Here is a 71413-nt window from a genome sequence, read left to right as displayed (position 1 = left end):
ATTCTTTTGATTTTTTTTTCTAATTCATAATTGACATAAATTTTAGGAAAATTGGAATTTCCTGCCCTTAAAAATTTATAAATTCCATTGTATCTCCAGAACTTGATTGTTCTGCTTGTTTATAATTAATTTTAATGGAGGGTATCCTTTATCATTTTTAATGAGTTGTGTCATGTACTGTCTTCAGGCTGCAAATTTGTGGGGAATGCGAAGAGTTGAATTCATAAAGGTTGTTCTGAAAGGGCTCAAAGGAGTATCTTCCTTTGATACGTATGTTGACTACTCTTTGGTTCACCTGCAGTTGCATGCACTTGCAGATATCAATTCAGGTACAAATGCTATCCATTTGCTTTGGAAATGGCAGCGAAACAATCGTGACTCAAGGATCGGAAACTCACTAAAATTTCAAAAATTACTACTAATAACATTGTATAATAATATTGCTGGGAGAAGTCTATCTAACATACTGAGCACAAAGATTGGAAACTCACTAAAATTTCATTCTTGTATACCTACTACTATATATATATTTGTTTATTTATTTTTTCTTCGATCAAATCCACGACTACCAGATTGCAATCTGTTCATAAGATCCTTAACTGTTTGACTGGCATCAATTAAGTAAAACAAAAAAAACAAAACAAAAAAAAAAAAACAAATATATATATATATATATATATATATATATATATATATATATATATATATATATATATATATATATATATATATAGGGATTAGGGATTTTATTTTTAATTCAATCTTCTTATTATTTCTAGAAATGGTTGCTGGATTGTGGTTTCTCTACATGGCATCGGATCATGTTTTTGGATGCCTCAAGGCGAATCAACGACACTTAGTAATATTTAGTAAGAGTGAAAAAGCATCTATGATTTCTAACCACTTTCATGTCAAGATGTGTGATACGAGGCACAATCTTGAGGTCACTCCAGCATGACTCTTCTATAAATACTGTCATTTGCCCCACTTTCGTTCACTCACAAAATCTTCTACAAATTTAGGCTAGCTTTATCCATCTCAACACTAAAATAGATAAAAATGGAGGGTTTCATAGGTGGCTTCAATAGTAATTAATATATCTTGATCTTATGAAATTTATTATATTAATATTGTTGGTTTATTTTATTTTATTTTTGTTCTCTAAATCAGTTCATTGTTTTGATCCCTTTAATAGGTTTTGGATAATTAATTTTTGATTCTTTTTATTAATGATGATGAATTAATTATTTAAATGATTTTTGGTTTGGTAGATCGAATTTTTTGTTTTATTTCAGGATTTAATACTTGTTAGGGTTTTTAAAATCAATCAAATTTTAATCCAATTAATAATTGATTTTTACGATTATAATTTGAATTAGAATATTGTTGGAGAATCTAGGGTTTCTACATAGGTCGCGTAGAACATTGACAACCCTAATACATACGTACCGTTAGTTTTGAGAATGAGAATCTGACGATAATGATGGTTAAGTAGAAAACGAGAGGTAAAATGATAGTGATACAAGTAATAATCATAAACGGATTGATTATCTGATCAGATTAGTACTTGCATCATCATCATCTTCCATCTCATCTCCTTTTCTTCTCCTACAAGCGACCTTCACACGTATGCACGGAACCATTTTCCATTTAATTGTTATATTATATCTAAGCCTTTTTATAAGGAAGAGAAATAAAAGCAATACATTGTAATACGATGCTCAGCTCACAACAGCTGTATCCAGTTGTAATTAGGGTTAACTATCTTTAAAAAGTAATTTTTGTCGTACCCCTCCACTTTTGATTAAATATGTGATATACTCCACTTTTGGTTGAAATCCAATTGCGTTTGAAAGAGAATCTAAGCAAGATCGAAGCTAAGAGAGGTCAAAACCCTAGAGAGGATTACACTGAGAGGGGGATAGAGAGTTGAATGCAAGAGACAATCTGAGTTGAATGACGAGAAAAGGTAAATCGGATATAGACACAAAAATGTCTAATGATATGTCCTAAACAACAAGGGTGGAGTCTGGATTTTCTTTTAGTGGGGGCAAATTATGGTTAGTTGTATAGTTGAAGAATTTGAAGATAAATGATTTTAAGGAGAAATTCAGAAGTTTTTGATTAGAAGTTGAAGAAAAAGATACTTAGGTCATTTTCAATTAATATATGAAAAGGTCTGGCCAAGAGGTAATGTATGTTGTTAATAAAATTATAAAAAAAAATAAAAAATTTAAAAATACATTCATTATCAACGTTTCAAGTGTCGATTTTGCCGAAAATTGTGTAGGAATAGGAGCTTGAGAAGGAGTGAGTGGGGAGATTTGAAATGAAAATCGATGGTCAAATCGTTGAGTTTTGATGGTCAAAGGGTATTTTGGATAATTAAATAGAGTCAACATGAAAATCGATGATCGGACTGTTGGTTTATTACTTTTTTTATTTATAATTTCTCAAGATTTTTTTAATAACTATAAAATAATATATTATTTTTTTAAATAATTTTCACTTGATTTTTCTCCTTCTTAATTCTCAACAAAATATATAATCAAAATTTAGTTATAAATTATAAGTCTCATTCCTGTAGATTTTATTGATATGAAGCTGAAAATGTTAGACAACTGTTATTGGCACCCGGATTTTTACTTGTTACACTCCAATTAAAATAATAAATAAATAAATCAATAGTTGAGAATAAGTAAAAGTTGAGGTGTCAATAGAAACTCTCTCTCTCTCTCTCACTTCTATTTAGATTTAGATTTGCTAGGTTTAGGGTTTTATGGGTCTAATCCTAGCAAAAACAACTATTGAAGTTTTTTGAATGTGTTATAATGCTTTGAAACGCTGAGGTAATAATTGGAACCAAACTTGTGTATTTGAATAGTGTATTTAATCTTTAATTAGGGTGTGATAAATAATTTAAGAATTTGGAGTGTTATAAGTAAATTTAGTTGTCAATAACAGTTCTCTAAATTTAATTAGGATCAATAATGTAACCTTAGTTATGAAGCAAGCTCTCGCCTATATTTTTTGGTCCCGTTCGACACCCAACATTTTGCCCAACAATTTGCCCAACATGTTTTGTCCTACATGAGTTAGAAGTTTTGGAATAGGCTGATTTTTTATGAGGATGATTTCTATGGTGAGGAGATCATCCTCACCAAAAATCAGCCCATTCCAAAACTTCTAACCCCATAAAAAATGGTTTACAAAAAATGGACGATCCACGATTTTTCAACATGTAAACATGGGGTTAGAAGTTTTGGAATGGGCAGATTTTTGGTGAGGATGATCTCCTCGCCCATTTCAAAACTTCTAACCCATGTAGGACAAAATATGTTGAGCAAATTGTTGGGCATAATGTTGGGTACTGAACATTTCCCATCTTTTCTATTGGAAATTGTCCACTTAAGGATGCAAGTGTTTTTGTTTCAATATCATGGATCTTTAGCAAGGCATTTATGTTTTTGGGGAGATTACTTAATAAATCTTATGGGAGATTTTTTTTTTAATTTTTTATTCTTCTTCTAAATAGTCCCCAACCATGGTTTTTAAACTTATCCGAGACTGAGACGTATAGCCGGAGTTAACTCGGTATTAGAGCTAAACGAGACCAACTCACAAAGTCATTTTTTTACCAAGATTTATGACTCACATTCATTTTTTTTATTTGACTCATGAGACGTCTTAAATGCATCGGAAAACTCGTCTGAGACGACTCGATATCGGGTCTAGACGAGATGAGACGAAATACCGAGTTAAAAAACCATGTTCCCAACTAGTAGGGATTGCAATGGGTCGACTCGAGTCATGTTGAGATGAGGTTATTATGAAAAAACTTAAAACCCAAACCCGATACATTTATTAAATAGGTATTCTAACCCAACCCTTGTAATTCATTTAGCGAAACAATAATCTTAAGTACAAAAATAAGTTATATTTCCACCACCAAAAATAAAATGCCACTATTAAAATATAAAGTAGCACGATCATAAACTATTATCCACCAACAACAATTAGTATAAAAATAAAAAATAAAATAAAATAAAGTTATTTTTTGAATATTTTTCTAAAGCTCTTAGAATTTTGTCCTCTACATCCTTGTGGCATTGGAACCATAGTTTTGGATACCACAAGATAACGTAGCTAATTGATTTTTCTTATTAACCTAGTAAGAACATTTTATAAAATTTACAAAAACAAAAATAAGTATTCTGAAAAAGTTTTGCAAAATTCTAATAGAAATGTTCATTTTAAAAAAATTTAAATAACTATTTATATTTAAGATATCTCATATATTTCATGATTTAAAATGACATATTAATAACACAATAACTAAACGTGTCAATATGGATTCAGTGGGTTGACGTCTCTACCCTAAATACGACTCGTTTAATAATCATGTTAGACTAGTTGACATTATTATGACCTGAATCCAATTATACTTGACCCAAACCCACTAATTTTATGTCGTTTTCGAGTCTATTAAGTAATTTTCCTTATGTTTTTTTCTTCTTTCAATACTTCTAAACAACAAAGTGATAAAGGAAATGTGGTGCTTTAAATGGAATCCGTAATTTAGTTTGGTATAATATGATCTTTTGAAATGAGCTCAATGAATCATTTTAGTTGTAAAATTTATATTTTAAATTCTTACAACAATTTCAACAATTTGATTCATTATAATTAACATAAGCGGCATACCATAATAACTATTATGAACATAATGTTAAAAGAGGACAAATCCACTACCTCTTATACTTTATAATTTCTATTTTGTTCCCCCAAATGAGCCCAAGGGTGAGTTAGGGCAGTGAGATTGTCACTCCCATATACTAAAATTTATCTACATCATCCTTAAAAAAATGTAAATTAAAGTAGGTTAAAAAAAAAAAAAAATGGAACAACCATACCCTTAAATAAATCGTATGGTTATACAAACTTCTTTTTGAAAAAATAATGAACTCATCAATTATGATGTGATTTTATAACTAAAATTTGCTCCGTTGGCCGATTGATTAAATTTTATCTTAAAAAATAAAAAAATCTCTGTGTGGCATGCTTTTTTATTAGTTTAACATGGTTACTTGGTAATGAAAAATTCAATCTTATAGGGGGTGGACTTGACTTGGGTTTGAGCACTCATTTGAAAGATTATGATTTTAAAAATTATTTGACACCAAAATGACTTGCTTGAATCATCTTAATATCATTCGTGAACATGACAAGATGTATGCGATGAGATCTTCCCCTCTTGTCCTCCTTTCTAACTCACAAATCTTTGAAGAAAAAAAAATAACATATTACCTCTTAGTATCATTTGTGAACAAAACGAGACCAAAATCCAAGATCCTCCTATTATGAGTTAATCCATTAACAAGTGACACGATGTAAAGTCAACTTCAATCATCTAATCTCGTCCATTGACAATCCTTTCTTAACCATGGTTTTTAAACTCATCCGAGACCGAGGCGTATTGTTTGAGTTAACTCGGTATCAGAGCTGAATGAGACCAACTCACAAACTCATTTTTTTGACCGAGTTTTATATCTCATGTACAATTTTTCGAGTTATTTCACAAGACGTCTCAAACGTATTGGAAAACTCGCCCGAGACGACTCGGTATCGGAACTGAACGAGACGAGACACGATATCGAGTTTAAAAACCATGTTCTTAACCAAGCTTTCATCGCTTGTCTTGGGCTCAATATAGATTGGGCCCGAATTGAAGTACATATATCAATGGAATACTTACTTTATATAGTTGAGAAGGTCACATGGTCTGCTCACTATAAAAATTACTTTATATAGTTGAGAAGGTCACATGGTCTGCTCACTATAAAAATAAAAAATATAAGTTATTAGCTAAGATCCAAGAATGAATGGAGGATATTTAAAGAATTTTATCTGATAACGAGGTACAAATGCTACAATTCTCCATAGGTAAATAATAGTGCACTTCTCCTTCTTTCGTGTTACATCATTTGATAGTATTTGGGATTTGAGCCACACACATCACGGTACCACCCAAAATGTCCAATAACCTTATTGGGAACTAATCTTTAGGGGACACCCAAGCTACTTTATGATACTAGTCGTGATAATATGACTATCTCACGTGGTATACTCGATCGACCCTTCTTAAGTGACACGTGTTAGAATCGTAGATCTTTACGTCTCATGATACACAGATGTGGGATAATCATTTTAGGAAAATGCTGGAATGACACAAATAAAGATACAAAAGTGATACAAATGATGTGGTGGCGTGCACGTAACTCAATATTAAGATCCAGATCCGATGTATTATCAATCAGACTAGATTTAGATCAGACCTGGATCAAACCAAACCCATTCATATGTATAAAATCTAAGTAAAAGTAATACATCTCAACAAATATATAATATAATTTATATGTTTTCTAACATATTATGGATTCAGTCTTTATCGGATCAAAACATGATTCATCTAGATCTGATTCGATAATCCAATAAGATATCATATCGAAATCTTATTGAGTTGGATCTTTATCAGAATCCAAAACATCATTCCAGATTTGGAGTTATCAAATTCAAACGGATCGGATTTTGGGTCTGATCCGACCCTTTAGAGTCAGACTCTAGATATTATTTGTTGTGAATTGTGGATACGAGCTCAAACCACGTGGCGATCTCTGCGTGCTTCGTAGAATTTGTTATACGAGGAGCTCGCATCAAACCCCGGACTCTGATTGCGAATTTGCCCACTAGTTATCACTATTCACTACTGCCTTAAAAAGCCGACACTTAGCAGCCTAAGACACCGAACACTTGGAAACTTTCCACGTGTCATCTCGAGATTCGCTCGTCCGACCTTCCCAATCTACAGTCCCATCTCTGCCACTTCGTTTCAAAGAGCTTAGACTTCTCTTTCAGTGTTTCTGTTACAAAGCTTGAACTCGGCAGCCGAGCTCGACTTCAATGGCGGGGTCTCTACTGCCCTTAGCAAGGGTACCTCCACGTCCTTCTCAACCCTTTAACTACCCTTTAACGACTCATCTCTTACCCTCAAAACCCTCCACTCTTCTCTCTCCTCCAAACCCAAAAACCCTCAAATTTTCAATCTTCAACTCTACTCTTCAATCTCTCCATCACCGATTCAAACCATCTCTTGCCCTAAACTCGGATGTTCCGTACTCCACAAACCAGGTAGCGGCAGTTAATTACCGTTAGAACGACAGTTAATCACTCACTCACTCGCTCTCTAAGACGCTAACTCGCTCTTTTATTGAATTTGGTTTTGTAGGGATCTGAAACGATCAAGACTGGTAAGGCCTTCGATGATTGGGATTCGCTCACTGCGAAGTTTGCTGGATCTTCAAATCTCCCGTTTTTGTTACTTCAATTACCTCAGATTGTTCTCAATTCTAGAAATCTTTTGGCGGGAAACAAATCTGCACTTTTGGCTGTTCCATGGCTGGTGATTAATCCCCTTTTTCTTCCTTTTTGGTGACATTTTTTTATTTTTTTCCCGAAATTCTCTAAAGATGGTATTTATTTATTTTTTTTCTTGAATATTTGCAGGGAATGTTAACTGGTTTGCTTGGGAATTTATCTCTACTTTCGTACTTTGCGAAGAAGAAGGAGAAGGAGGCAATTTTGGTTCAAACGTTGGGAGTTATTTCGATTTACGTGGTGATCACGCAGCTTGCAATCGCAGAAGCAATGCCTTTACCTCATTTCGTGGTGACTTCAATCATCGTTGTGACCGGTCTCATTTTGAATTTTATGAATTATTTTAATTTGCTCAATTCTGGAATCTGGAGGTTTTGGGAAGATTTCATCACAGTCGGCGGACTTTCTGTTCTTCCACAGGTGAATTATTTAAAATGCCCATTTTAATCTGTTATCCATATTTTAAGATATTTTAGTCGATTAATTAATTTTGATTTTTTCGTGGAGTGGATTGCAGGTTATGTGGTCGACCTTTGTTCCTTATGTTCCAAATAGCATTTTACCTGGGGCGGTAGCTTGCGTTATAGCAACGGTGGTTGTTGTTATGGTAAGTTTATATAAGTTCAATTCTAGAAGTTTAATAAATTTTGGCCCAATATTATGGATTTTGACAGAGTGGATTGGAAATAGGATTCGTTTCGAGTTCGGGTTAATTAATTATTTATCATATATGTTGGGACAAGGCATTTTGCTTGAATGAACTTAAAACTTAATGGCATATGGTATTTTGTTGTTCTTGTGGTGTATCTCCATATGTATTAGCTAGAGATGTTAAGGATTGTTATTTCTTCATTCCAACCGTATGTTTTTTTTTAATAATTCAAAGATCTTTATTAATAGCATGGTCGAGGAGACCGTGAAGCAAAGTACAAACAAAGAGAAAAAATAAGCAACATAAAGCAAAACCGAGCACAAACTACATATCAATGCTACACACCCAATCTTACTTGGCTATGAAGTCTTCAATGAAGACCCCCCCTTAGATTCTACGAAGATCTTGCTCCCCAAGATAGAAAAAATAATGCTTTGAACTGAGGATTCCTTCCAGCCATATTAGGAAAGCTTAAACCAATGATTCTTTTTTTTTTTTGAAAAGTATAATATAATTCAAGGAGAAAGAAAAAACAGCATACAAGGAGGCCGAGAAAGCCTCATAGAAAGCAACAAAGAAGAAGAGCAAACAACATCAATGATTACATAAAGAGTTCCATCTAAAAACAAAATCATCAAACGAAGTTCCCACGAACTCTATATTTTGTTTGGACCAAAGGTATAAGAAGCCTAAAATCTCTAAAAAACTTGTATGAGAGCTTCTAATCTTGCCATTAAACACCCTGTTATTCCTTTCATTCCAAATCCCCCAAGCAATAGCCGAAGGTAGCATAGCCCACAGGTAACGTTTTCTGGTGTGAAAGACATTACTGGTCCACTCTTTCAACAACGATGAAAACTTATGAGGGAAAACCCAAGTCATACGGAATAAACCAAGGAAACTTGACCATAAATTATAGGAAAAAGGGCAATGAATTAAAATGCGATCAACAGATTCCCCTTCCATCAAGCAAAGGGCAATGAATTAAACCAATGATTCTTGGGCTTAGACCCATAGCTCAATTGGTTTGACACATTGAAAAGCAAATTTGAGGTCGTGGGTTCAAGTCCAGCTTAACCATCCAAAAAAAATTCAATGATTCTTTTGTTGTATGTTGGAAGTCCATTTATAAACCAACTATTAGAGTTCTATTCTAGACAAGTCAAAATTCCACATTTGGGAATGAAATACCCAACTAAAATGATAGAGCTTACTCCCTTCTAAAATTGAGTTTGTAAATTATTTATTTATTTTTTCCCAATATGTAACAATGAAGAACTTTAGAAATTGTGGTTACTATGCGTCTCGTTAACTTTTTTGCCTAAAACTTTTCATAATTCATAGTTGGACCCATTGTTGAATGTTTCATGCTATTTCAGAATGTTTAGGCGGCACAACCTGGTTTCGGCTGAGACCAGAACGAAATATTGACCAAAGAAACATGGAATGTTTCGGTGAAGATCATTTATGTTTTTCTCGACTGAAACATTGCATCAAAACAAGATTTTAAACCTTGGTTGGAGTTGGACCAAACCACCCATATGTTCCATGTTTATGGCACATAAAAAGGAGGCCATTTCTTCCCATCCTCCTGTCTAGATATCTGGAAAAGATCTTTGCTTTTTATTCAACTGGCTTTGACAGAAGTATTGATTTTAATTGAACAACTGGCATCTGCACTAAAATTGATTTCTCCACCATCATCTTTTTACGTATTATGGGAAATCTTTGGTGGGTACCGGGTTCTGTTTAATTTTGCTCCACTAAGATTTGCAGGCACGGACAGGGAAACTTTCAGAGAAAGGTGTTAAATTTGTTGGATCGATATCTGGATGGACTGCGACCTTACTCTTCATGTGGATGCCAATTGCACAGATGGTATTGCATAATTATTTCTTTTTTTGAAATATTGGCAATTTTCATGTTTGCAAATGTTGACCTAATGATCATTTATCATATTTCCTGTTCAGTGGACAAATTTACTGAATCCTGACAACATCAAAGGCTTATCAGCTTTCTCAATGTTGCTTGCCATGATTGGAAATGGTCTTATGATCCCTCGTGCACTCTTTATTCGTGACCTTATGTGGTAATTTCTTTTTCTTTCAATCCTTATTCCACTGATGGCCGTTGCTGAAGTTAAAAGGTTCTCTTATCTTCAGATAAACTTCATTTATTTCTCTTTCGATGAGCATACTGGACATAAGGTACCAATCTGGTGTGTGAAAATGACTGCATTTGAAATAGCTACCATTACCTGAGATCTGGAATGCAGTTCCATGTATCTAGGACACATGCATGTTGGTGTCTGTTAACCAACCAACTACTCCACAAGACTGATCTGTTGGAGAGGGGGAGAACTATGAATATGAGAGGGTCACGGGGCTTAACTGTGGTATGACAAACTCGGGAGTGGAGGAAAATATACATTCAACACTCCCCCTCACCCATAAGGGTGGAAAGATTGAACCCGTGACCTTTATGGACCTAGAGCTCGGACAAATGATGGGTACACATGAATTCAGGGGGTATCTAGCAACAAATTTCAATTTTCAAGTTTTCTGAAAGAGACCATTCTGGTATGAGTAGTGCAAGTATAAAGCAAGTTTCGAGGGAAATATTCCATTGCCAAGGTAACCCTCAGCATACCTATAGGATGCAGATACATAACCATACCTCACCATCACTACCTAAAATCATAGGTGGTGCCAGATACCCTAGCATGTCTCCCTCATTTAAATATGTGCCCTGCAACTAGGAACTCATATGTTCTCACACCCTTACAGATGAATGTGAATTGGTTGAGTAGAAATTAAAAGTGTTGTGCACTTTTAAAAGTTTCATATAATTTTGTCTTCCAATTCAGGTTCACAGGTGCTTCCTGGGCATCATTGCTGCATGGATGGGGAAACCTTGTTTGCATGTACTGGTGGGTCTCGCCTCATCAACCTACATCATGTCTATACTATTTGATCTGCGCTGTTATTTATGAAATCTAAATTTTGTATTGTTATTGTAGCTTCAACAGTATTAGCAAGGAATTCTTCTTGGCAGCAACTCTTGGGTTGTATGTTTGGATAGGTGTGCACCTCTATCCTCATAAAATACTTTCAGTTCCATGTAATTTTTATCTGATTATATTATTTTCTTTGGTGAAATTTCGCTTTGTAAAGTGCATCTTGCCTACGCATGCCGATCAAACTACAAGTAGAAATTCACTATACATCAGTAATACTAACTATGCTTAATGGACCAGAATTTGACAATCAAGTAATATTGTGTTCATAATGGCTGTTAATGATGAGGGTACTGAGGTAGATGAGTAGAAAGGATAAGAAAGAAAAAAAAACAAAATCAGAAACGAGCCCATTTGAGGGAATTTAGGAATGCATGCAGTTGGGGATCATAAAAGGAAAATTCATTGAGATGTTGGGCACGTACAAGGAAGAACTAGGACTAGACGAGAGGAACACCTTAGTACATGTTGAATGCCCTAAAAGAGCAAGAGCATTGCCGAGATGACATTGATTGGATTAGTAAGAAATGATGTTAGGACACATGCTTGGACTGCAAAATATAGCTCTAAATGTTAGACAATTATGGTTTCTTATATTAAATAAGAAACATGCGGAAACGTTCATCATTAATATTAAAACATTCCTTGCACCATCGGATTGGAACTTGAGGCTTGATGATCGTAGCTCTCACTTGTCATTCCTTTTACCACTATTCAGATCAACTTACATCGATCGAGATCAAAACTCCGATCTTCTCTCTTTTAGTCCCTCTTTTATGTGTGAACAAAAATGGTAGTACACAACAATTTTTAGATGGAGAGAGAGATTGGAGTCATTTCTATTTATAGGCAGATGGTTCCTAACCCAGTATAGGAACCTATTTAATGGAGACTCTTAATCTCCCTCATCAATGTGAAAGATTCATGGAAAAACACTTAATTAATATGCATTGCCTCAATGCATGGGAAGATTGACCCACAGTTGTTGGGTTGGAACTATTAGGTGCATGAATTGAATATACACTTAATACATTCATGGAGCAAGTACATTCGTTGAATGCATGCTAACAATGGCACATACAAAGAAATTCATTGTTTGATTAATGGGATTTTTTTTAAGGAATTCCAACATATGTCATGTCTATACACCTAATGCATTCATCAAATTCTAATATTCGATGAATGTATTTTAAATTCCAACACTAGATAGAAAATAGGATTCACAGCTTCAAGTAGTTTGGATAATGTGTATCATGTATGATGATGATGACGACAACAACAATGACATCCTTAAACATACCATTATTGAAGATTTTGATTATTGCGATGATGACGAGAAAAATGAATGGAATTGGTAGATACTTCTAACCTGTGACCATATGTATGGTGTATATGTCATACGTAGAAGACGAGATGTCTTCATATGATTATCTGATAGGTTTGGCCTCCAAAGTCTTGAAAGTGGCAGCCATCACTTCCTGGGTCTTGACCTCCTTCATGCACTCTACATGTGTCTTCATCCTGTACTGAACCTAAGTATTATTATTATTATTATTATCAAGAAAAGCTCTTGATAAACTACTTACTGTTCAAAAGTGAACCCCATTGCTGATTTTCTTATCAATAATATTTTTCTTCTCTAACAGGAATAGGTCTATGGAGAGATTCTCAAGTCTACGGATATAGCTCGCCCTTGAGATCTTTGAAGGAACTAGTTTTTGGATCCTGATTTTGCTTTGTTGTTTAGCTGATGCCCCCTACATTTCTTCACCATCAGCAGCTTAATTGATTAAGGTGGACTCTTATCTGGGCTGAAAAATGAATTTCATTCTTTTTCCGTACGTCCCGATGGTCCCAATGCATTTGTCAATGGCTTCCTCAGTATTGCTACCACAATGCGGCACAAGGTTGGTTGAACAGGATTTCCACGTTGGATAGGATTCTTGCAAGGTAAAACTTGAAGCAAGTATTTTAAATAAAGCGGCGTATCTTATTACAACTCATTCACATTGCTATTTCAATTTTGAAATTATGTTATACCTCTAAATTGAAATGGCATCTTGGTTGATAATGTACAATTATTTTAAACCAGTGTGAGATTTTCATAATATTTATTAATATTTCTGGTCATCACTGGTTTGTGTTGGTTATTTCTTGATAGGGGTTGTGAGGAAAGACTTTGTATTTGATTATTTTGAGAACCAGACTTGGTGATGAGCGTGCCTATAAGCGCGATATTTAAACAAACGACACTCACGCAGAGAATTCGGGTCCACTGTCTTTTTGATGAAAATCATGCATAGGTTGATGGTTGTGATCGTCAGATCATGGTCATGTGATGAGACTTATTTGATTGTTGGTCTTATGTGACAGGTTTCCAGTTATTCACCTTATTTATGATCATTTCCATTAATTGATTAGCCCAAACCCATTTAATAAAAATCCTTCTAAACACCGAGAGATCTATGACATGAGATTGAGGCACTTCTGATATATTTTTTTTGGCTATTTGTTGAACTTCGATGGGGTACATGAAAATTGCACTTGTCGGACAAGTCAATTCTTTATGTCAACCTGATAATAATTTGAGGGAGAGAGGAGAGGGAATTTCGTATCTTAAACTTTATATGTCTGTCATTTTATAAGCATTTGGATGGGATGACATTGTCAATAATTGTCGTATGTCCCCTACTACATTATGGGATCATGCAATGCTAGTTGGTACTTTTTTGGATCATATTGGGGAGTATTCTCTGATGATTACCACTCATCAACCATGTACATAGGACATGACTTGAGTGGTTGTGCGGCCAATCCTACCGGTTTGATCTGAAATTGCATTAACTCGCTTTGGGGTTATGGATAGTGGACGAGTCGTCTCTGATTATATAGAAAGTGAGAAAGTACGTAAATTATATGCCCTATATTTTAACTAGGGGTGCAACTTGGTTCGGTTCGATTCGATTTGAGGTCTAATTGGAATCGAATCGACATAGGTCGGTTCTACTAAATAAGAACTAGAACCGAACCAAATTCCATTGGAACCAAATCAACTCAAACCGAATCAAAGTCAGTTCGGTTCCACGGATTGCAAATATTTTATAAATTATAGGTAATATTTTTTAATGAAAAAATAAACATAAAATTTTATATAATAAATCTATCTATAAAAAGTCATTAGTTTATCCATAAATGATCACCAATCTATGTACTAACTCTTAAAATAATTTTTAATAATTATTATATACACATATGTATTTATTGCATAGGGGTTCAGTTCTCGATTTGGTTCGGTTCTATACAAGCTTGATCCAAGAATCGAATCAAATTGATCGGTTCTTCATTTTTATAATTCGGAACCGAACTGCAACTTGTTCCAAACGAACGAAACCACCCTAAAACTATCGGTTCGGTTCGATTCTCGGTTTGAATCAAACCAAATTGCACCCCTAATTTTAACCCCCAAGAGTTGGTGAGATACCCCTCATAAAGCGAGGTCTTGAGTTTGAATTCCGCTTAGGGATTTATCCCAAAACGTTACCTAGAACGTGTGGGAGAAAGGGATTGCACGTGTCCCAAGGATTAGCAAGGCACTCTAAGAGGCTTGGAGGATCTTAATATTAAAATCCAATAATAAATCTCAACCTGACAACAATGCGATTGATTCTTATCGAATTGGTCCCATATCAACCTCAATCCATTGAGAACTCTGGTATATAGATCTTAAGCAGTTTTCGAAGTTTTTCTAATGGTTGACGTACACTCGCTTGCTTGAATCATCCAACATTCTCCTAAGATTGCCCCACACGTAAAAAAAATTCCGTCGCATAGAACAATCTTCAGCCCCATTATTCACAAGAATCTTTAAAAAAAGTGATTGAAGGATCTTAGTAAATCGAATTTAGTCCATGAATCCAAGAAATTGAAAGAATTCTTTCTCTCTCTCTCTCTCTAGCAAGAATCCTGGATTTGACTTGATTGGCTCTATCTTAGTGGACATACATAATCAAAAGCAGCCCCGACAGGTAATTTTCCAGCCATTATGTTGGATTCTATGTAGACGGATCCCAGGATCTTTTGGATTCGAATTAATATCCAATGTTTATTGACCAATGGGCTGGACCCATGGCCCATCATGAAATATACTCAAACCCAACCGTACAACAATGGGATCACTGAACCCAAATAGATCCACGTGGCAGTCTCTAAATTATCTTAGTACAATAAAATCGTCAAACATTGGCACCAATCAAGCGTTTTTAAACCGCACGATTTTGCGTACTTTCTACACAACAGCCTCTCTATGTTTCCTTTGATAGTATTCTCCTCTTTACTGTTTTTAAAGCTCACACACCACAAATTCTCTCTCTCTCTCTCTAAGAAACCTAAACCGTCTCCTTCTTCCCCCTTCTTTTCAAATCTCCCTCTCTCCTCTCTCTCTATTTCTATCTCCCAAAACCCTAAGTCGTCTACTTTGATGTTCAAGTGATTTCTAGGGTTTACCAAGCGTTCTCGTCTCCCATTAATAATTCCAGGGTTTTTAAAAAGAACTCGATTTGGAGGGATTGAAGACTGTGCAGTAGCAGAAGAGTTGTGAGTAGTATTGTTCTTCCATGGCGGCTGAGAAACTTAGGGATTTAAGTCAGCAGATCGATGTTTCTGTGCTTGATGCTACTGTTTCTGCGTTCTATGGCACGGGATCTAAGGAGGAGGTGAGCTCTTACTGTTTCTTCGACCCCGAAATCTCGACTTTTTATTTATTTTTGGTTTTTCTGATGCAATTTTTTGTTTGTTTCTCTTTATTATTTGTTGTAAAAAAAGTTTTAATTTTTCCCTCTCTCTCTCTCTCTGATACAAGTAGTGAGTTTTTTTTTACTGATTATTACTTCAATCGATCGTTAGATATCTAAAATGTGTCATAGTCATTATAGCCCCAAAAATATAAATTAAAAAAAATTAAAAACTAAGACAAACTATGTGCCTTCTACACATTTGCATGTTTTAAGAACAGAAATGCAGTTATTGTCATTGTTACTATATTTTTTTTCCAAAAATTCTCAAGGGACTGGCCGATTGAATTTGGGAATCGATGAATTGATCGGTGATTTATTGATTAATGGCCGAATACGATAACATTTTTATCCTTCAACCTCAAAATTTTATCTTTCTCAATCTTCAGATTTCAAGAACAAGATAGGGTTTTTAGGGAGGGAGGTTGAAGATGATGGGTTTTGGGACAAAAATATTATTTGTATAATCCCCGGATTTTTTATGGAAATTTCTTGTACTTATCTGAATATAACGAACTGAACCCCTGCTGAATGATTGGCGAATCTTAACTTGGTTACTATTTTATTATTGGTGGTAAACCCTTTGAATCAGTCTTAGAGGGAAATGGTATTTGTTCTTCTTTGTCATCTGAAATCCCTTTTAATCGTTTGGGACTTTAGTTTTGTTTCAAATTTCTGGGTTTTGTGAAGAAAAGGAAGTGTTTGGCTGATGCTTTTGTAGTAAAATTACAGTCTTCCTTTGTGCGCTGAAAAGAACTATGACTGGTTTTACCAAAAATCCCTATGCTTTTTTGAAATGTAATGACTAGAAGAACTACTGATAATAATGTGGATATGTATGTGGCTCTAGTGGATAAGGTCTAATTTTTTCTCCCCCCGTCACTGTGACCCTCTCTTCCTATTTATAGCCGTTCTTCTCCATTGCTTTGCTGCCACGTGGTGCCCTAGTCCCTCTGAGCTTGGGCATACTGACCATGTGTAGCATTTTCATTGGCTCTCGCATGCGTCCACCTTCACATTCGTACAAAACTGTTTTCTGTTCTCCTGTCAGCTCCATTGACTGGCCAGGCTTGTCTACCCAATCAGACGCTCTTACGTGTCGCAATATGGGTGATTTGTCCCCTCAAGATTTGGGTGGTGAAGTGCCAATAGAGGGGTTCCACTCGTATCGCCCGGGGTGCACCAAATGGCATTCCCTGTGGCGCCTCCAAACTTAGGTGAACATCATTGGGGGGGCACCCTCCATGATGTCATACATAATGATCCATGTAGAAGAGCTGCATAGATCAATATCATCATACTTATGTGCATCATTAACCATTTTCATTTGATGCGACTCAAGACGTGAATGAAGAAGCAATATTTTGCGAAGAACTTATTTTCTTCTGTTAAGAAATTATTACAGGCATCAATTGATGACAACCACCCATTCCTCCTCACACCTAATTAATTTTCCTCAACCATTTTCTTTGTAAAAATGTCATCCTAGCCCCAAGTTTTGTCAAAAACAAACCTCCAGCACACTCTAAGCCACCCTATAGCCTCGCCTATTTTCATATTTTTTTATTCATTATTTTGCCCTTACCATCTCCCCTTATAAATAGAGCAGGAGCACAACAAACAAAAGGATCATCGAAGAAACAGTAATTATCCAACCCCTTAAGATCCATCACACATTTACCAAATCGATTCAATCATGACCACAAGGCATGTTACTAAAATGCACCAAATAATGGATTCGATCAAAGTGCGCGAAATCAAACCTCTTTTTTAGGGAAGACCGATGAATTGACCACAAAACACTCAAGTACATGAAACTAATTCAGCAATTGGATCGTTGGAGTTATCGTATCATTAGTCTAGGATTTATATTTTTAACCATAGGTATTCTTTCGGGAGCAGTATGGGCTAATGAGGCATGGGGATCATATTGGAATTGGGACCCCAAGGAAACGTGGGCATTTATTACTTGGACCATATTCGCCATTTATTTACATACTAGCACTCATTTGATCAAACCCCCATCCCTTGTAGTGATTTATGATGCAATGAATGAATGAAGAACTCATAATATCTGTTGAGACAAATCATATTGTGACTTTGTAAATAAACAAACCATTTTCAATCTAACTCACTCTTTTTTCTACCCATCCAGAGGAGGAATACTGCATTCCATTACAATAATTCCAGTACAATGGCAGAATCGTGGATAGGGAACTATACTAGCTACGCTACCTACCTAACCTACCTAATTTCTTGTAAAAATTTCCGGGATCAATGATTGGACCATGCAAAATTTAAATACCTTTTCTTGGGTAAAGGAACAGATGACTCGATCCATTTCTGTATCGAGAATTATATAAAAAAACACTCTGACCTCTGCTTTCTGGCTCATTGATTGTCGCTTTTTCTTTATATATATATATATATATACACACACATACATATCGACTTGCTTTAGGTAGTCACCATCTCATGCTTGCTGAGTAAGTTCTATATGCTCTGAAAAGAAAGGATAGCCCGGAGTCAGAAGCTATAGGATCTGCTACTTCCACCCCCTCCTCTGCCCACAATCACGATGCTACTGAGAACGCAATTCTGCAATTGCGGCTTTTATCAAATTTTTTATAATTTCGATATGCTATTTTGGGGTAAATTTATTAAGAATAGGCCTACATAGTTATGGTTCATTTGCATTAATATATAATTGAAGACAAGACTAGACCAATGAATTGAAGATCTCCTATATTTTCTTGAACTTTTTTTTACTCACTGGTAACTTTAACTTGACTTGCTTCATTTCTGTTTTGGTATTTGTTTTTGTTGGCAGAGGACAGCCGCTGATCAGATTTTGCGAGAGTTGCAGAACAACCCAGATATGTGGCTGCAAGTAGTGCACATTCTACAAAACTCACAAAACCTAAACACTAAATTCTTCGCGCTGCAGGTTGGTTTTGTAGAAATTTATTCGATGAGTTAGTTTATATATGCTTTTTTTAGCAAGCCGGTGAAGGCAGATTTATGTTTAGAGGGAGGGAGGGAGTTTTGAAATTGATTTGGTAAGTGTGGGCAAACTCCTCCCATCTCTTTGAAGTCTTAGAACAGTGGGACAGTTTTATTACGTTTAATCTGCACTGTCCCAGAGGTGCCTTCTCAGAAATCTGGATATTCTCAACTGCTCAAAATTGAAAACAGCACGTGTAGCGAGTTCTTATTCATCCATATGCGTTTCTGAATGTATGAACAATTTTTTTTTGTATAGGTTTTGGAAGGAGTCATCAAGTATAGGTGGAATGCATTACCCGCTGAACAGCGTGATGGAATGAAAAATTACATATCGGATGTCATTGTACAGGTATATTTTACAAACTTATGTTGTAATATTTCAAGGGAAATAGAATATAACTTCTTTTTTTTCACTAATATTTCACGTGCCATTGTAATATGTGTCGTTGCCCAGCTTTCAAGAAATGAAGCTTCTTTTCGGCGGGAAAGGCTGTATGTCAATAAGCTCAATATTATATTGGTTCAGGTGATACACAGTGATTCTATTTATTTTAGAATCTGAACTTATGTTTCCTCAATGTCGAATTGTTCACTAGAGTCTTAGAACACTTCTGACTTAATGATTTTGATTAATTGTTTACCACAAAGTTCTGTTTTACCCTGTTCTCATCGCCCTTAATGTTGCCTGTAGTGGTTTTGGGAGAAACTTTTGGTTGTCACCTAGTTTTGGTTTCTCAGCTTCTATTCATATTCAGTTTTCTGTTGTAGTAGTTCATCTATATGTTCAGATATCTTGTTTCTATTAGATCTTTATGTTCTTTGATTTGTTCCACATGGATTTACTCTTAATCGTGGTTTGATCATATAACGCTCTTTGAATGTACAGATTTTGAAACATGAGTGGCCAGCCAGGTGGGAAAAATTTATTCCTGATCTTGTTTTAGCGGCAAAGACTAGTGAAACAGTATGTGAGAATTGCATGGCCATATTAAAGGTAATTTCAGCTCTCGCTGTCCTGTTTTCTTGGTCTGAATTCGTTTTGGAATATGGGGTTAACATAAACCATTGTTTCTCAGCTTCTCAGTGAAGAGGTGTTTGATTTTTCAAGAGGGGAAATGACTCAACAGAAGATTAAAGAGCTTAAACATTCATTAAACAGGTAAGTAATTTAATAGCCTTGCGCTGTTGTCAAAAGCTGCACCTTGACCTTACCTGCTTTAAGTGGGTTTCAAAATCTGGGGTTATATTGATAAATTGTGTCTAAAGGGTACATAATCAATTTTAGAATATACGAGGTGTCTCAAATATTTAGCTAAACTTTTGAGGTGTCTAAGATTAAAAAACCTAATAGGTAGCATGTGCATACGTACATGTATTGCAAAATTTATGTTTCACTGTTTATATTTGTTTGGAATCCATACTAACTCTAATCTGGCTTGTTCACAGTGAGTTTCAACTCATTCATGGGTTATGCATATATGTGCTATCAGCATCTCAAAGGACTGAACTTATACGTGCAACACTGGCAACCTTGCATGCTTTCCTTTCATGGATTCCTTTGGGTTATATTTTTGAATCGCCACTGGTTTGTGCACTGACCACTACTTGTCCATTGCATGATTGATATTTTTCCATTTAACAAAATAAATAAAATAAAATCTGTGTAAAAACTTGTGTTTTATTCACACCTCTGCCCATAGGTTTCTTTTAGTTGTTGCACCAGTCTTATACTTTGATCCTATTTCTATGTATGTGACAGTTGGAAACACTCTTAAAATTCTTTCCAGTAGCATCATATAGGAATCTTACTTTGCAGTGCTTAACAGAGGTAGATACCTGTTCTTTTCTTTATTGTATTTTACTACCTTGATTTAAAGAGCTGAAGATTGAATTACCTCCCATCTTTGTCTTCAGGTTGCTGCCCTTCAATTTGGAGATTTCTATGATAATCAGTTTGTTAAAATGTATACCATTTTCATGGTGCAGTTACAGGTACTATATGCATATATAACTAAAAGCATGTTAGATCTACAATTTAACATACATCTAATATCTGGGATTTAATGGCTGTATGTTGACTCTGTTCTTTATTTCACCAATGACTAATTGGATTCTTGCTGATTTGTGTTTGCTTTTATTGTCGTTTATTTGTTGTTGACTTCTGGTTAATATTTAATGCTTTCTAGACTATTCTTACACCTGGAACGAATATTCCTGATGCTTATGCCCATGGTTCCAGTGAAGAGCAGGTGAAGCTTTCATACCCAATGGAGTTTCCTTCCTGGCATAGCTTATTTCTGGCGCACTGTGTCTAACCATGTCCTTTCTTTTGTGTGTTTTTTCAGGCATTTATACAGAATTTGGCACTTTTTTTCACTTCATTTTATAAGGCAAGTTTCCTATTTTAGTTGTATAGATTTTAGATTGAGCGCTAGATACATGCATGTCCTTTAAAAAGAACAGTCGTAAATAACTATGATGTAGAAAGTAAAGATTTTTTGATATATGGGTTATTACAATGATATGTAGTGGCCTTACAATGATTATAAGCTGTAAAGTATACTATTGTGACAGGACATGATTTATTCTAGGGTATTGTTAACGTAAAGTGCAATAAATTCACCTTGGGAATAAGCGTCCAAGGGTATTTTGGTAAAAAAATAATTTTTGAGGGCATTTTCTGTACAAAATCCAATTTTCAAAGTTTATTTATTGCACTTAAACGTGTGCCCTTAGGGCACACATTATCAAGATCCTTTATTCTATTTAGTAATATTTTATAGATCTCTTTGCAATGAAGAAATTTATTTTATGTAGTATTTACTCTTTATCAAAATTTATTCCTCAGTTTGGTGTACATGCAATCGACAAATAATTGCTGACACTTATTTTCGTGCAGTCTCATATTCAAGTACTTGAATCTACTGCGGAAAATAGGTCTGCTCTACTATTGGGGCTTGAGTATCTAATTGGCATCTCTTATGTTGATGATACAGAGGTTTTTAAGGTGTGGTTTAGTCCTATACACTTTCCTTATTATTATATGATTTTTTTTTTTCGATTTGACCTTCCATAATTATTATTGACCTGAACTTATTGGTGTTATGATTGTCCAGGTTTGTTTGGACTATTGGAACTCCTTAGTCTTAAATCTCTTTGAGGCACACCACAATTTGGATAGTCCTTTAGCAACTGCAAGCGCAATGGGGCTTCAGGTATGGTAAACATGATCTTTTTATTGCTATATCAGGACCCTTTAGAACATATGTGAAATGCAAATGGAAATGGATGTGCCTAAGCATTTGAGGGTCAGACCATTGTCTTGCATTTGAATTGAAGCTTACAATTACTAATTTTAAATATCATGTTAGGTCCGCCCTCAGCTTCCAGTGTTTTAAAAGCCATTTGATTCTTATGCCCTGAGGCTCATCTGAGATGAAGCCTCCTCAAAATGCCTTGCTTCTTATTAAAAAAGCTAAAGCTCAGAAGGCATACTGCACATCTACCGTGTCTTTGAAAAAGCAGATTCTAAATTGTCTACACATTTTCTATGCCTCATGTCATATAGGTGTAACTTGCATGCATATTCTGGTGGCGGTAGGTTGTATTAGCATAAATAATTCTATTCTATTCTCTGCTCTTTGTTTCTCTCTTTTACACTTAGCTAAGTAATAATAAGCCATTCTAGATTAAATAAACATCAACACAAACATATTTTTCCTCATATGAAATGGATAAACATTTGTCTATACTCATGAGATATTGTTGTTTTTAAAAGACTCAAAATATCTAATTTGGATTATAATATGTTTAAGATCTCTTAGAAATATATTTTTTTGATAACCAAGATCTCTTAAAAATCTTTTGATACTCTACCGCTGAATGTAAACTACTACCAGAAAATATTAGAGGTATTTGTGATTGAGATCCAAAATTGTTTCAAATAACCTATAAAGGTATTGATATTGTGCTCCATCGAGCCTTCAATAAGTCTCTTGATAAAATGTTATTTATGTCAAATATAAGGTGAGAGATTTATACTATTTGAAGGTGCAAAACTGAGGTGATGGGTTTTTGTGAATGTTTCCTAAGTTGTTGCGGACATGCCATCGAAGATGCTTAATTTGCTAACTTGTTGCTGAAGGTAAACTACTACTAGAAAATATTAGAGGTATTTGTGATTGAGATCCAAAATTGTTTCAACTAACCTATAAAGGTATGGATATTGTGCTCGATCGAGCCTTCAATAATTGTCTTGATAAAATGTTCTTTATGGCAAATATAAGTTGAGAGATTTATACTATTTAAAGTTGCAAAACTGAGGTGATGGGTTTTTGTAAATGTTTGCTAAGTTGTTGCAGACATGCATCGAAGATGCTTAATATATGGAAAAGGAGTTAAGAATTGGAGGTGCTACCCTAATTTCAATATTTTCCTCTTTTAGTTTCTTCATGGATTTTGGCCATCCCCAATTTTTGGGATAAGGCTTTGATAGTGATGATTTGTCACGGCCCTGCCAGTACCATATTGGTTGGATGTGGAAGGGTTGTGGTGACCGCGTGAGGTCGAAGTGGAGCTGTCATGTTGCGGGTTCGAATGGCAGGGGGTAGTGATTAGTCCCACAACAGGCAGGATAACGTTTAAAGTCTGTGATACAAGGACAAACTAGACCTTACATGGTACGTCGTGTTTTAAAAGTGTGAGGATTTTGGTCCAAAGTGGACAATATCGTGTTGTTGTGGCTCTGGGGCATTACAAATGGTATTAAGAGTCAAGGACAGCTCTTCCTGTTTGGTGGGGAGGTTGTCACGCCCTCGCCGATGCTTGTGGTTGGACGTGGAAAGGGATGCAGAGACTGTGTGATGTTGAAGTAGAGCTTTCACATTATGGGTAAATAGAATGGAGGAGTGTGATTAGTCCCGAATTGGGCAGAAGAATGTTCAAAGCCTAGGCAACAAGGGTAAACCAGACCTTACATGGTACGACGCTTTTTAAAGCCATGCGGCTTTCAACCCAAAGCGGACAATATCGTACTGTTGTTGGCTTAAGGCGTTACAATGATGATGATAATGATGGTGAATTTTTATCATGGTCTAAGGGATCAACATCTGGCATGCCCAAAATCTATGTGGCTTTGACCTAATAGGACCTAGTTTGATTTGGTGTGACTTGGGTCTAATTTAGCTTTGAACTCTTAATTATGATTGGAATCGACCTGCAGTTGGCTCAACATGGACTTGACTAGGCATGATCGTACATTGGGCCTTTGGGATCACTTGTGATCGGTCGATTGACATGGTATCTTAAACTGTTCTTTTAACACTTCATAATCTGAACATAAACCAAGAATCTTTAAAATCAGGGTACTTGAAAGTTGTAAGTTACATGTTTGATGGTAAGGTACCGTATATCATTGTGGGTTTTTCCACAACATAATGCTGAGACTGAGAGAGTTATTTTATATTTTAGGTTCTATGCTCGTTGAATATATCTTTTTGTTATATTTATTGCTCATAGATCAAACAACTTTGCGGAATTTATTATTATTTTTGATACGTCGAATATCATAAATCAAGGTTGAGATGACCAATCTGGAAGCTAAGGAAAATACAACAATCCAATTAACAACTAGCCTAAGAAGAAAAGACAAAAGAAAACCCAACAATTGTGAGAAAATTAAACTGAATTTTTAGTCTTATGCACTGACATATTCCTGCCTGCATCTTTGGTTTGTTCCTCTACATTAGACTTTCTTTTATTTAATTTATCATATATTATGTCGTCAACTTCTCTTATCTGTGTGTTTGCACTTTCCATATGAGAACTCCTCTTATGATGAATACTGATATGTTAGTTTTTGGGTATTTGTTTGATCTCTGTTAACATTGTTATGTACTTAATCTGCAGATGCCATTGCTGTCTGGTATGGTTGATGGCATTGGGTCACAACTTTTGCAACGGCGGCAGCTTTATGCCGGTCCAATGTCAAAGTTGCGAATGTTGATGATCTGTCGCATGGCTAAGCCTGAAGAGGTTTTGATTGTGGAAGATGAAAATGGAAATATCGTGCGTGAAACCATGAAAGACAATGATGTCCTTGTTCAATATAAGGTATATTCTGTATTCATCCATTTGTATATTATTTTAAATGTGGTTAACAGTTTATTTTTGTTTTGCCTTCCTTTGTTATTGTTCGAGTTTCCTGTGAGTGAATCTCTCTCTCACTGATGCTTTTATCTTTGTTGCCTTTTGTCCATTTCCCTCAAATGTTTTTTATTTTTTTTTGATCGATTCCTTCAAATGTTCTACTAAATTTTATTTTGCGCATAAAAAATTATATAATTGACTGCCATCTTTAATTATTCTTTCCAATTTTAAAGATTGAACCAAAATGGCATCTCTTTCGAAGAACAACAATTGTTTGGTCACAAAGTCGAGTGAGACAAGCTAAGAGTGAATGTCACCTGGAAGTACTCTACTTCACTAAGTGGTAAAACCACACTAGAACTTAAAATACTATCCACAAGAAACATTTATCTTTTGGTAGCTTTTTCCTCAAAAAGTTTTGGCATCTGGACATCTTTCTTCAAGAAATTTAATGTCAGTTCTGGCTTGCTTATTGTTGATGATTTTGTTACAGATCATGAGGGAAACATTGATCTACTTGTCACACCTTGACCACGAGGATACTGAACAGCAAGTATGGATTTAACCTCAGAACTTGCAATATTTTTTTTTGTTGCGGGATTATGATCCCAATAGAACATGAATGAAACATTTAATATCTCTAGAATTTTGCTGAATGAGTTTTTTCTCTGGTAATCTCAGATGTTGAAGAAATTAAGTAAACAATTGAATGGTGAGGATTGGTCTTGGAACAACTTAAACACATTATGCTGGGCAATAGGATCTATATCTGGATCCATGATGGAGGAACAGGTATGTTTTTCTCCTATTTTTAGTGTGAACTCCTTTAAAATAAACAACATATCAGCTTTTCTATGACTATTTTTCAACTGTAAATTCTGTTGGAGATCAGTTTACCTATGTATAGTGCATGTTGGTTTCCGATCTTGTGTTCCTTTGTCATTGAACATTTACCATGAAGCCTCCAGTATTGTTTTGGCCATTTTTATTGAGCTCATGACATGTTTTATTGATCAAATCGGTTTGTTTGAAATTGATCTTGCTTTGCTTTTTTTTCTTTGATATGCAAAATATTTATGATGTTTTTGTCAATAAATGAATTAATATGAAAATTATTCTAACTTAAAAAGAGAAAGGGCCAAAGAAAAACCCACTGTACCAGACTTGCTAGAGATATTCAATGAATATTTGTTTTTCATTAAGGCCCAAAGATTAAGCAGTATTTCTTTCTTAGGTTGACATATCTAGAACCCCTAATATTCTACATATTGAATACCTACTCGTTGGCACCTGCTATATACAAATGTTGCAATTTGTTACCCATCTTTCAACTCAAATGCATTTGATCCTTAATCCTTATTTGTGCAGCAATGATGTTCTATCTACTAAACATGTGCATGTGGTTTCTAGATGAATTTGGTTTTCACTGGTTTGGTATTGTACTTTGGCAGGAAAACAGGTTTCTGGTGATGGTCATCCGTGATTTACTGAACTTGTGTGAAATCACAAAAGGGAAAGATAACAAAGCTGTTATTGCAAGTAACATTATGTAAGAATTGCTGAACGGATAAATGTTTTTTGTGAGATAAAATTTCAATACTTGATTTGTTAATTTGTGCTTGGATTGGTAGGTATGTCGTTGGACAGTACCCGAAGTTTCTAAGAGCCCATTGGAAATTCCTGAAAACTGTCGTGAATAAATTGTTTGAGTTCATGCACGAGACACATCCGGGAGTTCAGGTTTTTTTTTCTCCTTCCAATTTCCTGCATCAAAGTTAAACCAGTCATTGATCATGTTCGATTCAGATGCTTATTTTTGTTTGTATGTGACTTCAAGCTCCATTCAGACACTATGCCATTCCTTATTGGTATTTTTGGAACACAATTTTGTAGTAGTTATCATACTGAATGTTTTATTGATATGTATATTTGGCAAAATTTCTACAAGTTATCATCTATTGCTGAGAAAGTGGTTAGTTTATCTTTATGCTTGACACATGATATTTTTTAATGCCTCAAGGTTGGTTTGGCTCGATTTGGTTCGGACCATTTGATCTGATTTATAGACAAAGCATGAGGATGACATTGAATTCGTCTTGATCGATTGATGAATCCTAACTTGGATTCAAGATTGCAATCTTTATGTATATTGAACAATATAAGCTTCAAATTTGTTATGGACCTATGGTTATTGGTTACATTTTGTGGGTGTATGTATGATATTAATTATGAGATTTGGTTATTTATTTTGAAATGTAATATGAGATTTGATGATAAAATATGAGAACACCACTTAGTAGGAACAATTTCCCAATTTTTCGAACTTGGCAAATTCTCCCCTTACCGACTTATTCTCAAACCCGGGCTTGGTGGCTATGGGTATGCCTATATGGTTTTGAATGAAGCCTACCACTGTTTATTTTTGTTTAAAGGCATGCCTTATACTAATCCAAAGAGTTCAATTATGTGCTCATTATGTCAATCCACGTCATTTTTTGGTTTTTCTCTCGCTTTTTCAGAACCTACAACTTGTTCATTTCTTCTAATTTGGGCCTCTAGTGCTATACATTTCCATTGTACTATTTTTAATCATTCAATGTTTTGGGATCAATGTTTCATTCCAGTTTTAGCCAAAATTGACATGTCCTATTCTAGACAGTTTGAAATGTTGCAAGACATCAAATCATATCCTTACTGAAGTTGCATTCCATATACTCCTCTTTTTCTTATTTATATAGTATTGCATGGAAGTGATATGACAAGGCACTTTTTTCTTTGCCTGACGCAATATATGCACTTTTGAAAAAACTGTGCCTAAAATGTTATCAAAGTAATGTATTCCAATCCATACTATAGTGATATGGTTGAGAATGTTAAGAAAATCCAGAAGTGTCATTGGCTTTACCACTTCCTATTTTGTATTACTTATGGACGAAGAAAATCAAGTAGTATTCTTATAAGCACTGAAGGGGTAGTACTTTGATCGAGTTTGTATATTGTGAATGATCACCTCCAAGTCTCTTTCCTTTGCCTTAATAAAATTTTCCTTTTATTGCCGTCATTTGTTATTTTTTATACAAATAATGTACTTGTCAAACTTCCAATTTCCTTTTTTTTTTTTCTTTTTTGATGGATAAAAATAAATTTATTAACAGGGGTGGTCGAGGTGACCTAATTTTAGTTTGGATGTGTTGGCATGTTGTTTTTCAATGATCTATCTTACACCGATTAATGGAATGGCCCCTCTTTCTCATATGGATTTGTTATGCTTGTGCTTGTCCTATAGACTTACCTTTTATTTTGCTTTCAGGATATGGCCTGTGACACATTCTTAAAAATTGTTCAGAAGTGCAAGCGTAAATTCGTTGTTGTACAGGTAATATTAGTCTTGTTTATTTCTTCTTTGTCTCTTTAATACTTTGGAAATGAGGATATTTTGAAAGTTTGGATGAGGCATCTGGCTGTTTGTGTTGTACCTTTTAATTTAGTAACTTGAGTTGATTTAATACAAAAGCTCCGTGGGAATAAATTTGTTTTGGTTCTCATTGTTATGTTTATCTACTTTTAACCAACCTGTATGACTGGGAATCATCTTATTTTGCGTGTTTGTATATATATTGGGATCCATGGACTTTTGGAACGAAGAGAGTATTATTATGGGGGGAGCAAAATAGTCTGAGAATACTCCAACAAGATGGAGGCAAGTGACTGAGGTTCTATTGAGAAAAGACTAGATTGGGGTCCACTAGTTGATTCTTCCCATTTGAAGTCCTAGAAACTGTTACCCTTTAAGTTTCCCAAGATTGAAGACCATCTGAAAAGCAGCAGCTTGGTTTCTGGGATCATCAAGTCCACTGAATCCTTCTTTGCACAAAGATCCAGTTGTTCTTTTCCTCCAAATCAACTAAGGCAAAGCCAAAAAAGGAATCTATATAGATCATTCCATTCTGAATAAGATCTATGTATAATGGTCTTATTTTTGAAAGACAGATCTATTCAATGAAGTTATACTTCTGAAACATCGACTGTCTTGCCTCAGAGTAGTAATTCGTTGTTATCGTATAATCTGATTGTTCTGTGTGGTTCACTTGTTTGATTTGCAGGTTGGAGAACATGAACCATTTGTATCAGAACTTTTAACAGGTCTTCCGACTACTATTGCTGATCTGGAGCCTCACCAAATTCATTCATTTTATGAATCTGTATGTTGATAAAATCTTATGCCCCAAGTAAATTGATATTATCAATTATTTGTGCATTTATACAGTAAGCCTGGAATTATGGCTGTTGTGTGGTAACAGCAGTTCTTTTTTGTGGTCAGGTTGGTCAGATGATTCAAGCAGAATCTGATCCCCCAAAAAGGGATGAGTATCTGCAAAGATTGATGGAACTTCCTAATCAAGTGAGCTATTCAATTTGGTCCAATTTACTAGTGACAAGATTTACTTCTGTTTTTAAAAGTCTCATGATGGTTCTTTTCTTTTAAATTATCAAAACAAAAGTTCTGTTTTTTACTTGCTCCAAATTTTTACGCGTGGCACCTTTTTTTTGTTGTTCGTTTCAACTGATGCTAATAGGTATGTATAACTTGAGGTTTATGAGTCAATCTTGTTGTGCAGAAATGGGCTGAAATTATTGGGCAGGCACGTCTTAGTGTGGACTTTCTAAAGGATCAAGATGTTATTAGGACTGTACTTAACATATTGCAGGTATCTTCCTATCTGGTTTAATGTTAATTGTTTTGAACTCTGTTGGGGTTAATGTATGGGAGTAATGGAATTCTAACTGTATGTATCTGAAACTGGCTTCCTCATGGAACCTTGCACTATGATGCTTATTTTTCATTTATGGTATATTTGATTACCCATGGAAAATGGCCTGGATTTTCATTTTCCATGAAAAATCGTAGTTGCCATTGTTTGATTGGGTTTTTTCCATGGAAAATGGAAATCCACCCTCATCTAAAAATCCAGCTAAATGTGGATTCCTTTTCTTATATGGATAGGTGTGAAAATGAAATCCACCCCCAAATCCCACCTTTAACAAAACCCTAATCTCTTCTCTTTATCTTCCCCAGTCCCACCACCACCACCACCAAGATCACCGTCATCTCTCTGTCTCCTTTTAATTTTTTTCCTGATATTTTACCAGGTACAATCAAACATTGGATTTCGATTTTCCATGTAATTCATTTTCCCACCCCCATTTTTCCATGGTTTTTGAAATCCATGGAATTGCATTTTCCATGCAATCAAACAGACCCTTAAAAGGCCCATTATCATTTCCACTTGTTTATTTAGTAACTTTGGCTTAATTATTATCAGTTCACTCCTTTCAATCTACTGCATTATTGCACTTCCTATCAAGATTCATTTTACAAGTGTGTATTGAGGGGAATGATTGTAAAAGCTAGCAGTTTTAAGGTGTTTGCTGTTGTATATGGAATTATGCTCCCAACGGTCATTTGTGGTATATATTGAACACTATATGTTAAGGCATACCAATGATTTGTAGTCTCTCTTTCATTTCAGAGCACTTGTTTCTCATAAAAAGGTGGTGTTGATGGTAATGGAATTAAGATGTATTAATTGTGTTATGTATTGTTGTAGCATATTTGATTTTTTATTCAAGTTATTTAATTTATGAATTGTTATATCTAGCTTTCTAGCATCTTGTTCCAAAATGTAACAAATGCTGATAGAATTCCACAGTTTACTATTCTCATCTTGTACTGAGTTGATATTTATGGAAAATGATCTTGAATGGTTGGAAACAATAAATTTTTGGGTGGGAAAAACATGAATCTTCGATGGCAAGCCAGTTCCACTGCATATGAGAAAATTCCGAAAGTTCATGATTTATGTCTTCTCCAAGTACCTATGTTACATTCACAAGATTAGGCAAAATAGCGTCACCATTTCCATATCTCCTCTGTGTAGCTTGTATTGTTCAGTCTCCATGTTGGCCATCTCCTCTGAATGTAGTGCTGTATTCTCTGTTTTATTTATTTATTGTTCCATTTTTGGCTTATTTGTGCTACACGAAGAGTCCTGTTTGATAAATCTAATACATATTTTCAAGTGCATGCATTTGTGTAAATAAATATAATAATTTTTGGTCTTCCTTTTTTTAATGTATTTGCTACTTTCCAAGAATGGCGTGGGATTAATGCAAGTCTTCTTACTTGGCAGACAAATACCAGTGTTGCCAGTTCTCTTGGAACTTATTTCTTATCACAGATATCATTGATCTTTTTGGACATGCTTAATGTGTACAGGTAAGTAAAAAATTCATCTTGTGCTGTTCATCTTTCCAAACTGGGAAACTAGTAATATTGGATACTTTGAAAACCAACTTCTAGGAGCTAACTCTCTTTTTTTCATGAGTAAAATTTTATTAATAAAACAAATGGTGGTCGAGGTGATAACCCTACATTAAGCTAGGATACAAAAACTCTTCAGTTAGGGCACAACCACTCCCATCTAAAAACAGAATCCTCAAAGAAGACCCCTTTGAAATTAGGAGTTAACGTACACCAATAAAACAAGAGCTCTAAAATCTGTAAAACCAACTCAAATAGAGGGTTAAAACAAATGGTAGTTAGAAGTTCACTCTTGTGGAGTTGTGGTGACCATCTTCCTTAAATGATCCCAAATGTCTCTCAGTTCATTCATGAACCTGTGTTAGCGATGTTTCAAGATTTTCTAGTATTTAATTTTGAGAGAGAAAATTGTAATTATAAATGTGTCGTTCCTCCTTTGAATTTAACAAAAGGGTGAGGGGTCCACCAACCTCAACTGCGTAGTTATCAACAAAATGATAATGTAAAATACATCCCATGTAACTCTTCTTGTAAGATTCCCGGTGTAGTTTCCAACCTCTAAGACAGTTGTTTTAATATTTTATTGTGTGCGGGTCAAGTAATTTGTAATTTTATGACCATTTGGATGCTTGTGAACAGAATGTATAGTGAGCTTATATCAAGCAATATCGCTGAAGGGGGTCCTTTTGCCTCAAAAACTTCTTATGTAAAACTTTTGCGGTAAGTCCACTAATTGGGATTCAGTTTCAGACTTGAGATGTAGTCCCACAATTTTGATGTCATTTAAATTTGCTGTTGCTTTGTAACTAAATTAGAAGCTTCTTGAAAACAGATCAGTGAAAAGGGAGACGCTCAAGCTCATAGAGACATTTTTGGACAAGGCTGAAGATCAACCACAAATTGGAAAGCAGTTTGTGCCACCAATGATGGATCCTGTTCTTGGCGACTATGCTAGGAATTTGCCTGATGCCAGGGAATCTGAAGTTCTGTCTCTTTTTGCCACTATTATAAATAAGTAAGTTCTACTAAAATTGCTTATTTTCCCAATTTTCTCTTCGAATCTATGTTAACAATGTGGAGAAAAGACACAATTGTGACGGCATGGTGCATTGTGATACATGATAAGAGAAACTCTGATCACTGGGAAAGCAATTTTAATACAAAAAGGTTAGAAGGAAATTCAGAAAGATGCGAATATTCATGAGGGGGATTTTTGGGTTTAATACAATTTTAGTTCAAAAAATACAGCATCAGAGAAACGTATAAATTGCGACATACACCCATGACATAAAATATAGACCGCTTTTTTTTTTTTTAAAATTAAAGTGAAGACTAGGTAGTGACAACATGAGTAATTCTTATGGTCCCAAAGCACTTCCCTCACTTTACAAGGTCCCAAAAACATTTTTTTTTTGTGTGAGCGCACGTAACGCCAATTATTTTCTTGTACTTTTTTTTTTTTTTTTTTTTGAATTTTTGAAAACAAAATTGAGTTTTATGGATGAGATTTTTTTGGAAAATTTATGAATATGAAGTTCTTTTGAATCATTGAATACTTTTGTGTTTTTTGTGGCGATGTTTTGAATATTTCTTAAAAGGAGATTTTCTTTTCTTTTTTGGCTAGAAAATCTTAAATGTATATTTGTTAATTATGTTGTAGTGCAGTTCAGCAAGTCCTGTTTTAGTTAAGTTTCATTTACCTTGAAATGGTTTGGTCATAAGCAACAAAGGCCGATAGACGCCTCAGTGGGGTGTGTGCAAGTTGAAGATTCTAAAAGAGCAGGATGATGACAAAAAAAAACGTAGATTGATGTAATGAAAGCGGAAGTGAGCATACTTGAATTAACAGAAGATGTGGCTTTAAAATCAAGACAAAATGGAATTCTGAAACAAGATTCATATATCCAACCAACCGTAAATTTTTTATGTATTTTATGTTGATTTTTATGATGATAGTTTAGCTTGATTAGTCAGATGTCCTTTGAAGTTTTCGATTAATTATCTTACGTGCTTAAATTTTTATGACCTGTTACCTCATCCTGTACATAAATTTCAAATTTTCCACTCAGTCTGTAAAGTCAGAAGCTTTTTTGTCAGTCTCTCCTAAAGAACAATTTCGTCCGAGGACAAAATGGTGTTGAATTTTAGAGGAATACTTGAGGTATTTTTTTTGGCCAAAAAAAAGTTAGTGTTAATGTGAAGGGAGAAGCTAACTGACTATTTGGTGAGGTTTCTTGGTTTGGCAGCAGGCATGGTGATGGTCTGGCAGATAATTATGATTGAAAGTAAAATCTTAGTTTAATTGCATGGGCATCATTTGTTTGTTTGTTGACTAACCATTTACCCCAAAAGACCGATCTAATGAGGAAGGCGCAACTATGAATATAAGAGTGTCACGGATCGAAATGGGGCACAATATGTTTGCTACTGTTTCTTTCTAGTTGATCTTGTTGATTAATGTCTTGCATGTTACAGCTGTGTGGCTATATAAGTTTTGAAATTTGAGTATCTGGCATTGATGGGTGCTGACAATGAGTTCGCTTTTGATACTATATCATCGAAATAATATGCATCTTATCTGTTATTCTTCTATTATTGTGAAGTCATTACTAAAGTTGATTGTGGCCATGAATGACTTGCCAGTTCCAGTCAGTGTCCCTCTGAGTTGGGAACACATGTTGTGCGGCGTGTCTTCTTAGTTTCTACGTCTTCTTATTTATTAACTAACTCTAAACTTCTTGTATGTAGGTATAAGGTTGTAATGACAGAGGATGTGCCTCGCATATTTGAAGCCATTTTTGAGTGCACACTTGAGGTGAGGATGTGTAAATTGAGATATTCATCTCTCTGCTTGCCAGTTTTCTAACTGATGTGTGTCAAATCATCTTATTGCAGATGATTACAAAGAACTTCGAAGATTATCCTGAGCATCGCCTTAAATTTTTTTCATTGCTCCGTGCTATTGCTACCCATTGTTTCCCTGCTTTGATATGCTTGTCGAGTCAGGTCAGTGGTCAACCCTGTCACTCTCATCGAGGACTTGTCCCAGTAGTTGACGAGTTAAAATTTTTCATCGTTAAAACACATGCGTACATTGACCTCTTTACACATTTATAAACGTCTTCTGATTTTTCTTTTTGTTTAATATAATCGTATTTTGTGTTTTGAATTTTTACTGTTGGTCCACACCAGCAACTGAAGCTTGTCATGGATTCTATAATATGGGCTTTCCGGCACACTGAAAAGAATATTGCTGAAACTGGGTTAAACCTTTTGCTGGAGATGCTGAAGAACTTTCAGGTCTACTTCGTTATATTCTACTGCACGAATTAATGTAATCCATGTGGATTTCTTACAATTTTATGTGTCATTTGACAGGCTTCGGAGTTCTGCAATCAGTTCCATAGAACTTACTTCTTAACAATTGAGCAAGAGATTTTTGCAGTCTTGACAGACACGTTTCATAAGCCTGGGTTCAAGCTGCATGTGTTGGTGTTGCAGCATTTGTTTTGCTTGGTAATAAACCTTACTATAACCTTCCCCAAGTCAACGTCATTCACGACTAAGATCATTACAATTTGGAATGACATTTTTTTCAGGTGGACTCTGGTTCATTGACGGAGCCGTTGTGGGATGCATCTACAGTTCCTTATCCCTATCCCAACAATACAATGTTTGTTCGTGAGTACACCATAAAACTTTTGGGTACATCGTTCCCTAACATGACAACAGCAGAGGTGGGGAATTGGACTTCATTAACTCCTTTTTCTTCTCTCTTTATGTAAATTGTCATTTTTGAAATACGAGACATTTTCAGGTTACCCAATTTGTAAATGGGCTGTTTGAGTCAAGAAATGACCTCTCCAAGTTTAAGGATCACATCCGTGACTTTCTTGTGCAGTCAAAAGAATTTTCAGCTCAGGTAAGAGAACTGGTGTACAAATATATTTTACACTGCATGATAGGTGTGAAAATTAGGGCTGTCAGTGGATCGGATCAGACCCGAAATCTGATCTGTTCCGATCCGATAAAATGTTAGAAATTATATTATATATTTTATAAATATATGAAGTTTATTAAGATTTTGTACATTAACTTGGGTTTGTCCCGATCCGGACCCAGTTTGATTGTTATTGGATCGGGTTTGGATCTAAATATTGAGATTTGATAAAAACATGATCTGTTAAGGGCCCGATCTGGTACTTAACGGATCAGTTCCAGATCCGACCCTTGTCAAGTTGGTACCAAATCAATCCCGATCCAATCTGAACCCGACCCATTGACAGCCCTAGTGGAGTTGCATATGGTTTTATCGATGGGTTTGTTTCAATGTAGGACAACAAAGATCTGTATGCAGAGGAGGCAGCACTTCAGAGAGAAAGGGAGCGTCAACGGATGCTCAACATTCCAGGTCTTATTGCTCCTAGCGAGCTTCAAGATGAGATGGTGGACTCATAGCTGACAGGTTAATCCTGCGATATGCTAATTTCACATGAGGGGTCTTATTCAATCTGAAATGTCAGAGTGCGCTTTGTATCGATTACCAGGTTTTCTATGGAGGTGACCAGATCAGCGCTCTTCGTTTTAATTTTTTTTTTTTTCCTTTTTATTCCTCATATTTTTCCTTGTTAGATTGGTGGATCAATGAGGATGCTACCCCTAGTGTTAGAGCTGTCTTTAGACTGCTGGTGATGCTTGGCAGGACAATGGGAGTCAGTTGGTTGAAGTAGGGGATAGCTCTGATGGGTAGGCTATTATTATGATGCTAGTGTAGAAATCTATAGTGAGTCATTTTCTGGTAATCCTGAATTTGGCCAGATCTGTGTATTTTGTGCCTTCGAGCATGACAGATCTAGAAATCGAATTTTATGTTTGCAGTGCTGCTTTGGTTGATTGACTATCCGCACAGGTCTATTGTATTTTTGTATACTAACTTGGTGAGATCTGCAGAAATGGTTTTGTTTCTGCTTATTAATTTATACTGTATTTTTGCAATGTTTGAAGAAGCCTTCTTTTTATTTTTTCTATTGAGGACAAAGTCATTGATGGCAAACCATGGTGTACAAACTAATGCTCCAATGTCATGGGTGTCAGTCCTGGTGTAGCTCTGTGAATCTGGCCCAGCTGTACTAAATAGTAGACATAAATCATCATCATCATCAAAAAAAAAAAACTTTGAAGCAGGCTGGTGCCGCCTCAAAATTTTGAAGGAACTCTCAACATTGAGTTCCTAATTTTAGCGAAACGTAGGGATGTGAAATAAGTTCACAACGCTACATGTCTTACAATGAGGAGGGTTCCTTCAAAATTTTGAAGTGACCTGCCCGCTTCAAAGTTGGACTCATCGTCATCAAAGCCTGGTCTCAAGGATTTGGTTTCAGCTGTACAGAAGGGCAGACATGTTTCACAATCATAAAGGTTAATCTTAAAGATTTGGATTTGGTTAAACGAATCACACTAATGGTGTAAATGTTCGCACCTGAAGAGTTCCTTACTCATAGGATGGTTAACACCCCAAATCATGGGGGATCAAGATGATTGATAAAATAGGCTTAATCAAGACGAGATGATCAAGTGGGTGTTTACTAAACATCAACGATTCTACAAGTAATAATTCAAGAACAATAACAACAATCGTGATGACAAATACTTGATTTCTAGACAAAAGAAAAGGTTAGAGCCTTAAAATTATTTATTTGTATCTTTCGTTGTCGCTTAATATATCTTCAATGGAAGAAACATCCATCCTTGCAGATGCTTGTTTCACCCACTCTATTACCTTTTCTGCCTCATGGTTAACCTTCTCCTCCTCTTTTAATGCTTTCTTCAGCCTCTTTTCTTGTTCTTTTGGCGAAAACGTGCTCAAGTCTGATAAAATCTCATCATTCTTACATTGATATCGTGCGTTAAGATCGAATTCAGAGTCAGAGACTCCTGTATCACTCTTGTTTTTCTTTCTACTTACTCTCTTGGAAGAACTCCAAAAACAACAGATCTGTCGGTGAGGAGATTGCACTTCCATCGACAAAAGAAAGAAGAGTCCGATAACGAATGGAAAGGGGGAGGGGATTAGTCTTTTTGATTTTTTTGATTCTAACTGTTACGTCACCTCATTAGCATTTTGAATTTTCTAAACCATTGGGACCCATTCTATTATTTTTCTTCTTTGTACTTTTATGAAGTTTGATAAGAATGGGTTATTGGTTGGTGGAGTGTTAACATCTTGAAGTTGGAAGCATAGTTAAAAAAAAAAAAAAAAAATCAATAATTATAACAAACCATGTCTATGCCACGGCTTGTCAACTCGTCTCGGTGGTGGACGATACTGAGACAACTCGGACGAGTCATCTCAGTCTTGTACGAGATTTGAAACCATGGTTGGAAGATAGTTAAAAAAAATTACAAAATTCCCATTTCAGTATAGGTTCATTCTAATTCCAAAAATTATAAATTAAAAATTTTCTTTGTTTTAAGTGAAATATTTTAATTTCAAAATAATAATTTACAGTTTTTAGAATTAAAATGGATTGGACGTTGAAATGGGATTTTAGTAAATCAGCCTTTAGACAAACCTCTCCACATTTTGATCAATATTTGAGATTTGCCCCCTTTCTAGTTTAAAACTTATAATAATACCCCCTGACTGCGGTCTTCTACGAGAGAGTAACTAAAAACTGAACAGAGCAGACCCTGGTTTTCTACCTCTTGTCACATTAGAGCTGTAAACTGGGTGAGCATTCGGGCTCCAATGATTTTTAAGAAAATGAAGAAGAGAAGATCAGTACTGTCCTTGTTAGTAATCTCCCGTTTAATTCCCAAAAAATTGATGATTTTTAAGTTTTTTTTTCAATGAAAATATTATTTTCTAGATTATTGAATTATTTTGAATCATTCACCTATTTAAAAAGAATAGAATGTAATTTTTACAAATTTTAATAAAGTTCAATATGAAAAAAAAAAAAAAAAAAAAAATGCTACTGTAATTTGTTGTATGTTATAGAGTATGAACTTGCAAGTTGTAATGTGTACCACAAGTTCAACTTTGAAGTGGCCGTAATTCAAAATTTTGAAGGAATCCACGTTTGTAGGTGACAAATATCCCTTTCATAATATAAAATATAACGAAACATGTACTCATAGTACCCAATCCAATGAGGGTTCACTTTGGCTTAAAACATATAAATCATGAGAAATTTCAGAAAAAAAATGGTAAATATTGTACAAATGATGTTTTTAGGAAGATCGAATCTTGAGGTTGAAGGTGAATTTATCGAATCAATCGATTAGTCCCTTATTCAATGAATTTGGCTGAATTTTGTGACAGTGGGGATACCTTGTGATTCTATGTGCTTTTGTCATTTGTGTATGCTATTTTGATGCCAAGCATTGCTACCACCATGGTTTAAAATATCGTTCGAGATTGAGATGACTCGTCCAAGTTATTCTGGCACCTTCCCTGAACGAGATGGATAGATATGACATCTCATCTCATAGTTGCAGAATCTCGCAAAATGAACGAGTTGACTAAGACAATGTTTTGAAAATCTTGACCGAATCAGTAAAATTTATCCAAATTAATTGGGATTTTGTATATTTTAATAAAAATGATTAATCTTTTTAGAATTTAAGTATTTATTATATTTTATAATAGAATAGATAGATTTACCCACCCAACCTTACTTTTATCAAGTTTATTACCTAGCAAACCTTGGAGTGAGGATCCAGGTCATAAAATTCAAGTTGATGCCGTAAATTTGTTACTTAACAAAGCTTGGAGCCTTGGAGTAGATCCTAACAGCATCGATTTGTTGCATCCAAAAACATGATTTGATGCCACAGATTTATAAATAACAAAATTCTAGGAACTTTGAAAAAAAATATTTAAAAAAAAAATAATTTTTATTTTAAATTTGGGAGATTGGTGGCCATTCTTTTTCAACACCAACAAGCTTTTGAAGCTAAGTTTTTCCAAGAAGTCTAATAATTGTGTATTGGATTACCAATTGGACAATCCATACAGGCCCAAAGATCCTTTAGTAAGATTTGAAATCTTAAAAGTTAGTCATGCTAGCCTGATTCATAAAGTAAGTTTTGTTCAGTAACAAATTTATAACATAAGGAAGTTTTTGTAATAAAATTCCAGTAAATCTCTTTTATAATGACTGTCATATAAATAAATTATGAAACGAGGTAAATGGAGACCAGACTGACCAGTTCGTTCTTCCGAGACAACTCGGTTTCGTCATGGACGAGATGAGACGACAAAATGAGATTTGAAACCAATATAACTCTTATTTATTCTTATTGGAGACAAAACAACAAACACTTAGTGGGCTGATGATCAAACACGGATTCATTGAAAATTAACATCATCTTTTACAGTATATAACTTCTATATGACTCTGTAATTGGAGATAAAAATGAAACCAAATTTATGTTAAAAATAAAAAACAAATTCTAAGCAAAAAAATTGCACCACCTCCCATCATCATTTGAACTTCTCATCGTCGCTCGACAAATCTTGAATCACAAAATCATCCATCCTAGCAGAAGCTTGTTTCGCCCACTTTACAACTTTCTCTGCTTCTCTGTTAATCTTCTCTTCCTCCTTCAATGCCTTTTTAAGCTTTCTTCGCTGTTCTTTCTTCGAAAAAGTACTCAAATCCGATAAAAAGTCTTCATTTTTCGCCCAATCGAGTCCAATTCCCGTAACCCTATTTTCTTTTCTCTTCTTCTTGGATACCCTTTTAGGAGAACACCAGCAACAAGTCTGTCGAGGGGGAGATAGAGATTCTAAGGATGATTCAGATGAAATCGAAGGAGAAGAAACAGACCCAGTTCTTGAAATCGTCTTTAAATCATTTTGCCCATAATCTGGGCTTGTTTTAGCTCGATTTATGCTCTTTAATTTGCTACTCTGAGATTGGGAATCGGTTTCTGCGTCTGGGGGTGAAGTGGGTGTGTTTATAGATGGATTTAAGTTTGTGGGTGTCGATTTCATTTGAGGATTGAGACATGGAGGTGGGATTTGGGGTTTGGGATTGGGATTTGCTCCAGGGAAGGATTTGAGTTTTCGAAATCTAGTTTCGAGATCAGTGGGTAGAAGAGAGTCTGAAACACCAGAGAGATTGATCGACGCAATTTGTTCAAGAACAATGAGATCGTTTGCTTCAGAGATGATGTCTTCAACAGCTGAATCATCGATTTCAGAGAGGAATGAAAGATCGGCCATGGCAGAAGAAACACATAGACAAAGCAAAGAGAATGCGAGAGTGGAGCTTTTCAAGAAGGTTCGTTTCGTAACGATGGTGTTTCAACAAAAGATCCTGTAATTCAAGAAGTTGGGTTGTAAATGACAGACTTCCCACGTGTCATGTTCTTAGAGTCCACATGAGCAACGCTCCATAAATCATTCTCAAAGTATGACACGTGGCGAGTAAAGACAACCAGAGTTGAATTGTAAACCAACTCTCTGACTACAGTATCCAAGGCCTCAGTCTAACGGCTAACTCATTACTTTGACATTTTGGCCGTGATTTTCTGAACGTTGGACCCACTCTGATTCGAATCCTAGGTGGACAGTTAGAGCCGAATAGGAGCCTGTCAATGGATCGGGTTAGGGTTGGACTATTGAAGAGTAATGATCTGTTTTGACCGCCCTGCATGAGGCAGAGCCATAGATCTTTTTTCTCGGGATACACAATTACTTATATTTATGGAGATTGTGATTGTGGATCTTGAGGAAATGTTCTGTGGTTCTAGCCCATGCCACATCATGGGGCGTTAGAAATTCACAACTCGACTATTGAATTTTGATTCTAAGTGGTATCCTTCGATAAATTTTTTCTTAGATCCAGAACCGATCGAATCTATCATTTTAACTCCCAGACCTAGTCTGGTATAATATATATAATTTATCGATTCAATTCAATCCAATCCAAAAATCAACAATTTTTGGATCAGTCCTAATAAAATGATGTAGTAGAGATAACGGGGAGCAGATCCTCTGTAGTGATTGTTTCTTCTAACTTTCTATAGTGCTAATTAACAATTGAGAGAACGCCACATCATCCAAAGAGTGATATCAATTCGTTTAAATTTAGAAGCTCAGTGCTTAGTGGTCGTCAATTTCTAAACACCTAATTAGACTAAAAAATATTGTTCTTTTATTTATTTTTTGTTGTTTAAAATCTGATCTAAGAGGATTGTATTTGATGTGGTGTTTTATAGACCTTTCAAAAGTTATTACAGGGAGCTAAACAAAAATGTAACTCTTATATCTTTTTTTGTATGGACAGGAAAAAGAGATAATATAGATGTTAGTATCATTCACTACTTTGATTTTCTGAAAATGCTCTGAAAATAATATAAATTATTTGATTTTAATGATATATATATGTATGTGGCGTTCGGAGGTCCTAAAGAGAACCTAACATTGTGCAAAATATTTTTTCGATATATGGGTGAGCTAATTTTTTGTGAGGATGATCTCTATAATGAGGAGATCATCCTCACTAAAAATCAGCACATTCCGAAACTTCTAACCTCGTCAAAAGTGGTTTATTAAAATTGGACGGTCCACGATTCTTCAACTTGTAAACTAGGGTTAGAAGTTTTGGAATGAGCTGATTTTTGGTGAGGATGATCTCTTCACCATAGTTATCATCCTCACAAAAAATCAGCCCATTCCAAAACTTCTAACCCCTATTTTCAAATATATTTAGCTCTCTTTAGGGCCTCTAAACGCTTCCCTATTTATATATATATGACTGGTGTTTCAACCAATTGCATGGGCCTCATATCTATTTAAGCTTTAGAACTAGTCGTACACATGGATCCAGCCATTGTAGGCAATGTGGTCTCCCCCGTTGAATGTGTCTATCTTAGCCTCGTTGGGCCAAGCCAATTCTCAGTTGAAAATAAATAAACAAATACATAATATAGCACAAAAATCATTTTTCCCAAAAAGAATTTTTAATATAACACGACTCGAACAAGTTTCTGATGGACTTGTCAAATTTTCGACTTAATACACACAAAAAGGGTTAGCTCAAAATCCCAGTAATAGTGTTTTTGATGGGCTGTCTTGGCTTAATTCCTTGAGCTTTCTTATTTTCCTCATGGCTCAAACAGTCAGACAATTAACAAATGGATTGGGTTGGAATAGGTTTAATTCGTTGAGGCCTGGCCCATTGTTAACCTTATGAGCAGTTTTCATACAACATCAACACTTAATACAATATCTTTCAGTCATTTGTAGAAATTTATTACATATACAATTTAGATTCACAACAATTTAGATATAAAATTTTGAGTTCAAGTCCCCTCGTCAGCCAAATCCAGAGATTTATCCCTACTTACCTAGTATGTGTGATTTGTGAGGTATTGCATATACCAGAGGATTTGAGCTAGTTACGGTGACTCAAGAGGCTAGTGGCCTCACCCCTGCTAATCTAGGCCACGGTTTAGAATCCTATCATAAAAATTAAAAAAGATTTCTTCTTAATTTTGGCCATGGAATAATCATGGAAAAGAAAGAAAAGACAATAGGATTGAATTTTTCCTACATGAGAAAATCATTTTTCCAAAGGGTTGGTTTGACAAGTATTGTTACACCATGAAAGAAAAGTCACAATCTCCTAAAAAGTGATTTTTTAATGTGAAAATGTGCAGTCAAAGCATAAACATACCGTGAATTACATTTTTCGCGATAAAATATTATTAATTATGCACCTTAGTGACCAAATCCTTTGGTCAAGATTGTCATTTCCATCATTCTTTTATTTTCACTCCTAAAATGGTAATTTGTTCCTAAAATGCTTGGAAACATGCTTGCATGAAGAATCACACATCTTATCATTTTTATTTTTATTTTCTTTCTTCCTAGATTATTGTTAGTTATGAGTAGGTGAAGGTAGATTTAAATTTAAACCCTAGTTGTGATATCAACACTCATAGATTTTAACCAACTTGGCATTAGGGCACATTCCCACTTCATTCATCTCATTTAGACCTTTTTCATTCTTGAATAGAAACTCAAAACCCTTGGGATAAGGCTTCGATAACAAATTAAAAATATATTGATTGACTTAAAAATGAATAATTATACAAAATCCCAATATTAAAACCCAAAATCCTGTTGGATTTCGTATTTTTCACGTGTTACAAGATCCGAACACATCCGCTACTTTTTTTTTTTTTTTTTTGAATATGTCGCTCCTACACCTTTGACCTCTGCTCTCCCCCTTCCCTTCGAAAGCAATTCCTTTGTAGTTCATTTTTTTGTAGTACCCTAAAGTGCTCTTTCCACATTAGAGAAGCCATGTTCAAATGAAAATCTAACACATCATCTATGCAAGGATCAAATTTTAGATTGAACTTGAAAAAAAAAAAAAACTTCTTTAAACATGATCAAAAGCTTTGAAAGTGAACAATCAATGAATTTCAAAAGTTCAACAAAAGGATTTTGATGTCATTGTGACGCTCTCTCAACCGTTAAACTACACTTCAAGGTACTACAGGAAAAATGAACTATAGAGTATCCGCTCCCCATTTGTTCAATGCTCTGGTTACTATGATCTTCACAATATTACGATGATCATTTAAACTTATCCTAAAATATCGAGATGGGAGTAGCCAAATCTTAAAAAAAAAAAAAAAAAATTAAAATAAAAACAAACAAATAAATAAATATTAATAGCATCAATATCATGCACCAACTGGTTGGTGCCAGGGTATTTGATTCTCTTTTAAATTAGTGTAGATGGATGGGAAGACATTCTTACTTGAATTTTATTATTTATTTCAGTTAACCTCTCAATGGAGAGGGTATACGTTGGATTAGGCGTAACGAGAGACGACACAATTGACTCGAAGACCACTTACCAAATATAAAAGAAAATGACACACTGACCACCTTTCTTCTAACAAAACAATAAAATAAGATATTATATTATATTATATCGAACTTAGGTTGTTAACGAGATCCTACTTTTTTTTTTTTTTTGTGACAATGGTCTATTCTAATTGACTAATAAACATGACTTTGATGTCCTTCTTTGGACAGAAAATCAAGAATTTCCTGAAAGAGATTGAGAATGATAGATCAAAGATGAGGTTGAAACCTATAGGTTTGACTTTCGAGAGGGAATAATTTTTTTAAAAGGAGTCGTAATGGAGTGACCTCAAGATTCTACCTCCTATCGCACATCTTGATGTGAAAGTGTGTACAAATAATAGATATTTTTTAACTTGTATCTCAATGAAAAGGTATTTATGATCACCTCAATATTATTCTTTTTAAATACATATCGATTAAGGATGTTTTGGCTAAAGGTTGAAGGCAAGGGTATTTATGATATTTTCTATTAGTCTTTCAAGTATACCATGTTCAAGGGTCATGACATGAGTTTGAAAAAACCAAGGTATCTCGAATGTTTTATAAAATATCGAGGACTGCCCTTTATTTATTTCAACGAACTTGACATCTGCTGGCATTATTGACTTAAGTTTACAAAGAAATTATTGTTTTTCTAATAAAAACAACTGCATTATTGACTAAGGTTTAAAAAGAACTTATTTTTTAGAGGGTCGTGCTAAGGTGATACAAACAGAGACACAAAAGTGACAAAATGATAAGGGTGTCGTGCATAATTATCGTAGATGTTTTTTTGCGAGATACAAGTAAAAAATATCTATGATTATGTGTGCGACCACATCATTTTTGTCACCTTTGTGTCTCCATTTGTATCATTCTAATATTTTCCATTTTTTAAAGGAGTCATGTTGGAGTGACATAGGATTTACTGTTATTCTCACAATTCTGACGTGGAGATGCATTTATAACTGTAGATGATTTTTACTCGTATCATGAAGAAACACATCTATGATTATGTGCACATCCCACGTTAAACTTGTGAGAATCGTAATATATATCCTGTGTCATTCCAGCATTTTCCTTTTTAAAATACAAATAAGAATAATTACAACCACAAAAACTGATTTTATATAATAAATATTTAAATTCTTAAAATTCATTTAAAAACATTGAAATTTTCTAAATTGTTGGGTCGGCTGAGTTTTACAAATAAATACAGTCATATTCAGTTAAACCGTGTTACTGGTTGGATATTCATAGGGATTTGTAATTTCTCATTGGACGCTATGCGTCAAACGTCGTTGGAGTTTAGAGAAGTTCTGCACTCCACTGAAGATGACTGGATTGCCACTCTAGGAAGGAAATCTATCAACACCACGTCTAGATTCTCACTCGTGTGTTAAACAGTTTCTTTCTCTCTCTCTCTCTCGCTATCAGTTATTAACTTTCCACTTTCCTGGCTTTAATCTTCTCTTACGCGAAACAATTCTATCTTTAAACACAAATCTAATTCTTACAAGCAGATCTAACATCTAAGGGTTTCCACAACTTTCTTCGAATCATCCTCGATAGATTTGTCGACTTTTGAGGTTTCTAACGATGTTCTTAACGACTTTGCTCTGTAATCTGTCTCATTTTCTCTTTCGGTAGATCAATCTTTAACAAAAAGAAGGAAAAATCATCCATGGAAGCTCTTCGAAGGCAAGCGACCAAACTCAGAGAACAAGTAGCGAAGCAACAACAGGTACGCTTTTGATCATTTTGACACGTGGCACTCATTTGCGTCATCTGGAGTCTGGACTCATGACTCGTGAGATATAAAGCTTTAATCCCGAAATTCACGGGAAAATTAGTGTTTTTAAGTTTGAATATTTGTTAAAGAGATGAACTTTAGTGTCTTTTTATTCCTGTTGTTGACAATAGAGATCAAACCCCAGTTTGAATCGCCATTTTTTGTGCTAAAAAAGCCACTTTTAGGATCTTTTTAGCACAAAATGTGTAAGTTTTAGAGCCCAAAAAAATTAAAAAAAAAATCCAAACATGCCGTAAAGTTTAAATATGGGAATTGGTTTTGATTGATTAATTAATCATAAATTGCGTCTCTCCCATTGAATTTATTTATCTATTTTACTGTTTTTGATAAAATCTGTTTTTCTTTTATTATTTTTATTTTTAGTTTTGTTTGCATTATTTTATGTTAATTCGTCAATCACATAGCCTTATAATGATGTTATTAATGGTTATAACATTCATTGTTAGAATCATTTTTCGCTAACTTTTTATTGTTAATTTATGTTTTTTTTTATTGTTAAAATGCATTATTGAACCCATTGTTCTTGAAATTGCAGTAATTATTATTGCTAAATTCCATTTTAACAAAAAAAAAAAGTTCAAATTAGTACAAGTAAATAAAGTAATAATATTCTTAGAAATAGTAAGTATAACTGACCAATTAAATACTATTTTAAGCAGGAGTATAGTTAAATTAGGAGAAAGAAATTATTAACAAAAATGATTATCTTGAAGGAGTAATTTGTGAATCCATTGAGAAGGACAGTAGAACAACATTAGATTGACTATTATTGCGGGAAAATCAATTGGGCTGCCAACTAGGCCCAGGATACCCAATAGACTTGCTTTCGGTGGAGTTGATCCTCCGTTCCAACTGTTGTGTAAATTTCTTGTATTCTGTTTGGGGTACACTGAGCTGCGAGAGTGCAGGGGTTAGACACGTTTTCTCTACTCCTGTTTGTGCTCAAGATCTCTAGGGATGTAAAACTCGAAAAAAATAATAGTGTGATTGGATTCTTGATCTGATCTGTGGATGTAGGTACACTGTTGAACCACATGAATCCGTGTGTTCTGTGCGCGCTTGTCTGTTCTCTTTACTGCTTCCTATGTTTCAGACTGATTTAGAAGAAGTGATTCTATTTGCATTATGTAGTGACAGTTGTTCTAAAAACAATGGGAAATTTTCTAAGTGAGATTTTTTTCAGACAATTCTGTAAAGATACACAGAATCAAAGTTTTCTTTTTGATAGGTAATAGGGTGAAGGTGGGATTTTGATCGGGGTCTGTGGTACTGCCACTCATAGACTTCACCAACTCACTGCAAGTTGGCATGTTCTATGCGGAATCAAGAGTTTCCATGTACATGATTGTTTATTTGTATAACAGAATTGTACCTTCTACACAGAATGAAAATTTTCCATATATACTATTATTTCATTTGTATAACAGAGCTTTCAGAGTTGCTGTATATTTAAAGGGATCTGCCCATTTGCCAATGCTGCTTATTTAGTTTGGAGAAACTTGGACGACTTAGGTTTAAAAATTTGATAACTGTGTGAATTGGATTTGGAGTTCTATTGTATGTTTAGATAACAATGGATGTCACCCATAGAAATTAAAGATGGATGGTTAAAGTGGTGTGCTTTTGGAGTGCAATGTTATAGTGCAACCCAATCAAGCTAAAAGGGAAGCTTTATAAGAAGTAAGATCAGCCATACTTTAATGGGCTGAATGTTGGAAAATCAAGAAACATATTTATAGATTGAGCATAGAAAATATGAGGATGCTAAGATAGATATGTGGAAAAAATAAGATAAAATTTGAGATGAATGCATTCATGAAATTTTAGGATTAGCCCCATATATGATAATCTAGGGGAAAACTGATTGGGATAGTTTAGTCCTGTGAAACAGAGGCCAATTACATCCCCTATTAGAAGGAATCGTCAAGTTGAATGTATAAAAGAGAGTGAGGAAAGCCAAAAAAAAAAATTGGATTGAGGTAGTGAGAACATACATGAAAACATCTGGGATTTTGGGTTGATGAACATGGAGATTTAGACTGAAATGAAGGGGGGAACTAGATTCATTCAACCAACACAAATTTTTTGTTGCGTGTCATTGATGATAAATGATAAGGTTAACATGCTTTGATATTTCTTATAAGCAGTGATTACATTCTCCGTTTGTAATTCTATAGAAGCAGAAAGAAATTCTTTCCTAATTAAGTTTTTGAGCATAAATTACTTCTTTAATTCTTATTTTCGATTTCCATAATGTATCTTGCTGTACCATTAAAGTTTTATATTGCTTGGCAGGCAGTGTTAAAGCAATTAGGAACTTTTGGTAATGATGCAGTTATTGTCGATGAAGCTGAACTTGAGTACCATCAACAACTTCAAAAACTCTACATTTCTACTAGAGCAGCTAAGGTATGAAATTCATCCAGCCTTTTGTGAAGGTAACTCACCTTCCCATTTGGATTTACTTAGACTTGATAATGAATTTGCAAGATTGTTAATGATGTTCAATTTGATTAAAAAAATAGTGTATAGTTGTCAACTATGTTTTGTGGTCTTTTTAAATGCTCTCTTCATTTCAAGTCTTCAATGTACTAAAAACTAGGGCTGCAACTTGGGCAGGCTAACCCAAACTCAACCCGGGCTCAACCGGATTGATGGGCGAGCCTAGGTTGGGTTATATGGAAAATAGTTGAGCCTAGGCTAGGAAATCTCGACCCGAATTGAATTTGGGTTGAGGCTCTGGGCAACCTGACTCAACCCGAACCCGATGTTATATATTTACATATAAATATATTTATTTATTTAAAAAAAATATTAGTTTTCTCTTCGTAAGTATATTTGTAAAATTAAGGCAAAAAATTATAATATAAAAAGTAATAGATTTGGAGGTTGTGTGCAAATTTATTTACTAGTGATTTTATTTTTTATATTGTATTTATTTTTTAAGATATAAAATAAAATTTATGCGTTGATCAAAATGAAATTAGGCTTTCTCAATGGGCCCAACCCGCCCAATATTACCTAACTTGGGCTAACCTAAACTCGACCCGATTTTAGCTCAATCTTGGGTTGAACTTCGGTTAATGAGCTCTAACCCAATGGTCGGGTTGAGTTGAGCTTGGGTTGACCCTCCAACCCGCCCAGGTTGCAGACCTACTAAAAACTTCCTATCTTAAAGCCCGATATACTTAAAGACTAATTTTTTAAGAAATACTAACTATTAGCCATCCACTCAAACTCTTTCCTTTACTTGGATTCAGACCTTTTATGTGCTGATTTAGAGTTTTAGACTTCACAATGGACACAATCATGCCTCTAAGCGGCCAGAGGCTGAGAGAACAACAAGAAATAAAGGAAACAACACAAACAGAGCAGTGTAAGAAAATTACAGCAAATGGAAAGAGGAAAATCTATTGACTCCTCAAAGATACTGAAAGTCACAATAATTAAGTGTTCAAAACCAAACAATTACTCTAAAACCATTCTTAAAACTCCAGATTGAGAATTTGTGCCTGAACTACTTAGAAAAGCCTTCTAGCTAAGGATATTCTTATGCTTTGCAGCATTTTCAGAGGGATCTTGTTCGGGGTGTTGAAAGTTTTATTTCTACAAGCTCAAAGCAGATGGAAATAGGTATGTTTGATTTTGGTAGTCAATTACAGGTTTTATCCATTTCAAGGCTGACCCATAAATTTTGAACTAAAATTTTGTAGTAAGAAAGCTTGCTGAAGATTGTTGCAAATATGGGAACGAGAATGAGAACTCTGGATCTATTCTTGCAAATGCATCTCTTCATTTTGGAACCTCGCACAATTCAACAGAGAATGAGAGGGAAATTTTTCTTAAAATTCTTGCAACTCAGGTTATTTGTTCACTTCCTCCTTCAAAATTGCTTTATTATTTTTCATGAATTACTTTCCAAATCCTTTTTTGTGATGTCAGAGGCTGTGAAATTGCCTACTTCCTACTATTTTTGAGGGCTTAAGACTTCTTTCAAATTGCAATATGTCATTGGGATTGCTCATCTATAGCCTGCCGACCAATGGCTGGTTTACATGATTCTTTTGTTTGAGAAATTCTAGTGTTTCACCTTACTTTGAGGTCGTGGGTTCAAGCATAAGTTATAGCAAGAAGGCTATGTAGATTTGTTAAAGATTATTTTAATCATTCTTGGAGAACTTAATATTTGTGATTTTTCTTTGAAATTATTTCTTTTTTGTTCTTTGTTCTTTATATGTGGTTTAGAACCTTTACCTCATTTGTAGGTTTGTGAACCACTACGTGCATCAATAATGGGAGCTCCTCTAGAAGATGCTCGTCACTTGGCTTATCGTTATGACCGAATCCGCCAAGAGGTGGAATCACAGGTATTATTTATTGGATTTTGGTGTATTTAGAGGTAGATGACATGAAGTATGTTGAATACCCGTTGAATTTGCAACAATTAGGTAGCTGAAGTTGTAAGACGCCAATTGAAGGCCAAGGAAGCTGGAGCTTCTTCGGAGAGTTCTATAAAGCTTCAAAATGCTGAGGCAAAATTGTCGGAGCTTAAATCTGCCATGATGGCACTGGGGAGAGAAGCAATAGCTGCTATGTCTTCAGTTGAGGCTCAACAACAACGGCTCACTTTCCAGAGGCTTCTTACAATGGTACTTCCATTTTACGTTACATAACCCCCTCTTTGAAGATGGTATTCTTCAAGGGAATTTAATAAAAATAATCAGTCATGTGAGTTCTTCCATACAACTTTTGTTTGTCTCATATTTTCTCGTCCATTATTCTAAGCCTTTATTGGAATTTCCCTATTGAATATAGGGGCTAATCTATGGCCTCCAGAACATACATAAGAATTCAAAAGCTTTGTTATTGAGTAGTTCTTATTTTTTTTAGAGCAGATATTGGCACCCCAACTTTTACTTATTACACCCCAATTAAAAATAAAGAAAATAAGTGAATGGTTTTAATAAGTAAAAAATGGGGTGCCAATAGAAACTCTCTTTTTTGCTAGATTCCTATTTTTTGGGTTTAGGATTTTATATGAGCCCAATCGTAATTGTAAACAACAACCAAAATTGTTTGAACTAGTTTTATAATGTTGAGATTATAATTTGAGCCAAACCTTGGTAATGTTGGAAGAGTGCATTTTAATCTTTAATTGGGGTGTGATTAATAATTGAAGAAATTGAGGTGTAATAACTAAAAGTTGGGGTGCCAATAGCAGCTTTCTTGTTTTTTTTTTCCTTTGAAGTCAATGTCCATCCTGTTATCCAATCCTCAAATTTCAAATCTTCATTGTATAGTGATATTAGAGTTTATTGGCTTAAAGTACAAAATATCCATGCCGAATGTGTAGAGAAACTGTTCAAACTTCAATATCCATCTCGCAGGAGCTTATAAGCAAATATGCCTTAACAACACTGTTTCTGAACAGAATGATATGGAGCCAAATAGGTTGAAACTCACTAGGTGGTGATGTAAACAAAAACCCTGAGCTGGGGTTTTACTTCTCATTCCTGCAATTGCATCATTTTGGCTGACATGAATATTTTCAACTTCCCATATTTGGATCTGTAGTTGCAGTCTTACGGTTGCTGGAACCTCACCCATACTTTTCAGGTAGATTCTGGGAGATCTTATCATCGGAGCGCTGCTGCTATTCTAGAGAAGCTCCATTCTGAGGTGTGTAAGAATGCACCATGGATCTCCACTCTACCCAAGGAAATATGCATCAATGGTTTCCCTTGGAGATTATATTGCCACACCAACTTTTGCTAATGCTGCAACAATTCATATGTAAATTACCAAAGAATTAACACACGTCTAGGGGTGGCATGGCAATAGAAGCTCTCTTCCCCTTGGGCATCCTTACTTCTTTTTTTAAAACTGATATCTTCATTATTTTTTTCTAAATGTTTGTTGCCGGAAACAGATGATTCTAGAGAAGCAGCAGAGGGAGTCAGCGTCACAATCAACAACTATGAAAAGAGATGTGTATACTCCACCTGCACATGTGGATACTAATTCTAATGGATCTGGTGACATTGGACTTGCTACTGGAAAGGAAACGTATTTTATTGCACAAGTAAGGTTCTGCATAACTCTGAAAGGGTGTCCAAGTTGTAGAAAACATTTTTTTTAAGATAGGAGAAGTTGCAGGAGTTGTAAAACTCGAAAAGGACCTATACATGCATGTGCAAGTGTACATGCATCCGTATAGATGTTAACCATCCAACCACTCCAAAAGACCAATCTGTTGGAAAGGGGGAGAACTATGAATATAAGGAGGTGACAGGGCTTAACGGGGGTATGATACACCCGAGAGTGGAGGAAAATATCACTAAACACTCCCCCTCACCTATAAGGGTGGAAAGAATCAAACCCATGACTTATACGAACCTAGCGCTCTAATACCATGTTAACCAACCAACTACTCCAAAAGACTAATTTCTTGTAGAGAGGGAGAACCATGAATATAAGAGGGTCACAAGGTGTAACAGGGGTATGACACACCTGAGAGTTGAGGAAAATATACACTCAACAATACACGCACATGCTTTATAGCACTATGCTATTTTCCTTTATTCTATTTTGTAGAATTAAACTCATCTCATTCATAATTATTTACTATCCTACATTTATATGGTCTGATGTGGTGCATTATCCCATTCTATTAAAATACTAGGCTGATCCTTGTCATCGTCAAACCTTATTCCAAAAATACTAGGTTGATGAACATGAAAAATATATTCTCTCAGTTATGTAATTTCAGAAGAAGAATGGGTACTAAGTTCATTTGTATCATATTTATTAGGTAAGACTAAGATATAGTTCTACATTTATGTATTTCGCATGAAATAAAATTTCTGAAATAGTTTGTGTAGAGACCCCATGGTCTCCTTATTTCTGTAGAGAATTGAATTCAAATATTATTGACCAGTTTGCAATACAAGTGATGATTTTTTCAAAAATATAGTTTCCAAGTAAACACATCATAAAGTTATTCTTTCGGTAAACCAATGCATTTGTTTCAGAAACTTCCTCAGAAAGCAATTAAAACTTCTAATGAACTTAACCACACAGGGATTATGCCAAACACCTGCTTTAGGTTAATGCTCGTGTTCTTCTCTCAGTAATGGTTCAGTATAAAACAAAATATGTCAAGAATCGAATTTTGTGAAGTAGGGACAAGATAATTGAGAAATCGTCCGCAAAGTTTAAAATTCATTTTGATGCAATGTTTTAGTCAAGACAAAAACTGAAATGGTCTTGACTGAAATATTCCAAAACATTGTGAAACATTCCAAGACAATCCAAAACATTAGATTTTTTTAGGTCAATATTTTTATGGTCTGGGATGAAGCTGGAATGTGCTGCTGAAACATTCTGAAATGGCACAAAATTTGAAGTTTGAACCATGGTCCTGCGTTGATTAGTAACTTGGGGGATCTTGCAAAATTGCATCTCTAGATTTGTGAATTCTCAAGGAATGTCATATGCAATGTGTAAGAATTAAGAAAATCCAGCATACCTTGTATGTTCTAGTTATTTTTTGTTTTTTACTTCTGCTGACTTCTTCCTCATTTTTGTGTTCTTGTGGGATGTTTTGATCTTGTCAAGGTTTCTATTATTAGTAAAACTGTCCTGTCTGGTTCTCTTTTAATAGTTTTCTTTATTTTTTGGGGTTTTTCAACTTTTTTTTTTTGTCATGCAGGTTATACACCCATTCGATGCTCAAGCAGATGGAGAGCTGAGTCTCTCTATTGATGACTATGTTGTGGTTCGCCAGGTACCTAACATTTTGAAGCATTTAGCGAAGCATCCAATGCATATGAATGTATTTCTACCATTAAAAATCTGTTCTTTTTTTAAACCCATCTAGGTTTTAGCTCTAGATGAGATGGTTAGGATTCTTCAATTGGTATGATTGGCCAAGCCTACCTAATAGGGACCTAGTAATGTCTGGATTAATGGAATTGGTGAGACATTTGTGCATTCTAGTTCTGCACATAATGCCAGCCAATTATGTTATACATTCAAACTAGGCAAATTCTTTTTTCTAACTTTAAGGCCTAAAAACTTCCAAATCCTTGATTTTAGAGGCCTTAGTTGTGAAGATGACTTAAGTTATTCCATTAAATAGGCTTCTGGTATAACCGAAAGGTCCTTGAGATTCGTGCACCATTGAACAATTTCAGGAGTTGGCCTTGTGTATGACCATTCTCCTTTATTCTTCGATTGTTAATGATGAGGCTGGCTTCCTTCCCAAAGTGTCTCTAGATGTGTGCTAATTCTCTGATGGTATCATATGAATTGGTGTGCTATTAGTAAAAGTTGGTTTGCCAATATAATCTCGCAATAATGAATCTGGTTCCTCCATGCCACTCTGTTCAAAGCTAAGGCTTCTGTTATTGAGAGTGAGTTCGTATCTGCTTTCACCTTCTCCATCCACGTTTGTGTGAATGTAAAGAATAAGTCAATTATGTCTTTTGTTAGATTCTTATAATATTCATGTAGAGGATTATTCATGAATTTAACTTTTTAATCCTCCCATTTGCCAAACTACTTTAAGAGAATTAAGATATTGGCACATTTCATTTCTATTTGATGTGTTTTTGTGATCTTCACTAGGTGACTCCTGATGGATGGTCTGAAGGTGAATGTAAGGGTAAAGCCGGCTGGTTCCCCTCCGCTTACATAGAAAGACGGGACAAAGCTCCAGCGAACATTGTAAGTGAAGACATCTCAGGCTCAGATCACCAAGATTCAAAAGAAATCTCTATCTGATTATGCTGTTTATGCATTATCCAGTGTTCTTGTTTCTTTGTATGTGAGACTGTATTAAAAGTTTAGTCCATATTTTCCATGTTCTGCAAACCTGTAGATATGTAATTTTCCTGTAACCTGAGGATTGTCTTAACGTGTAACGATGCGATGTGTTTATAAGTCCGACTTTAACTTCCCATTGTTGTAAGAAAATAAGGTATTATTATGTTATGTGAAAATTTATTGAATCTATTTGCATGGATTATTAAAATCTTGTTCTGAGGTATGTATATATATATCTCGAGAGGGCAATAGGAACTCTCGCTCGAGAAATGGAACATTCTTCCAGGAATCCGGAGTAGTGGTTACATGCATCTCACACAATCGATGTTCAATGGCGTAAATCAAAAGACGCTTGAAAAGCCTGAAAAGGATGAACATGTTGACAAACTCAGATATGGATCAAGAGATGCATTGGACAGTTCTGATAAGGTCAAATCTCGTAGTGGCGACGTCAAATGGTTTTGATTTGATGAGTACAATTCTGTTAGGTTTGAACTTGACAGAATCAACGAGTAGCTACCACTATATAAGGGATTGGTACAAGAGAGAAATGTTTTCAATTTGTTGTATACGACTTTATTACTCTGTTTGAATTATAACTGACTTGATCATTTAAGTACAATCATAGACTGAATAATTGCAGTCATTTACAAATAACCCTCTAGATCATGGTTTTAAAATTCGTTTTGACATCTTGTCTCGTCCATGAATGAGACTGAGTCATCTCGGATGAGTTTTCCAAAACATTTGAGTTGTCTTGTTCAACCATGAGTAAAATGAACCAGGGTTATAATCTCGTCTGACACGTTTGACTTCTCTATCTGTCTCGTTGGTGGACGTATCTGATAAGGTTTAAAACCATGCTCTAGGTTCTGTTAAAATAAATGTTAATAAATGATGATTAATATTTATTTAAAATTGATTCAAATAAAATTAATTTGGTTTATTTTAAAAATGATATTTTGAAAGTTACTTTATGGTTGGTTTACTTTTTGTTAAAAGAAAAGTAAGTAATTTTTAAAAAGAGCATTTCTATTGGTTGATAACTTTTCACATGGATTGGAATTTGTAAAAGTTCTTTTGGCTCCTTTTTTTTCAAATTTTTATAAATCCCACATTGCTTTTTAAAATGTTTTGGAGGGATTTTTAAACCTATAAATAAGAACCTATTCTCAACTCTTTCTTCATTCTAAAGACTCTCTCCTTGAGAGCTCCTAATGGCTTCAAGCTATATGGAAATTTAATAATTCTTTTTTATTTTATTTATATATATAGGGAAATGTTCAGCACCCTAAGTTTTACCACACACTTTAACAAACGTTTTTTGTCCTACATGGGTTAAAAGTTTTGGAATGGGCTGATTTTTGGTGAGGATGATCTCTATGATTAGAAGATCATCCTCCCCAAAAATCAGCCCATTCCGAAATGTTTAACCCCATGTTTACACGTTGAAAAATCGTGGATCGTCCATTTTTGTAAACCATTTTTGATGGGGTTAGAAGTTTTGGAATGAGCTGATTTTTGGTGAGGATGATCTCCTCACCATAAAGATCATCCTCACCAAAAATCAGCCCATTCCGAAACTTCTAACCCATGTAGGACAAAACGCATTTGTTAAAGTGTGTGGTAAAACTTAGGGTGCCGAACGGGACCCATATATATATATATATATATATATATATATATATATATAATATATATTATATATATATATATATATATATATATATATATATATATATTATATATATAATATATATATATATATATATATATATATAATAATATATATATATATATATATATATATATATCTATATATATATATATATATATATATATATAAAATAAGAAAGAAAAGAAAGAAAAGAAAGAAAGAGAGAGAGAGAAAAATTAAATATTTAATAGGGCCGTCCAATTTTGGATAGGCACCAAGGCCAAACCGAAAGGTGTCGAAGGGGCTTAAGGGTGCTTAACGGATTCCTAGATCCGAATAGGTGCCTAGTGGTTCCAATGGGTTTCATACCTATTGAGATTCAAAAATCATTTACGAATGGGTGTGATTTAAAAAAAAAAAAAAAAAAATTGATATAAATTTATGGAGATTAATTCTGTTAATATAACTAATTAAAAAAAATTTCTACAAAAAGAGGCATTCGTGTATCTGAGATTCTGTGTGACAGATTTTCTCAAAATAGTGCAAATTTTGAGGAAATATACAGTTGTGTTAGAACTGGGCTCTGTTGTATCCTGAAGACAAGTTCGCCAGCAACCCATCTGCATCTTCGTGTTTAATCGGAGTGGGGGCGTCTGTTGTCTATAAGACAACGTAGAATACTACGTGCCTCAGAGCAATATTTTTTAAAGTTCTATATTATTTTTCTAACAGGTTCAAACTGGTGACATACTACTCAACTTCAACATTCTGTTGAAGAGGCTACTCGAAATTGACTTAAATGTCCTCTATTTTCAACCTCTAACCAAAACCCTAAGTTTTTCTTCCTCTAATCCATCTTCTTCAACCTTTTAAGATAAAATTTTGAGGTTCGTCTTCAATCGAAGAGGTTTTTTGGCTAGAGATTGAAGAAGAGGGTAATTAAATTATTTTTAGTTACTCTAAGAAGATCGAGGTCAAGGGGTATATCATCACTTTGAAAACAAAATTCATCAAAACCTAGAGGGATATGTCCAAGTCCCCATTATTAATAATAAAAAATAAAAAATCCCTAATCTAACATAATTAGATCTCTATAAGACTGCATGTGAATCTCACATCCAAACATTGCTTGAAATGTCTTCAATCACATGGGATTTTCTTGTCATTTAGCAAGTAATAGTGATGAATGAATCAAAGGACACCCATCAAAATAGTTACAGATCATGAGAACAAAATTGGACTCCATTGTCAATGTGGACTGATCAATTCTTTCCATATTATAGATTATAGGGTCCCACAATTCTTTTTCGACAAAATTGATGTTGTTTGCAGATAATACTCTTGTTTTTCTAAAAATGAAATATTAAAATTACCAATAATGATTTTCTGACGCCCCCCTCTGACATACACCCACATCACAGAACCGTAGATCATTTGCCTCGGGATACACAAAATTATCAATATTTTTCTTATATATCCCGAGGCAAATGATCTATGGGTTTGTGATGGGGGCGTATGTCAGAGGGGTCGTTAGATTATCACGACTCTAAAATTATAGTTTAGCAATGACCGAGTATCCAATTTCCCTTCAATTGTAAAAATTTAAGATGGGCAAAAATCAGAAATTGTCCAGACCAACTTCCAAGTCGATGTAATCCAAAATTACAATATCTTGAATGATAATGCCCTTACTTCTAAATTAATTGTTAAAATACCCTCGACAATGTTTTCAAATCCTAAACCAACAACAAAGATGATCAAAACTTTTTACATAATTCTCGTGGTACTTTGAAATGCAAGCCTATAAATCTTCTAGCAAAGTGGGTGTTTTACCAAATTGGATGATTGGTTCTTAAAATATTTATCAAAAGAGTCATATACCCATTTTGATATTTATTTAATTTTATCAAAAGGGTTATCAATTGTACAATTATTAAATTAAATTTACCTTTATACCCTTGTTTTGAAATTCATACAAATGATCTGATCTTCTACTAAGTAAGAGAGACTAGACGCAATATAATAAGATAGGCCAAAGAAGAGACAACAAAACGAGATAGACCAGATAAGATAAGCCTATTTATTCTGGCTTTTTCATTGTCTTTCTCATTTTGAAGTTGACCGAAGGATACAAAAACAGTGCGGTCTACAGTAGATATCCGTTTTGGTAAAATTGAGTAAATACCAAATGGGTATACTTTTGATCAATTTAAAAAAAAAACATGATGATTAGCCCCTTTCCCAAAGTGTTTATTTCTTGAAATATTTTTTCTTTAAAAGTGGTTATCAAACTATTTTTTTCTTTATTTTCCAAGTTGGAAAGGTAGTTATGATTATGCAACCACCTCAAAAGTAGAATATTTTGATATTTGCATTTGTCGGCACAAACAAAACCTTATGTCTCAAATATTATTAAAAATAAAATAAAAACTGTTCATTTACAGGTAGTTTTGGGACCTCTAATGGTGGGCTACGATCCAAAAAAAATCCCAAAAGTACAAAAATGGGCTCGTATGATTCTGAAATTACTGGTTCATACCCGTTTTTTAAAATATTTATCAAAAAATTATATTTCATTTTGATATTTATTTATTTTTTACCAAAATGGGTACCTACAAAAATAATGATTTTCTAATTCCCCTACGTGGCATACTCAAAATACTCTCTTGCGATAGATCTTTTTTCCTTGGATACACAACGGCACATATTTATGGGCGTATGTAGATGTGTATCCCAAGACAAAAATCTATGGTGCACCCTCACTTTATGTGTGTGATGTGCGAGTGATGCATATGCCCTGGGACTAGTCCTTGGACAAGACCATGGTCTATGGATGGGCAAAGCTTAGATACGAGCCTGGTTTGCTGTCTATCGGGATATTTGGTCATCAAAATAAAATAAAATTATATGTCGTTATTGTGAATTTCATTCCAATGAACTTATTTTTTCCAAAATGGATGAGTATAGAAAGTTTAAAAAAAATGAATATAAAGTGGGCATATTTTTCGTTAAAATAAATAAATACCAAAATGGATATATGGCTCATGTTTCAGCAAAATACTCACCCATTTTGGTAAAACACTCTTAGAAAATTAACTTTATTTCATTATATTTAGTTTATCATTTCTTATGTGACATTATTTTCAGATCTAATTTGGAACTAGTTGTTGAGATACAATGAAGTCCAGGATTTATTCCAGATAATATATCCAATCAACCATTATTGGATTGGCCCAATCCGATCCAAATGTCATCATTGACAGCCCTATAATTTGGAGAAAAAAAAATTGTTACATTTAAAACAAAAAAGTTATGAACACGTTACCTTCATAGAAAACAAATTGTTAATGTTTTATCACTCATTTGTATGTTTATTTTTATTTTTATTTTCCTAGGGCCACAATAAATTATAATATGAAAAAAGTACAAAAATAAGCAAATATAATTCCAAAAATACTGGATCAGGATTCAAGACTCAGTCAAATACCCAATTTAGTATTATTTTTTTCCCAAAATCAGTGCTCAGTGCACAATAATTTTCCTTTCATACATGTTTGAAATTCAAATGATCTTTTATTTGGATTTTTTTAAGAAGAATATTGCTGAAGTGACCTCTATCTTGTACCTCTTGTCGCACATCCTCACCTGAAAATGCGTAGGAACCATAGATTCTTACACACTTTCACAACAGGATGTGCAATATGAGGTACAATCTTGAGGTCACTCTAACATGACTCTTTTAAGAAGGGTAGTGTACGATGGGCACCCATTCTGGTAAAAATAAATACCAAGAAAGGAACATTAGTAATTTTTATAAATTTTTTAAAGATGTGTACGGGCCATAATTTCAATAAAATATTTGCCCATTTTGATATGTCTAATCAAGATACATGTTCGAGAATGATTGATTTTTTTACACTAATTACCAACTTTAACTAACCTTCTTCTTTTACTTGGTCTTGGGGGATCGACAATATAACATAAAAGTAACAATACATTAGTAGATTATTTGACTTGACTTTATATGATTCATTTAGTTAATCCCAAATCTTTAAAAAATTTATTGTCATTATATTAGCCTATTTTGATGATTCATCTTATCGGATCTCAATCTGATCTATCAACACCAATGCACCATTGGATCAAAGCCTAGATAAAAATCTTGGAATTGCTCTTATGAGGCGTATTGGCACTTAAGATATAATAAAAAAAGATGGAGAGAGAATGTGAATATTTAGACTCTAGTTGAAGGTGATTATTTATATTGTACAAAATTATGATATAAATTGTATAGGATAATATGTACATTCTGATGTGGTGGTGCACATATAACCATAAATGTTTTTCATCGAGATATCAAAATATCAGAATCGATATACATTTCAATGTTACACTAGCATAACTCAATTGTTTACAATTAATTTTGGAATGGATCCGGACCACATATGTGACCAGTTTAACAGGCAAGACGAAGGATCTTCCTGCCTCGTCCAAGTGCACATCATGCTTTGTCATTAGTTGTGGTAATAGATGATAGACATCTTCCATGCTTGGCAAGGCATTGACGAGTCCTCTTGTAGACGAGGTCTTACACAAGAATTTGTCTCATTTAAGAGAATAAGCATCTTGGCAAAAGACATAACAATGACACGATCTTTGACAGAAAATCAATATTTGATAAGGAAAGGTTCTAAAAATCTAGATGATATCAACGAAGATGCAAAGGAGACGTGATAAGAATAAACTACTACATCGAGATAAGAAAAGAAAATCCCTATAAATAAAAAAAGAATGATAATTGTAAATAACTTTGAGAGACTGAGATTATTATTTGTTTTATTATTATTAATTTAGGCATCGAAGTCTCTTTGATAGATATCTTATTGGTACCAGATAGAAAAGATAACAAACAAGATGAAGGAGAGATATATCTATTTGACTAATGATCGATCTCGAGGTGTATGTGATTAAAGGATAAGATTCACTGTTACAAAAAAAAATTTTGCACTAACATAACCTAATATCAAAACCACCTCACAAGACGTCCACATTCTACAGTAGATAACGACAGGCATTAGTATCTCAACATGACGGGTTTGCCCTTACATTGAATGTTCCCCAGGTCGAATTCTAATCGACCAAGGGCGGGTATTATAGTCATTTAATTGATTATTCTCTGGACTGCAACAAGAAGTCCAAATTAATAATAATAATAAAAAATAAGAAATGCTCTTAGCAAGTGGCGTGGACCCCACCGTGGAATGGGCAGAAGAATCTTCGAAAGAATTGGTCATTTTTGACTTTAGCAAGGGTATTTTGGTCATATAAGTGGAGTGGACGGTGTCTCAGTCTATCTCCTGTTGTAAGGATTGCTCTCTCCCTCTCTCTCGCGTCGGTAGCACGAGCGGACTGTCGACTTCTCACGTGCGAAAATCTCTTCCTTTTCATTGGTAGACTGATGCCCTTTAAATTCGAGCGCTCTCTCTTTCTCTCTCTCTCAAATCATCACTCTCCCTGCTCGCCAAATCTCACAATTTAGGGTTTTTGTTCTATATTTTCTCCCTTTCATCTGCAATCCATATTTATCTGCTACTCTCTAATAGATCGAATCGAGGTGCGTGTATTTCTGTGCTGAATTTATTTATTTTTTGCTATTTTTTCTCGAATTTTGGTGGGTAAATTTGAACTGGATCAGGAAAATTCTGAAAATCTAGAACAAAATGGATATCTTAAGCTGATTTTGATTTGGAGCATCGATTTAGGATACACATTGCTTACAAATGTTCAAAATTCAGTGTTTTCAGAGCTCTAGGAGTGAAGATACTGAAAAAAATTAGGGAAAAGTGCAAAATTTATGTTAATTTAACGTTCCTAGGTTCTTTTTAAGCTAATCGTAGTTTTTAGTGTAATTTCCTTTGAAAAGATCTTTATTTGAACTGAATTGTGGCTGATGGGTTAAGTTTGTTTGCTTATCAAAATAAAAAAGGGTTACGTATGTTTGTATTAAGGAAATCACCCTGAATTAGGATTAAAATTTAGATAATTGGGGACACATTATATTTCTTGACTAGGTATGTTTCGTGGTAGGTGGTCAGGTATAGCCATGATGTGAACAAGGGCATTGTCAATGATGGATTATATGTTTGATGGATGCTCTAGGTTAGCCATGTCATCCTTCAATATGGCAAAAGAAACACTGTTAGTCCATTGAAGGGGCCTAGATTATAGTACATGTTGAAGTTTGAGTAATTTCTTAAGAAAATGATTTATGTCACTTTGAAGGAACTGTTAGCAGGGTCTGGGTGGCAATAATTGGGGCATAATTAATAGGAGATAAGTGTGGAACAGAGTCTATGAGGGGGATTCAGGTAGGGTTAATTGGAGTGGAGTGAATGGGAAACAATTATATAATAGTCGTTGGGAGATAGGCTACTACATAAAACTCTAGTGTCAGTCTATTATATTCCACTTCACCTGTTGAAGGGATTTGCATCCCTCATTTGTTCAGCATCAATTCCAAGCCTTATCCCATAAACTTGGGATTGGCAGAAGGAATCTTGTTCCTTCATACAGTTCTGTCTAATGAAGGAAATGAAAGATAAAGATTCATCTTAAGAAGTGGCGAAGCAGCTGCCTATCTGATGTAAACCTCTTTTATCCAGGCTTGAAACTTCTGCTCTAGTTCATGCAAATATATTGCTCTCCACTTCATGTATTAGAGGAACAATGTTTGTGGTACTCTTCCTCTACGACCTCCATGTGAAGGTTGCAAGAGAAAAGTTTCTAGTTACATGAATTTAAGGAAGCCCGATCGATTTATCTATCTGCTACATATATAATATATTAGCTAGAAGTGAAATGCAAGAACATCTCTAGATGGATGGTAATTTAATGAATTTACATAATTAGTACACAAGAACTATCAACAGAAAAATGCAACTAATTGAGTTGCTTCTTAAATAGCCTTTTTTGACATCCACTGACGTGTTTTACACATTGGAGTCTGGGACACCAATTTTAAATAATAAAGAGATTTTACATGGGTTTGAGATCCTCTATCTTTTGCTGTCTTTTGGATACCTAATGGTCCCTAAATCTGGTCAAATAGTTTCTTCACATTGTTTTACTGGAAAGTAACCAAGATTGGTGAGATTTGAATGGTGTGTGGAGAAGTGATATCCTATTTCCATACAAAAAGGATGAATTTTGTTTTGTGCAAGATGGAATGATGTGTTAGGGCTCTCAAGTTATGTAAATTGCATGCACTTTGGTGCTAGTGATTTGGTTGTCTCTTTTGTGCACCATGCTAGATGAAAACTTAAATGGTATCTTAGTCATTCAATGCAAAAGGTTATGGAGATACATTTAGAACTTCAATAGGAGAATTTCAGTCCCCTATCTATAACTGGTTGGTTCTATATTTTGTCGCAGAATTGAAATTCTTGTCCGTGATGTTGTATTGGAAGCGTAGGGAATAGCAGAGGGGGATGCTATACTTAAATCATGTTAGTTACAATAATATTTATCTATTTACTACATATATCAGAGGCTGCAATAATGCACCTTGGAAGGAATATTTAAAGCTTCCATAGTTCCATGGAAATGTAAGATTTTACTCTGAAATAGAATGTATTGCATAGTTAGATGTTATTTAAGACTTTCATTGTTCTCTTTTTCTCTGGGCAACTGATTTAATTTCTTGTGCTGATGTAGGGTGACATTTCCCACCAGATAACAATATGTTCGATTTCAACAGTCCTAGAGCTTGGTGAATCAGATGAAATTGATATTATTATACTTGACTAGCAACGGGCATCCTTCTAATGGAATGTCTAAGGCCAACGATTCTTTCCGTTTTGCTGCTTTACATCTTAATGAAAAGTAGTGCTCTCAGTCCTGATGGTACAGTGATATGCTATCAAGATTTTTTACATTATTGCTTTCATTTCCTATTATTATTATTTTATTTATTTTAAGTTTCTGGGTTGGGTTGGTGAGCTTCTGTGCAGCTAATGCTACCTTGAAACCTATGATTAATTTTTTTTGAAAGGAAATCTTTGTTGTTTTGCGTAGATGGGAGTTTCCTTCTTCCTACCTTTATTTACACATGTAGCATGTCAAGTATATTCGTAAAATACAATTTGATGCTTCTTAGTTGGGGAATCTCCTAGATCATAGATTCCCCATGAAGCCTATGATTTATTTATTAATTATTATTATTACTTTTACATTTTTATTTTGAAAAGAGACCTTTGTGGTTTGGAGTAGATGGGAGTTTCCTCCTTCCTACCTTTATTTACACATGTAACATGTCAAGTATATTCATAAAATACCGATAAAAAAAAAGTATATTCATAAAATACAATTTGATGCTTCTTACTTTGGGAACCTCCTAGATCAGAGATTTGCATGATATCCAAGGGCAGAGCCAGGATTTTTGGTCAGTGGGGGCTAAGTGCTAATGATGGTTGACTGGTAATCTTGGTTTTCTTCTTCCCGAATGTTCGCCTTGTCACTACAAATAATGATTGACCAAAATCTTCATAAGAATAATAGAAGATTCCTACTGATCCATGGTTTTGGGAGAGATGATAGATGTTTTGATCTAAAGAAATGAGGGTATTATAGGCAATTAATCTCGAAAAACGTTTTTCTTACTAACTTAGTGAGGTTTGAAATCTTACTAAGAGTTGTTGAGCTCTACTGGATTACCAAATTGGCAAATCCAACACCCCCCTCTAGATTTCATGGAAACAGTCAGATAAAAAAATATTTATTTTTGGACTTTATACAAGGTTTTGAAAATGGATGGCTACGAAAATCCCACCTAACTCCCAAATTTAAAATTAAAAGTTAGTGATGAAAAATAACTCTGTTTAATTTTTTATTTCCCAATGTTTATAGAATTTTTTCCTCGACGTCCCTATGCCATTGGATCATGTTTTTGGATGTCACAAGGTGAGCTCAATGACCCTTAGTAAGACTAGTCTTACTCTTTAATCTTTTAGTTAGATGTGGTTCCCACTCCAAGTTTTGTTGAGTAACAAACTTGATAAAATAAGTTTTCCTTATTGACTCCAAGGGAGTTTCTCCTCTTTTAATAAAAATGCAACATATAGGTCTGCCTGTTAAAACTCTCTTTGTTTAAAGTCAGTGGGGGCTAGCATGTCATCAATTGGAAAAACACATGAGGTATCTCTAATTATCAATCAAAATGTAGGGAGTTAATAACCAAATTATTTTTTTCAAGAAGTTCAGTGGGCTTTATACCCCCACTCGTCCCTGATGATATCCTATAATATTTTTATGGGTGTGTTATAATATTTTCTTACAATCCAAAAGATTGAGATAGATCAGATGGTTACAATCATCTAGCAGTAAACAACAGTTTGGTAAATCACCTGGGGGCAAACATTAACTTGTTACTTGTTGGTTCCACTGCCTTGCCTGTTCCTGAAGCACATTGTATGGGAATAGGGTATAGAAAAGTACTCATCTTCTGAGCAATATCACAAGCTATACTTTACAAACAAAAGAAGTAGTTTCATTGATTATTTTTTCTTTATTTTCAGACTAATTTTATGACTGATTTTTTGTGTTTCATAGGTGAGGTTCTCCTGAGTATTAAGACTGCAATTGTTGGTTCGGATGGTGTCCTTGTTCAGTGGAGACCAGAGGATCAAGACCCTTGTGGTTGGAAAGGGGTGAAATGTGATGCTCAAACCAAGAGAGTTATTTACCTGTGAGTCTTGGAAATAACCGCAAAAACATATTTTTTTAATGTTGTGGTAATGCGAAAGCATTTCACATAGGTGTTTTTTGTTATCCCTAGGTGGGGAAGGGGAACAATACTTTTTTTGAAGTTCATGACCAAGTAATTGAAAAATGGAAAGGAAGAATGAGAAATGCCTAGCTGCTTCAACACTAGCTGAAGCTTTTTCCTCTTGGAGACTGATTGAAAACAACTGAAATTGGTCTATTTTAAGTTCTTCCAAATTTCTCTGAAAACAATGATGTTTGATGTATTATGAAGTTATTTCCTATATGAACATTCTTGTGGAATTGAAGATTCCCCAGCATGCACTGGAACTAACAATATGAATTTTGGCCATCACTTGAAGCTTGCAATTGTTTGAAACTGAACGCACAATAAATCTACATAAATACTTCAGAACTGTACCTTCTGCATTTCAGTTAAACAAAAGTTTCTGTTTTCTGTTCGTCTTTCCAACCCCTAACCCTTGTGCTCATTTATTATTCTTGTGATTATTAGTATCATCACCTGCACCAACATTACTGGCACCTATCTCATCATCATAGTTTGTGTTAACTATCTCGCCATCGTTATTATCATTTCTCTCATATAAGCCTTATCCAAATCAACTATATGAGGTTGCTACATGAATCATGTTTCATCCATTCCACTTTATATATCAGGTCATAGTCATTATTAATATGTATGCATTAAGATCATCTCACTGCTTTCAACAATGTTCCTTTTGGTCTTCCCTTTCTCTTTTAGAGCCCTTTACTTGCACTGGTGCATTATTTTTCACAGGTTCTGCCAATGGCTTACATTATAAATCTTTATATCCGAGGCTTGCCACTCTTCCCCTTAACGTCACTCTACACTCATTCTATATACATATTGTTTCTTAATTTCCTAGCATCTTCTTTATAAAAACACAACTAATCTATAAAACATGCACACACATAATTTGCATTGAAGCACTCCGCACTTTTGTTGTCATTTTCTTTCTTTGTACTTTGCCTTCCCTTTATTTTGGTCTTTCTTTGGGCTGCTTCTTGATTCTCTAGACTGCCCTTGTTTCTATCTTAGACGTTGAAGAACACATTTCTTCATTGGCCAGCATTAAGGTGGTATTATTATAGGATTATAAAATTTCATCTTTTTTTAATTTATTTATAAGATTTCCTCTTTTTCAATTGCTACTCATCAATTACACATCTTTACGGAAGCACATCACCATTGGCCAACATACAGGTTGTTTATTATTGGATTATTACCCTTTTTTATTTTATTTCAACACATCAGTTATGCAGCTTTACAGAAGCGCACCATCAATTTAGCCACTTGACTCGAATTTGTTTACTTCAAAATATATTTATGTACCATGCATTTATGGATGCACACTTTTGGTGTACTTCCTATGTAGTTAATCCTCATTGTTACTGAAAATCTTTATCAACATATTTAAATTTAAAAACAAAGTATTCTTCTAAAACAAAGTATTCTTCTCGTTACAAGAAGGTCTCAGCCTTTCTCTTTAAGGTTTTTTTTTTAGCCTAGAAAATATTTAATTATGGGGGCATGCAGTTGTGTTTGTGTATGTGGTAGGGAGGAACCAAGAAAAATTGGGAGGAGAACAAAAAAAAAAAAAAAAAAAACTGGCTAAGATGATTAAAATATGTACTGAAATTCCCATGCATTTTGGTTAAAGTTGACCAACTTTGATGGAATCTTTGTTGTTTCTTAAGTAAAAAAAAAAGGTTTTTGCATCAAATCTGTCTCTTTTGTTATTTGTGCATGATGTGCGTGCTTATGTGCAGGGAAGAGATTTTTGTTTTCATAAATACAATGCCAAATTTGTTTATCTATAGCTGCTTGCAAGTACTGGGAAGAGATTTTTGTTTTCATAATTACAAAATGCTAAATTTGTTTAACTTTGTCTTTTAGGAGCCTTCCATTTCACAGACTGAGTGGATCAATATCGCCTGACATTGGGAAGCTAAATCACTTGAAACTTCTGTATGTACTTGTCTAGGAGTTTCTTGGAAACTTGTGTTTTTTTTTTCCTTCTTCTTTTCAAGTATTTTGATTGCTGAAGTGTGCTGTTGCTGATGCTTTTGTTTATGGATTATGTGTTTTATGTTGTAGATCTCTTCACGATAACAACTTATACGGAGCATCCCTTCAGAATTGGGCAATTGCACAGAGTTGCAAGCACTGTAAGTACTAATTTTCTGATGCCAGATGTATGCTTTTGTTCCATATCGAAAAAAATGTGAAATGTGTTTTTAATATTCATTTTGTTTAAATATTTTGGAATGGAGATGATTGTGCTCAAAAAGAAAGATGGTGCACAAGGAGCCACTTCGTCAAAGTCTTTTGTCTGGCCTAATAATGATCAATGGTTGTTTTCTGTGGTGGCTATCATTTTTTTGTTGGCAAGTAGGAGAGGGCGAGTTTTTAAATCATATCTGTTGGATTATCACTCATGGACTTTACTAACGTAGTAAGCAGGAACCTTAAAATATCTGAGCAACTATAAAAGGGCTTAAACATTGATTATGGCTGATTAAATGATCCTCTACCATGTCTACTACTCGTGTGAGTTGCAACTGACCTAGCTTAATTCCCCACAAAATGATATCTAATTTTTTTTTTTTAAATTCAAAACATGTAAAAAAGCTATGCATGGAAAGCATAGCAAGAGTGGAGGACTATGAAAAATGAGAAGTAGCCCTTTGGCACAGGTTGAAGGTCAAAAGAGGTGAGGGAAGCCCAGGATGCATGTGAAGTGAGTTAGTGAGAGAAAAATGAAAATAACAAGACTTAACAAAGATACGGTTCTAAATAGAGTACAGTGTGGAAAATAATTTATGTTGCTGACCCCAAATGATTGAGATAAGGCACTAGTGATAATAATGATTTAGACTGATTAAATAAATTAGTAGCATAGCTGAAGATGTCAGCTAGCTAAGTTGGTAAAAAGTCTGTAAGTGTTGATACCAAGACATAAGTTCAAAATCTGCCCAAATGATACTAGCCGGCACCTATGTGGAAGTGTTTCTTTCTGATTTTGGGGGGATTATTACAAATCATCGTTTGAATTCATAAAAACCTGATAACATGAAATTTTGGAATCTTTTCTGATTGGTTTCAGAAATATTCAAAAGAATCATTGTATTCACATATTTTTTTCACAGATATTTGCAGGGTAACTACTTGAGTGGATTCATTCCCGCTGAATTTGGAAACCTCTCAGAGCTTGAAATCCTGTGAGTTGTTTTTCTAAAATTAGTTCTTTCCTCATGTCTATCTTGTTCCTTGTTTTATTATTATATTGCTACTTGTGCATTAACTGTACCCTCTATATTCCAATTCGAAGCCATACTTATGCAATCTGATTTTTCTCGTAGTCCACTTGTAGGTTTTTTTACTACTTAGAATCTTATATGTATCATTGAAGATAGTTCATCTCAATGGTCTATACTCAATTTGTTGTGTAACTGTTACCAAGATCAACCATAATACTAATTTTGGTTCTTCGTTTGATAACATCGATATTATTTTTATTTTTCGGTCTTCTGCATCGTTGAGGATTCTAATATAGTTGAACTTGATAATTGTCAGCGCGAGCTGATAGCTCATTGGTGATGAACCGTTTGGTTTATCTAAACGAGGAAATACTGACTTTTGATTATCTCTCTAACTCATTCTTCAGGGATGTATCCAGCAACTCTCTCAGTGGATCTATTCCTCCATCACTGGCGAAGTTGACCAAGCTTTCAACATTGTAAGTTCCCTAGTTTTCCTCGCATTAAAATAATATTTGACATGCTTACAATGTATGTACTGCTGAATGTTGAATTCCTCCCGACTGTTTTGAAGCAACGCGTCAACAAACTTCTTTACTGGACCAATACCATCTGAGGGTGTGCTTAACAAATTTAGTGAAAATTCGTAAGTACGATTTTGTTTGATGATTTATATGTGTATCGGATGTTTAATGATCTTGAATCTTTTAAGATCTTTAATCCGTAACTGACTATATGATTGGATTATCAAATATGAAGTCCATGGGATCCTGACAGTTGGGTGTACTAATAGGAAGCAAGAATAGACTAACTAATATATGTGGCCGAGCTCTCACTTGTCTGGCTCATGGCTATGCAAGCTAGCTTGGCTTGTTGACTTCCCTAGGTAGAACTAATCCTAAGTTTAATTAATTAATATATTGTTTTCTGCATGTATGTGTAGCTTTGTTGGGAATCGTGGCTTGTGTGGGAAGCAAATCAATCTAGCATGCAAAAATGGGGGAGGACCTTTGTTGGAGTCCCAACCTCCTGGTTCAGGTAGACTTGTATACTTGGGAAATAATGATGACCAATTCATACTCATCTATTAATAATATGAAGTGTTCCAATGCCTATTGGCTATTTGCAATGACATGTTTGCAAATCATTTGCTACAATTTGGTCCATTATTGCCTAAGAAACTGAATTTTTTTTACTTTTTCAAATTGCGACATTTGTAATTTAGAAGAAACATGAACTCCTTGGACTAAAATGATTTTCCCCTACAAAATTCACTAGTTCTTGACCAAGTAAATTGTAGTCATTCTAAAAGATTTAGCATTATGATCATTTGCCCACTTTTTATGATGTTTTTCATTTTGTTCTGTTGGAATATTTTGTCTCAGATAGCCAAAGCGAGAAGAAAAAATCAGGGAAATACTCTACTAGGCTCCTTATAAGTGCATTGGCGACAGTGGGTGCTTTACTTCTGGTGGCATTGATGTGTTTTTGGGGCTGTTTTCTTTATAAGAAATTTGGTAAAAATGACAATAGAGGTCTTGCAATGGATGTTAGTGGAGGTACTATTCCATTTACTTTAGTTATTATGACATGAATGTTTTCAAAGGCATTGGAGATGATCTCCTTGAAACATGCCTCCTTTGCTAAACAAAGGCCCGTATAAGTTAATAAAATGGCCCTTCCCTCAAAAGCACACTACTCCTTATTCATGGAGGCATTGTAAAACCATATGCCTTGAGATCGGACACTCCCTTTTGGCGCCTTTTGACTAAGGGGTACGCCACATGAGAATGCATTGTATTTCTTTTTTT

The 71413-nt window shown here is 34.6% G+C and overlaps 6 protein-coding genes across 15 annotated transcripts in view; 5 read left to right on the top strand and 1 right to left on the bottom strand.

Moving 5' to 3' along the window:
• The window catches only part of LOC147391708 (alpha-amylase isozyme 3A-like), a 24235-nt gene extending 23685 nt beyond the window's left edge, over positions 1 to 550 (top strand). For 6 of the 9 annotated variants that reach the window (XR_015182723.1, XR_015182718.1, XR_015182730.1 and 3 more), the window contains one exon: positions 302 to 550. The gene's annotated coding sequence lies outside the window, so the exon portion shown is untranslated. Of the gene's footprint in view, positions 1 to 187 lie in introns of all 9 variants that reach the window. The other 3 variants (XR_015182728.1, XR_015182735.1, XM_086458160.1) reach the window with 1 other exon arrangement.
• Positions 551 to 6888: 6338 nt separating this feature from the next.
• LOC147391707 (maltose excess protein 1-like, chloroplastic) lies at positions 6889 to 13235 on the top strand. Its single transcript, XM_086457839.1, has 9 exons — positions 6889 to 7188; positions 7286 to 7459; positions 7564 to 7854; positions 7952 to 8041; positions 9863 to 9964; positions 10057 to 10175; positions 10953 to 11015; positions 11106 to 11167; positions 12749 to 13235. The coding sequence occupies exons 1-9, from the start codon at positions 6961 to 6963 to the stop codon at positions 12829 to 12831; spliced, it is 1212 nt and encodes a 403-aa protein (XP_086313965.1). The 5' UTR covers positions 6889 to 6960; the 3' UTR covers positions 12832 to 13235.
• Positions 13236 to 15434: 2199 nt separating this feature from the next.
• On the top strand, positions 15435 to 36362 carry LOC147391706 (protein EXPORTIN 1A). The gene is made up of 32 exons (XM_086457838.1): positions 15435 to 15814; positions 18723 to 18839; positions 19155 to 19247; positions 19353 to 19424; positions 19785 to 19892; positions 19975 to 20057; positions 20345 to 20483; positions 20658 to 20726; positions 20813 to 20890; positions 21085 to 21147; positions 21244 to 21288; positions 21798 to 21905; positions 22015 to 22113; positions 24806 to 25009; positions 25539 to 25598; positions 25727 to 25837; positions 26497 to 26594; positions 26677 to 26785; positions 28356 to 28421; positions 29149 to 29247; positions 29367 to 29447; positions 29665 to 29754; positions 31237 to 31322; positions 32007 to 32087; positions 32200 to 32382; positions 34116 to 34182; positions 34263 to 34373; positions 34560 to 34667; positions 34746 to 34883; positions 34967 to 35104; positions 35185 to 35289; positions 35703 to 36362. Exons 1-32 carry the CDS (start codon positions 15716 to 15718, stop codon positions 35823 to 35825), a joined length of 3231 nt encoding a protein of 1076 aa, XP_086313964.1. The 5' UTR covers positions 15435 to 15715; the 3' UTR covers positions 35826 to 36362.
• Positions 36363 to 36824: 462 nt separating this feature from the next.
• On the bottom strand, positions 36825 to 40696 carry LOC147391705 (vitellogenin-2 protein). Its single transcript, XM_086459099.1, has 2 exons — positions 39859 to 40696; positions 36825 to 37464 (listed from the first exon to the last, which is right to left on the bottom strand). The coding sequence occupies exons 1-2, from the start codon at positions 40597 to 40599 to the stop codon at positions 37060 to 37062; spliced, it is 1146 nt and encodes a 381-aa protein (XP_086315225.1). The 5' UTR covers positions 40600 to 40696; the 3' UTR covers positions 36825 to 37059.
• A 4926-nt stretch (positions 40697 to 45622) lies between these two features.
• On the top strand, positions 45623 to 55072 carry LOC147391704 (SH3 domain-containing protein 2-like). 2 transcript variants are annotated; one of them, XM_086458679.1, is made up of 10 exons: positions 45623 to 45988; positions 48353 to 48466; positions 49621 to 49690; positions 49771 to 49919; positions 50323 to 50424; positions 50506 to 50706; positions 51674 to 51736; positions 51987 to 52139; positions 53769 to 53843; positions 54686 to 55072. In XM_086458679.1, exons 1-10 carry the CDS (start codon positions 45929 to 45931, stop codon positions 54839 to 54841), a joined length of 1143 nt encoding a protein of 380 aa, XP_086314805.1. In that variant the 5' UTR covers positions 45623 to 45928; the 3' UTR covers positions 54842 to 55072. The 2 variants fall into 2 exon arrangements, with proteins under 2 accessions (XP_086314805.1, XP_086314806.1); XM_086458680.1 differs by lacking the exon at positions 45623 to 45988 and adding an exon at positions 46224 to 46242 and having other exon boundaries at positions 48357 to 48466.
• Positions 55073 to 61911: 6839 nt separating this feature from the next.
• FEI1 (Leucine-rich repeat protein kinase family protein) overlaps positions 61912 to 71413 on the top strand; it is a 13620-nt gene continuing 4118 nt past the window's right edge. Inside the window, 11 exon segments of the mRNA XM_086458535.1 lie at positions 61912 to 62154; positions 64254 to 64442; positions 66147 to 66282; positions 68239 to 68310; positions 68440 to 68465; positions 68468 to 68510; positions 69492 to 69563; positions 70010 to 70081; positions 70177 to 70248; positions 70546 to 70640; positions 70988 to 71161. Of these exon segments, the coding sequence (XP_086314661.1) occupies positions 64364 to 64442; positions 66147 to 66282; positions 68239 to 68310; positions 68440 to 68465; positions 68468 to 68510; positions 69492 to 69563; positions 70010 to 70081; positions 70177 to 70248; positions 70546 to 70640; positions 70988 to 71161 (841 nt within the window). The 5' untranslated portion in view covers positions 61912 to 62154; positions 64254 to 64363.

Source organism: Akebia trifoliata, chromosome 11 (assembly GCF_017979445.1).
Source record: "Akebia trifoliata isolate Shusen 1 chromosome 11, ASM1797944v1, whole genome shotgun sequence".
Taxonomy (NCBI): Eukaryota; Viridiplantae; Streptophyta; class Magnoliopsida; order Ranunculales; family Lardizabalaceae; genus Akebia; species Akebia trifoliata.
The sequence above is the reverse complement of the archived record's forward strand: the minus strand, read 5'-3'. Positions and strand labels throughout refer to the sequence as shown.

Coding starts and splice junctions, on each gene's coding strand:
- LOC147391707 (XM_086457839.1), top strand. CDS start 6,961: ATGGCGGGGTCTCTACTGCCCTTAGCAAGGGTACCTCCACGTCCTTCT. Junction 7,189..7,285: donor TTCCGTACTCCACAAACCAG/GTAGCGGCAGTT, acceptor TTGGTTTTGTAG/GGATCTGAAACGATCAAGAC. Junction 7,855..7,951: donor GACTTTCTGTTCTTCCACAG/GTGAATTATTTA, acceptor AGTGGATTGCAG/GTTATGTGGTCGACCTTTGT.
- LOC147391706 (XM_086457838.1), top strand. CDS start 15,716: ATGGCGGCTGAGAAACTTAGGGATTTAAGTCAGCAGATCGATGTTTCT. Junction 15,815..18,722: donor GCACGGGATCTAAGGAGGAG/GTGAGCTCTTAC, acceptor TTTTGTTGGCAG/AGGACAGCCGCTGATCAGAT. Junction 29,755..31,236: donor CTGTACTTAACATATTGCAG/GTATCTTCCTAT, acceptor CTTACTTGGCAG/ACAAATACCAGTGTTGCCAG.
- LOC147391705 (XM_086459099.1), bottom strand. CDS start 40,599: ATGGCCGATCTTTCATTCCTCTCTGAAATCGATGATTCAGCTGTTGAA. Junction 37,465..39,858: donor GCGACGATGAGAAGTTCAAA/TGATGATGGGAG, acceptor GTGACGTAACAG/TTAGAATCAAAAAAATCAAA.
- LOC147391704 (XM_086458679.1), top strand. CDS start 45,929: ATGGAAGCTCTTCGAAGGCAAGCGACCAAACTCAGAGAACAAGTAGCG. Junction 50,425..50,505: donor GCCAAGAGGTGGAATCACAG/GTATTATTTATT, acceptor TGCAACAATTAG/GTAGCTGAAGTTGTAAGACG. Junction 52,140..53,768: donor AAACGTATTTTATTGCACAA/GTAAGGTTCTGC, acceptor TTTGTCATGCAG/GTTATACACCCATTCGATGC.